The 72,089-nt window shown below is 35.3% G+C and overlaps 1 long non-coding RNA gene across 1 annotated transcript; it reads left to right on the forward strand.

Annotated features, from left to right (window-relative positions):
- Positions 1-25,866: 25,866 nt before the first annotated feature.
- Positions 25,867-60,382, forward strand: LOC131038593 (uncharacterized). Its single transcript, XR_009104512.1, has 2 exons — positions 25,867-26,398; positions 58,750-60,382. It is a non-coding gene; the product is annotated as an uncharacterized LOC131038593 (long non-coding RNA).
- Positions 60,383-72,089: the final 11,707 nt, after the last annotated feature.

Raw genomic sequence — 72,089 nt, forward strand, 5'->3', positions numbered from 1 at the left:
ACCTTGCACTAGCAAAAAGTACACTTGGATAACACACCAAAGAGTTTATACTCTCTTAGGTTTTTTAAGACAATCCTCAAATGTTTGTCGCACTCCTCTAATAGATTTGATTATACCAAGATGTCATAGATAAATATTAATACAAAATTATCTAGTCAATCTTGGAAAACATTGTTCATCAGGTTCATGAATGTGGCTAAAGCATTGGTCAACCCGAATGGTACCATAGTGAATTCATAATGACCATATCGAGTTTTGAAATTTGTCTCACAAATGTCTTCCTCCTAAATCCATAACTAGTGATAGCTAAATCAAATATCTATCTTCAAGAAAATTGTGGCTCCTCTCATCTAATCATAGAGTTCATCAATCTTTGGAAGAGGGTATCTATTTTTTATTGTTGCCTTGTTTAACATTATTTAGTCAATGCACAAGCATAGGGTTCCATCCTTCTTCTCGAAAAATATCACTAGTGCACCCCATGGTGACACACTAGGTCTAATGTGGGTCTGATAAACCCTCTCTTTAGAAACTCTTGCAGTTGTACCTTCAAATCATATAGCTCTATGGTGGTCATCTTGTAGGGAGGTTTTGATTGAGGTTCAATTCTTGGTAATAATATTATAGAGAAATATAACTCCCTCTTTGGTGGTAACTCAACCGATTCAAATGGAAACACATCCAAAAACTCCTTTAAGACATGGTAAACATTAAAATGGGGTTTCTCATTATCAAGATCATTAACTTGTATGACATAGATCAAACATCGCTTCCTTGCGGACTTCTTAAGTTGCATGGCTAAAATATTTCTAATGTCAAGGGGTTTTCAAGAGTCATGAATCTCTACATAATTCACAATGTCATTTAAACATTTAACAACCTTATCTTCACAATTATTAATGCATTTATGCTTAGTCAGCCAATTCATTGCAAGCAAGACAGGTTTCTACCATCATCTTTTCCTGATTTCCATATTATACCATCCACGAGTTCACCATATATCCTAGTCTAATTGGTAATTTGGAAACTACTTTTGGATCAAAAAGATATTGTGTAGCTCCAATATCAACTAAAATAGAAACATGATGGCCATAAAACTTATCATTGAACTATATCGGTGTTGCATGAATTTTAGTTTAGTGATTATCCACTGTTGTGCATGAATCTGATATTGTTGGGCTCCTTGCTTCTACCCTGTAGACTTCTAGGGACATACTTTCACATAATGATATCATCTGGACAAATGTAACATCCATTTTAAGGTGCCCTATGTCCATCATGTTGTAATTGGCCCTCTTATTACTCCCATATTGATTCCCTTCGACTCTCCCTTGAGTATTGTTTTCTTTCTTCATATTCCTATTTTTTTTTATTATTGTCATTGTTTCCCCATTGATTATAATCTCCCTTGAGTATTGTTTTCTTTCTTCATATTCCTATTTTTTTATTATTGTCATTATTTCCCCATTGATTATTACTATAGTATTTTTTATTGGCATCGCAATTCTTGTGGTAATTAGCCACTTGTTGTAGATTCTACTCTTTATTGATTGCCTTTTTGATACCTTGTCCATGGTTAGTGGATTGTGGATATCCAGTTTAGACACAATCTATGGCCTTGAGCCTAAAGTGAACTTAGGGATTTTGAAATGGTCAACAAACTAATATTGTGATGCATACTCGAGAAAATGAGGGAACATTTCCTAGCATTGAGTTATTGTAATTTTGCCTTGTGTTAGGTTCTGAAACTCTATCATCTTCTTGTCAAAGAAAAGATAGGGTAGCCATCTCCTCCTGAACAATTGAATGAATTGCTCCCATGTTGTTTCTCCCAGTAGTAGTTTCTTCTTGTCCTTCTCATTATCCCACCAAGTGGCTACTTCACTAGTGAGTTGAGAGGCTCCCCAAGTCACTTTACTCTCCTTAAATAGGTTGCACAACTCAAATTATTTTTCCATTTCAATTATCCACACCTCTGTCCCATCTCCTATAGCCTTTCCATCAATTTTTGTAGGAGTGGCCTTCTTAAGGTCCTTTCTTAACTCCTATGTAATTTTTCCTTTGTTGTTGTCAATGTCCTCCTAATATTGTTCCTCATTCTGTTAGGACCCAGAGGCAACTGAGAGGGAGGGGGGGGGGTGAATCAATTGTCAATTAATTTCAACCCAAATATAACTTAATCAAACTTGATACTTAATATCGGTAAACCAAACTTGATGTTGGTTGACAGATTAACAGTTAATATTAATACTGGTGAAACTCAATGCACAAAACAGAAAGAGAAACAACATCCACAACACATAGCACAAACAATAAGATGATACTATTGCAGATAGTATGTGAATACAAATGGGGTCTGCACATGCAGAAAGGCCAACCGCCTAGAGCTCACTGTTCAATCACAAGATAGGAGTCACACTGACTACAATTGGATGGTTAAATCCAATGATAATGTACTACTGAAAGTAACATCTCCAATGTTGGATTCAGTATCGGTTAAGCTATGATAATCACCTTCAAACCTTCCTTGAACCTTCTCTATGGTCTACTCATATGATCTTCAATATTCACACATACCATGTTACAAAACCATATATCATATACCGTTATCTTCCTTCTACCTATTGCATCATCTCACAAATGAGATCTTGCATATATACCAAAGCCTAAGACCAAATGTGTAGGTCAAATTACCAAGAATATTACATTTAAACCAATTACAAATAAGTCAAGATGTGATGCATCATTTTGGCTCGATACATTTACAACAATATCCAATCAATAAATCATCTCCATAATGTGTCAGCTCAACATAACCAAAGATCTCCAGAAGATAAATGTTGACATCAATGACAAAACCAATGCAACACATCCATAATACCAACATATATCAACAACAAACTCATCTTTAGGAGCCTTGTTGGCACAACATGATGATCAAGGAAATGAAAGAGAAATATACTACATAAGTAGAACACTAATTGGATATGAGCTTAATTACACTCCTATAGAACGAGCATGTCTAGCAGTGATCTTCGCATCTCAAAAACTTAGACATTATATGCTGAGTCACAAAGTCCAACTCATTGCATGTTTTGATCCACTCAAATATTTGTTAGGCAGAGCAACATTGAGTGGAATATTGGCTAAGTGGGTCATGATTTTAAATGAGTTTGATATAGAGTATGTGGACACAAAGGCAATTAAAGAGCATATTATAGTAGATCAGTTAGCAGAAGCTCCCTTGCAAGACAGTCACCCACTACTAATAGACTATCTTGATGAATTTGTGTTTACATTAATAGCATCTACCATGTGGAAATTATACTTTGACAGGTCCTATATAAATCATGGAGCTGGAGTTGGGATTCTTTTCATCACCCCTCGAGGCAATTCTATCCCTAAGTCACTCAGAATAAATTTTCCCTGTACGAACAATATTGTTGAATATGAAGCTCTCATCATAGGACTTTGTACCATTTTACAGTGGAGGATAAAAGAATTACAAGTCTACGGTGACTCATAACTGATTGTCAATCAAGTCAATGATGACTATAACACAAAAGATGATAAATTGTTGCCTTATAAACAAATGGTAGAAGATTACAAAGAACATTTAAGTAATATCAATTTTGAATAGATTCCAAGGATATAGAACAAGGCAATTGACGCCATGGCTACAATAGGATCTTTGCTAAATATGCCTAATAATGAAACTCAGTTTGAGTTTATTGTAGAACAATTGATGATATCGGCATATGAGATTCCCTCATCAGAATATGTATGTGCAATTGTGGGTCCTGAATCCCCATGGTATAATGAGATATACACATACTTACATACTCAGTGTATGTCTCCTGATTTGTCTAGAAATCAAAAGAAAACTCTTATTCATCAGGTGTCCAGACACACTATTATTGCTGACACATTGTATAGAAAGGGATTTGATGGAACCCTTCTCCGATGTCTTGATGAAAGAGAAGCACAACTTGCCCTATTGGAGGCAAATGGTGGAATTTGTGTGGTACATCAAAGTGGCCTGCCATTATCAAAGAAATTGTTAAGAACTGGATACTATTGGCTAACTATGGAAAAGGATGCCAATAAATATGTACATAAATGTAAACAATGTCAAATGCATATAGACCTTATTCATGCACCGACACAGGATCTTAAACCTATTACATCACCATGGCCATTTTCACAATGGGGGTTAGATCTAGTTGGTAAAGTCAAACTTACTTCTTCTAATGGGCACAAATTGATCTTAACAACTACTGGGTATTTTACTAAATGGGTCGAGGCAATTCCCCTTACATACACCACTGGTAAGGAAATAGAAAAATTCATTCTTAATTACATTATCTGTCGGTATGGGATTCTAATGTGCATAGTGACAAACAATGGATGTCCATTCAAAAATAAAGAGATGAGAGAATTGTGTGAAATTTTTCAAATACAACAGAGATTTGCAACACCATATTATCTGCAAAGCAATGGACAAGTAAAGGCAACAAACAAGACAATATTTAAGATCGTAAAGAAAGTTGTCACTGACGCAGGACAAGACTAGCATCTCCAGTTAAATCTCGCTCTTTGGGCTTATAGAATAGGAGTACGTACCCCTACAAGAGCAATACCATATTCATTGGTCTATGGTACAAAAGCAATACTACCTATTGAAATAGAATTACTGTCTTTAAGAGTCTCCTTAAAAAAAATCATATCAGAGGAAGACTATCGGGTTGCAAGATTACAAAAGCTTGAAACGCTCGATGAAAAGAGATAAACTGCTTTAAATCATTTGCAAGGTTACCATAATAGATTGAGAAGGAGTTACAATAAATGAGTACGCCTAAGGAATTTTGAAGTGGGAGATCTAGTTCTCAAGGAGAACCAAAGGAACCTAGCGGAACAAGAAAAGCCAAGGAAGTTTGAACCTAACTGGCTAGGTCCTTTTATCATAACAAGGGTTATAGGAAATGGAACATACATTTTGGCTACCATGGAGGGAGATCCACTCCCTGGCCCTATGAACAAAATGCACCTTAAACGATATTATATCTAAGGGCTGGGTTAGTTTAGATTTTACTTTCCGCATTGCATATCATTTTATTCAAGGCACTGCATCACATATAGTTTCATTTTCAAATGCATCGCATTCACAAAATTTATGCATTTGCATATAACAACATCAATAAAATAAGGCATCTGTCCAAGTTTATCATCTATTTGCATTCAAGAGAAACAAGGGTCATATCCTTTCTTGGATATTCGGACATGAAGTCTTTGAGGTCCTAAGGTCATCCATTTTCAACATTACCCTGTGACGACGCTTTACTTATGGTTGGGTAGTGATTTCACTATTTGAGACTTGTTAACCCAAAATCTATCAATTGATATATCTCAAACACATTAACAAAATCTCTAATTCACTCGAGACACCTAGTTGATCATATGACTAGTGAAAAATCTAAAATTCTACTTCAACGCCGCTGTAATTGTCACACCCAAGTAGGTTTCATTACTTACAAGTCAAGGCAATAAAATATAAAAGAAAAAGTGTTATGCCAAATATCCATCTCAAGACAAAAGAGCAATGATATATAACTGAAATATCATGCATACAAAGTGCGACAAAAAGCTTGACTATGGGAACATGTGAGTAACTCCATCAGGGCTATGGACGTCTGCTAGCAATGGAGCAATATTTGAGAAATTACAGTCTATAACCTTGCTGGAGCTCTAAAAGCTTGCTGGCAGTGAGGCTCTATTCAGGATGCTTTTGAAGTTAGAATAATCCATGTAGCTAGTCATATAGGATGCTAAGGATCTCTGGTGAATACAAAAGCATGAATTAACTCATTTGCACACACATGGGTAAAAGAAGATCAAAGTTTCAAGAACCAATGGGGAAGTTTTCCGCGTCTCCATTTGTAAATCCTAGTCACTAAGTGTATTAATTTGGATGTTCCAAGGGACCTTAGGATCGATTGACCGCTTATCTACTAAATTTTTTGTACCTCCAATTCAATTGGTGTATTATGAAATGCTAAACAAACACAGTCATCCTTGTTCAAATAAGAAGTGCATATTCATCATGCATATTGCATTAACATAGGTTATGTCAAAAATTCATTGTCTCCACATGCATTCTACAAATCATCATGTCATATAGGCCTGCACACTGGGGGCATAGCTGAAAAAAATCCTAAAAATCATATAAAGTCCTGAAAAATCCAAACAAAATCATAAAATGTCTTGAAAAAACCCTTAAAAATTGGATTTTTTTTTTGAAAATCAATGCAAGAAAACATAGACCATCCATCAAATCAAATCAACAATAGACAAACTCTCAAAGTCTACAATCGAACTAATCACATGTCTCGTTAATCAATTTATCTATCAAACATCAACATGTCTTATACAAAGAAGGGTACACTCGAAACCAGACAAATCGGTCTTATATGGGGTACTCACTCTTCAAAACCAGACATTGTTATCAATGATCACACAAATCAAAACAACGACATGGATCAGTATGACTGCTGGATTTTGTCCAAGTTGGTATTATCTTTATCAATTAATGGCAGGTCATGTTTCATCAATACCAAAAATAGTGAAAAACATAAAATCCAAAACCATGGAAAAGCGAAACATACCAAAAACATCCAGATAATGTCCTAAAAAAATCAACCAAAAACATTCACATATAATATCCTGAAAAAATCAATAAAAAACATTCAAATATCAATCAACAAAATCAACCCAAAAACAATAAAAAATCAATTAAAAGACTTGCAATAAAATGTATCGCAAGAATCAAATACCCTAGCAGATATCCAACAAACGCTTCACATGAAGTTAACAAAGGATACGACTATCCAGTCAAACTTCTGCAATCAAATGATCAAACTGTCTTATCAATTATATCATATTCATATCAAGTGTCTTGTCTTAAACAGAAGAGGATAAACTCGAAATCAGACAGGTCAATCTTAAACGAGGTCCACAACTTTCTGAGATCAGACATTATCAACTATCACATCAAGCAACTGAGAACGAAGGCACAAGGTCAGTATAGCTGCTTAATTTTTGGTCTGGGTCAGTCTTTATCTTTTATCATTTGGCGACAAATTATGTTCCTATGCTACTCAAGGATGTCCACAAGTGAATAGAGGAGACATCATGGGCATTATCTTTTTCTTTGTTTGATGTTTGTGGTGCATGAACTAATGAAGTTCTGGGGCAATAGTTCCAATGGGTGTCGGTGTTGGTACGCTCATTCAAAAAATATCTCATGCAAAATATCATGGATAGTTATGCTTGTTACTGTCACACATGTCTCAACCCTTGGCATTATTCCCAAAATGGAGGGTTCACTCCTTGTTTGTTACGTGTTTGTTTCTTCAATGAGATATATTTACATCTTGGTTCCTTATACCCTGATGTGCTAAGCTCCATTGTTCTATAATAAGGCTCAGTGATGAATATATATTGCACAGTAAATAATGACACAGGTTCGTGAATCAATCTTTCTTATTTCATCTCGTTCTCTTATTTCTAGTTTGATGATTCTTTTCTAACCATCTCTTTCTAAATCATTTTCTATCATCTAACATTATTCTTTCATCAATCTATTCTCTCATATTCTATCTCAATATCATCTTCACATCACCTATCTCTATCTCTAATCAACTAACTATTCTTCTATCTCACATTCTTCTTCTTCCGAGAGATCATTCATACCTTTAATGCATAAACAATCTCTCGAGGGGGCATTACACCCTAAGTATCACTGGGGCATATTGGGACAACAAAAAAATCGTTTTATTTGAAACAACATCATTCCGACATTGTCTCAAAGAGGGGCAAATGTAGACACCTAAAAATGTCTCATTGACCATGTACTAATTATTCCTCTAATTGATTAACTAATTCTTTAATTCTTTAATTAAATTAATTAATCTTATTTTTCAAATTTCATATTTCCTCATCATCTTACTAGTTATTTCATTTTCAATTTTGTCGTCATTTAATCATTTAAACTATTTTCTAATATTAATTAAATTAAATTAATTATGATTTTTAATCCTCAATTTAAATAATCTTTATTATTTGAATAAATTCCATTTTACATTTCTATCTCTATTCATCTAATCATTACCCCTTTTCAAAATATTAATTAAATATTAATTATTTAATTAATCGTGGTTTTAATCCTTTAATTTAAATAATCTTTATTATTTAATTAAATTCAATTTCTAAATAATTAAATAGTTTCTTTAAATTATTTAATTAACTAATTAATTCTTCTAATTTCATTTAATTTCATTAATTCTCCAAATTCAAATTCTAGTTTCATTCTAATTCATATTTCTTATAATTTCATTATTTCTTCTAATTTCATTCTAATTCTTCTAATTTCTTCTAATTTCAAATACATGTGCATGATTTGAAAAATCAAATTGAAAATCAAAGTCAAATTCTAAATATATTCAAATAATAAATTGAATTTAAAGTAAATTCAATATTTGAATTAAATTCTCATGCAAAGATTAAATTGAAAATCAAAGTCAAAGTTCAAGCACATGCTAAATTAATTAATTCAATTAATTAATTAATTAAATCAATTATCTTTCCAATTCCTAATTCTATCTTTTAGTTAGCTTTTTCTAAATAAAGCTCTCAATCAATCATCTCAGCTAATTATTCCAAATTGATCATTTCAATAACTGATTAATGCATCTTTTCTTTAATTCTCACCAATCATTCTTTTTTCTATCTTCTACTTAGCTTTTTCTAAATAAAGCTTTCTTTGTCATCAATCAATTATCCTCCAAACATTCTTTTTCTCCTTTCAATCAACTTTTTTCTCAATCAATTAATTCATTTATCTATTCAATCAATTGAGTTCCACCTCCAAATCAGCAGTTAGACTATCAATCAACATGTGAGCTCACCTAAGTTCCACCTCTTGATCAATTTGTTCCACCTTTCATTCAATCCTCTCAAATTATCTATAAACTGAGCATTCAATCTTCATTCTCAACAATCATGATCAATCATGATGAATCACGAACTTCGAATCTTTATGTCATTTGCAGGTTGCTAGTGCGATATTTGAGAGCCACTATACCACAAAGACGAGAAGAGCAATGTAAGCTATATGCAGTCTTGGAATAGGGGATTTTGATTGATAAACTTTATAGTCCTATTTCTTGCTTGTTTTACATTATTCCACTGTCAGTTTGATTTAATTCCAATTATGATAGGGATTCATGATTTCCCTTTCATTCCTAGTTGATTTGATTAATGAATTTTAGTATACGACACTTCTTCTATGATAGCATAGTTTCTAATTACATCTTCTTCATACAACATCATATGAGATAATCTAGTTTTCTTTATGTGTAACATGAACCCTTTCATATCAAAATCTCTTTCTCTTTCATACCTCATCATGTATGCTTGCAATATGGAATAAATTTTATCGAGACCATCCTTATTTGCAGTAGTGAAATCTACAATTTTGATTGAAGTTGGAAATAATGGCCCTTTCCTATGACTTTTAAATTTTATTTTTTCGCCCTCATTTAATTGTCATATTATCTCCAAACAAGCTATTATTCTTGGCACACACTTTGGAAGCACATGGGACTACAAAAATATGCCATAAACTCTGATAGTAGTAGTGTTTGTGTGGAGATACCAATCTCCCCAATTATTTAAAATCCCAAGATCCTTCCTCCTCTTAGTTTTGTTTTAGAAAATCCACCACTTTTGTTGGAATACTTACCTCGGGTTCACAAAAATAACTCAAAACCTTTTGTACAAAATATTGCTCAAAGATGACAAAATTAACATTCTCTGAATTCCAATCCCAAATGTATGTCTAACATTAGACTGAGATCATATTTCTATTGTCATCTTGTTTGCTTCACCAATAGGAATAATAACTATAGTTAAAGTCTCAACTCGAAGTTTGGACATTTACTCTGTGAAGTTACTGTCTCCATAACTGAAGTTAATTTGTTTATCAACCCAGGGATGTATTACTTGAAATGGGTCTGCATTATATATGCACTGAGTTCCTGCGATAGCTATCTTGCATTACTGCAACAACTAAAATCTATTTGGGATAAGAAAGCAATAAGCAAAACAACTGAATGACTACATGAAAACTCTGCATTAACATAAAACTCAATTAAAGAAATGCTAATTAAGCCCAAAGATGTCAAACATGAATTACTCTATTTGCTTCGGCTACATGAATAGTCAATGGATCTGTTTCCAGTGGCTGCAGGAACAGTCAATGCCAGGACGTCTACTGCGGCAGAAAAGGAAAACTAAATTTAACAAAGGCATAGGAACACTCACCAAGTGGGCCCCCTTGAGTGAGTGTATCTGGGCTTCCAAGATAACTCTAAGTGCTCAGAACAACATGACTTTATTCATTGCTTTTCAAAAGTTGATACATCATTCAGAATGAAAGAAAACTAAAACACTCTGCAACTCTATTTCTAAATCTTATGCTCTTTATTCCTCTCCTTCTAACCTTGAAGAAGAGGTGGAGACACTTATTTAAAACAAAATTACAACAAATTCCTACAATTAAGGTCACACCGATGAGAAGAGGCGGATAACATCCATGACAGAGAACAGTCGAAGTTAAGCCACTAAAAACGTGGATCTATACCAAACCACAACCAAGAATATAGCATGGCGGTATTACAAGATTGATGCTCACTAAAGTCGGACATAAATGAGTCCTGTGCGCCCTGCTACTTCTTTTTCTTTACTCACGCCCATCATCTCCTTTGTTGATTTGAACTTTTAGTCGCCCCTTGAATATCTCAAACTGCCTTCTCGACATGACAGTGTAACCTCCTCCGCAGCATCTCATTTATTCCCGCAATTGAAAAGAGAGAACATACAAGCATATACGTATCTATTTTAATTAATCATAACACTTATACATTTAACACATGATGTCTCCTATAACAATCCGCATGGCAACAAGAACAAATCACATGGCAACAGGAATAACTGGCAAAGACAAAACATGATTTAATGGGTTCAGTAAACATCTGAAATGCATATAGTCAAACTTTAATACATCATTACCATCCCATTATACAAATTAAAACATGACAAAAACTTATGAGTTCTAGGAATAAAAGGAGCTAATATCTCAGCTCATAACATCTTATGTTATTTAAAATTGTAAAGTGACTTTATAAAAAGGACCATGAGGTGTCATAAGTTGTTTTTAAAAGGGGGAAATGTGTGTCTCCAAGGGACGAGTGACCCTCTTGGGCAATTTACAAAGTTTTTAATCAAAATTAAAAGAAGAATTCCCTCCTTTTTTGGGGGGCGACGAGGTGAGGGAGTGTATTTAATGGACTTGAGAGCTCATTTTGGGGCATGCTAGATTTTGATACTTTATTTTTTTTATTTCTTGAGGAGGGCTTTGCTATCTGGGTTTGTAAGGATGAAAACCCTTATAGGTAACATTCCTTGCAGAGCTGAAAGATACTCCTCCAAGCGTTTTGAAGGGGAGATTTCCATAGAGCGTTCAAGCAATTTTTAGTTTTACAAATGTTCAATTTGGTTTGGTTAGGGAGCTTTTTGGATAAAGGGTATTTGTGAGTTTGAGTTCTTTGCATGCAAGTTGAAGGAGGTTCAAACTAGATTTCATTGCAACCATAGTACAAATTGTAATTATCCATATTCTTGCATATTGGATGCCATATTATGAGGTCGGGAGTTTTTGTTATGGTTTTTGTATATGCATTTTATAACAACAATTAGAAAACATGTTCTAAAGCATTGTAATGAGAAAATTTATATGGGTATTGCTTAGAATCATTGAAAATGTTTTTTAGAAGTTTTATATGCATATGGATATTTCCAGATTTTGGTATTTTGTAATGTTTCATATTTTAGAATTGTTGTTCAAAAAAACAAAACCCCCAAAAAAAACAGAAAAAAATTTAACAAAATTAGAAAAACAAAAAATCAGAACGGGGGTGTATAGTGCAAACCCTCGATCAAGGGGATTGCCTCACTATTCAACTGTTCTTGACCCATACATTATTGAAGCCTATCCAACTCATGGTCAAGATTTCCCAATTAGTTAGTAGTCAATGAAGTTAAATAGTCATCCTTGTCACGAGAATCAAGAGGGAAGATGATGCAGGAGCATCCCCAGTTGTTGGCAATCTTGCATCAAACAAAAACATTTTCTTTCAGTTTGTTTCATGTTTTGTAGTTTCAACATTTCATTTTGGGTTTATTTGCATTTGCTCACCAGATCTTGCAGAGATATAGTTTGTGTATGGACATGTTCATCTACCTTATCCTTATTCTATGGGATGTTTGGATCTTTTTCTTGCTAGTTATCGCTTTCGGAATCTAAGACAGTTTTTGGCTTGGAACACCGGAACTGCTTGGACCAATTTGCTATTGGTGAATCTTGCGGATCATTTTTGTAGCTTGTGGAGCTTCAATTCATTATTTCCAACATTCCTTGATTTGTGGCTGACCTTCCTTTAGGTCGGCATTTCCTTCTATGAATTTTCTGGAAGGATCTCTTTGGCAGAGGCCAACCTAGTTGTTTTACACGTTACATCTTGTTCATCGATATTTGTTCACCCTAGGCCGACGTGAATCATCCTAGATCATATAAATTAATGTAATCAAGGCTATAAAAGTAAGTCATGAGAACATAGAAGATAAATCTGAAGGTTAGGAGGTCTGAAGTTGGCTCACATTCTTTCTTGAGCCAAGATACTGTATTTGAGCATGTATGTGATCAGGCTTGTGAGCCGAATCTTGTAAGCCCGCATGTTGCCGATAATTTGTAATTGAATTTTATGATGCAATAGAATCTATTTTTGCATTGCCTCCATCAAACTGTCTTATTTTTGTTGTGTTAACTCTTGCTGCACGATCCAGATTGTTCTCTTTGAGGACCCTCCTACCATGACTGCACCAAGTGGTATCGGAGCGAGTTTTGTTTTGAAGATTGCATTGTCCTGTAAGAATCTGTTGTAGGGTGGTAGATTAAGGATCCATCTTGCAACTGTAGAGGACTGGTGTGAAGATGACGCGAAGAGGAAATGTTAGAGGTGGTGGAGTGTGTGGAAATCCAAACCCTGTTGTGATGGAAATGTTGAGAGGAATTGCAACCCGGATAGAAGCTATTGAAATGACCCATGGAAGAGGTCGACATGTTAAAGACGTGAGTGATGATGAGGAAGAATAAGTGGTTGGAGAACAAGGAGCAAACCCACCGATGGACGATCTAAATGAAGAAAGGTTTATAAGAGCATTGTCTAGAGCGAATACCAAACCACATTTTACCCCACTAGATTATGATGGCAAGTTGGATTCGAATGAATTGTTGGATTGGATCGTAGAGATGGCAAAGTATTTTGATTTTGAAGGCACTGCAGAGGATAGGAAGGTAAGGTATGCTTGCACTAAGTTAAAAGGTCATGCATCTCTTTGGTGGGAACATTTGTAGGTAGATAGACAAAGAAGAGGTAAAGAGAAGATCAAATCATGGGAGCAGATAGTTAACAAGTTGAAATCAAAGTTTATGTCTGTTGATTATCAAGTGAATTTGTTCTGGAAGTTGCAGAATCTGAAGCAGAAGGAATCTAGTATGGAGTATACCGAAGCATTCTACAAGTTGAATATCATATCCAGACATACTAATGATGAGATTGAACAAGTTGCTAGATATTTGAATGGGTTGCAGATGTCTATACAAGATGAAATCGGTCTAATCAAGTTGCAAAGTGTTGAGGAAGCCTATCAATATGCCCTAAAAGCAGAAGAAAAGTTGAACAAAGGGAATGAGTAGAAGAAAAGAGGTAGAGGTGGAAGATTTCAAGGAGGAAGAAGTTATTCCGAAGGGAGAGGACCCTATACAAATCAAAGCAAAGACAAGGAAGCTAGTAAAGATGGTAATTCATATCAGAACGATGACGTAATTTTTTACCAGAGAAGAGAACCTGATGGATATCAGAAAGAGGGTTATGGAAAAGAAGACAAAAGACAAGATAAGAGAGTGTTTAGTGAAACCTACTTTAAGTGTGGAGGCGAAGGACATCATGCTTTTGAATGTCTAAAGGTAGAGAGCAGTGGGACAACAACATTGGTAGAAGAAGACCATACTGGATCAACTAATAAACTAGAAAATGGAGAATTACTGGTGATGAGGAGAGCTTTGTGTCATACCGGAGATAATGAAGAGCCCTTGCACAAGAGGAATTTGTTCAAGACCAGATGTAAGGTATCTGGTAAGTGTTGTAAAGTTATAATTGATAGTGGTAGTTCAGATAATCTTGTTTCGGGGGAGATGGCAAATAAGTTGAATTTGAATAGATTGAATCACCCCGAGCCTTATCAAATAGCATGGATTTAGGATGATCATAAGATACTAGTAAGTGAACAATGTTTGGTGAAATTGAAAACTGGTTCTTATCACAATGAAGTTTTGTGTGACATTATGCCTATGGATGTTTATCATAGTTTGTTGGGAACACCTTGGCAGTTTAATGGGCATGCAATACATGATGGAAGGAATAACATATACACTGTTGGTGTAAGTGGGATGAAACAAACCTTATTGCCCTTGGAAGAGCTTTTGAAGAGTGAAGTTTGTACAAGTGCTAGAATTTGTTTGGTGGATGGAAGGAAATTTTTGGATGGGATGAGACGTGAGAATGTGTGTTTTTCCATAGTTCCTAAGAAGACTGAGAATCCAAAGCATGAAGGAGAACAACCAGAGGAGATAAAGGAGTTGTTGACAGAATATGGAGACATCATTTCAAATAATGTACCTGATGGATTACCACTTGTGAGGAGTATTAGTCATTGCATGGACCTGATTCCCGAAGCTAGTTTGCCTAATAAAGCAGTACATCGAATGACATCGATAGAGAATGAGGAGTTGAATAGACAAGTGCAGGATTTATCGAGAATAAGTTTGATTATAAAAAAATTGAGTCCTTGTGCAGTGCCAGCAGTGTTAGCACCTAAGAAGGACGAACAATAGAGGATGTGTATTGATTTCAGAGTAATAAATAAGATCACAATGAAGTACAAATTTCTCTTGCCTAGAATGGATGACATAATAGATTGTTTGAGTGGAGCCAGATACTACACAAAGATAGAATTGAAAAGTGGATACCATTAGAGAAGGAGATGAGTGGAAAACAACATTCAAGACAAATGAAGGGTTGTGTGAATGGATGGTGATTCCTTTTGGATTGACTAATGCATCAAGTACTTTCATAAGGTTGATGAATGAGGTGTTGAATAGATTCTTGGGTAAGTTTGTTATTGTATATTTGGATGACATTTTTATTTTTAGTAAGAGCAAGGAAGAACGTATGTTGTATTTGAGACAAGTTTTGCAGAGGTTGAGAGAAGAGAAGTTGTTGATAAACATTAAGAAGTGTAGTTGCATGAAGGAAGAGTTTGATTATATGGGATTTGTGATATCTGTAGATGGATTGAAGATAGATCCTGAGAAGGTAAGAGTAGTTGGTGAATGGCCTACATCGGAAAGCATTAGAGAGGTAAGATCATTTCATGGATTGGCTAGTTTCTACCAAAAGTTTATCATAAATTTCAGTTCAGTTTGTAGCCCTATGATAGAAGTAATGAGAGGAGATAAAAATGATTTAAAGTGGACAACTAGAGCAAATGGGAGCTTTGAATTGTTGAAGCAGAAGGTGACAGAGCAGCCTGTGTTGGCTTTACCAAATTTTAGCAAAGTATTTCAAGTGGACTATGATGCAAGTGGAAATGCAATTGGAGCAATGTTAAGTCAGGAAGGAATATAGGTAGCTTATTTTAGTGAGAAATTGAATGATGCAAGGAGGAGATATTTAGTGTGCGATCAAGAATTATATGCCATAGTTTAAGCATTGAAGAAATGAAGACATTATTTGTTGCCCAAGGAGTTTGTGTTGTATACCGATCATCAAGCTTTGCAATATTTGAACAGTCAAAGTAAGCTAAATCATAGACATATGAGATGGGTAGAGTTCTTGCATAGTTATACCTTTTTTTTTGAAGTATAAAAGTGGAAAGTCAAATAGAGTTGTTGATGCATTGAGAAGAAGGAGGAATTTGCTGACAGAGATGAGAGTGGAGGTATTAGGTTTTGAGGAATTAAAGAACCTGTATAAGGATGACCCAAATTTTGCAGAACCTTGGAAAGCTTGTAAGGAACTGGTTATGGTAGACACAAGTAAGTGGTTGGATTATTTCATTCAAGATTAAATGTTGTTCAGAGGAGTTCAGTTGTGTATACCTAGGAGTTCTATGAGAGAGAATCTAATAACAGAGAAGCATAATGGAGGATTACCCGGACAGTTTGGCGTTGACAAGATAGTTGCACTAATTAGTGAGAATTACTTTTGGCCTCAGACTCATAAGGATGTCAGGAAATTTGTGTAGAGTTATAAATTTTGTCAACTTGAAAAAGTTGGTAGTCAAAATGTTGGATTGTATAAGCCTTTGACAATTCTAGAGAGACATTGAGAGGGCATAAGCATGGATTTTATACTTGGATTTCCTAAGACACAAAGAGGAAATGATTCTATATTTGTGGTGGTGGATATATTCTCAAAGATGGCATATTTCATACCTTGTAAAAAGACAACAGATGCAGTGCATATAGCTGACCTATTTTTCAAGGAGGTGGTGAGATTACATGGATTACCTAAGAGCATAATTTTAGATAGAGACACTAAGTTTGTTGGGTATTTTTGAAGAACATTTTGGAAGAAAATTAAGACATTTTTGAAGTTCATTTCTACTTTTCACCCACAGACCGATGGACAGACTGAGGTAGTGAATAGGAGTTTGGGAAATTTGTTGAGATGCTTAGTTGGAGAGAAAACTGGATGTTGGGACTTGATTCCTGCTCAAGTAGAATTTGCCTACAATAATTCAGTAAAAATGAGTACCGTAAGAACACCCTTTGAGATTGTTACTAAAGCACACCCTAGAGGTATATCAGAGTTGAGGGGCATCAATAATGAAGAAAAAAGAAGTGCAAAAGTACAAGAATTTGCAAAGCATATGAAGACAGTACATACTTAAGACGAACAATATTTAGAGGACATGAACAATAAGTATAAGGAGAAAGAAGATGGAAAGAGGAGACATAAGTGATTTGAAGTTGGAGATGAAGTAATGGTGTATTTGAGAAAAGAGATATTTCTAGTTGGAACCTATAACAAGTTGAAGATGAGGAAGTTTGGACCTTGTAAGATCTTGAAGAAATTCAATTTCGGAAATGCATATGAAGTGGAGTTACTCGATACTTTGGAAATTTCACCTATATTCAACATTGCAGACCTACATCAGTATCATGAGATAGAATTCGATGAGGATAGTGGAGAAGACTTGGAGGAGTAGATACCCCGAAGGGGACCAGATCAGATTAAAGACATTTTGGACAGCAGGATTAGATGTAGCACCTAAAGCAATCAGTATAGAGAGTATCTTGTAAAGTGGAAAGGCAAACCAGTTGAAGATTCATCATGGATTTCTCAGGTAGAGGTAGACTATCTTGGTTTTCCTCTGACCCCAGCAAAGTGAGGGACTCACTTTTTTGTTCAACAACCCCAAATGTCTGATGCAAGAGCATCTCTGGTTCTTGGCAATCTTGCATCAACCAAAAACATTTTCTTTTAGTTTGTTTCTTGTTTTGCAATTTTAGCATTTCATTCCGTGTTTCTTTGCATTTGCTCATCGGATGTTGCGAAGCTGGAATTTGTGTGGATATGTTCATATACCTTATCCTAAGTCTGTGGGATGTTTGTATCTTTTTCCGGAAGGTTGTCGCTTCTAGAATCTACGACAATTTCTGGCTTGGAACATCGAAACCGCTTGGACCAATTTGCTATTAGCGAATCTTGCATATCATTTCTATAGCTTGTAGAGCTTCAATTCGTTATTTTCAACGTTCCTTGGTTTATGGCCGACCTTCCTTTAGGTCTGCACTTCCTTCTATGAATTTTTTGGAAGGATCCCTCTGGCAGAGGTTGACCTGGTTGTTTTACATGTTACATCTTGTTCATCGGTATTTGTTCATCTTGGGTTGATGCAGATCATCCTTGATCATATAAATCAATGTAACCAGGTATGTAGAAGTAAGTCGTGAGAACATAGAAGATAAATATGAAGGTTAGGAGGTCTGGAGTTGGCTCACATTCTTGCTTGAGCCTGGATACTATATTTGAGCATGTATGTAATCAAGCTCGTGAGTCTAATCTTGTAAGCTCATATGTTGCTGGCATTTTGTAATTGAATTTCATGATGCAATAAAATTAGTTTTGCATTGCCTCCATCAAATTGTCTTGTTTCTATTGTGTTAACTCTTGCTACATGGTCCAGACTATTCTCTTTGAGGACCCTCCTGCCATGACTGCACCAAAAGTGGTTCTTCATAATGTTAGGTGTGTCTTGTGTAGGAATAGAGGATTCACCCAAGTTCCAATAGAATAGGTTAGTCAACCCAAGCTCAATACCCATTTGGGAAGCCATAAGTCTATAACTTCTTCTCATTAGGATGTTGGATGTGGGACAAAGGGTAATGAAACTCATACACAAAGAGAAAAGCTATTGAAGCATATTTGTACATATAATGCCTCTCATTCAAGAAAAATAAGTGATTAAACAACACAATTTCCTAATAGAATGATTGCTTAACCAATTAATTAAGCAAAATGCACTATAGAAATGATAGATAAATGCTTCTAAATTTAAAAATTATATACAATAACAATAAGATTTGAGCATATAAGTCATAAATTATGCAACCCACAAGTCAAATTCATCAAAATATTTAGGGTTTTTATGAATTAGACCTCTATATTTATGTAATTACAAGTGCATGTGAATGTATTTTAGAAATGATTGCAAATATGTGTTAATGAAATGCATACAAATCATATTTCAAATTTAAAAATCATGTGCTATGCCAGGTTCACAAAAAAAGTAATAGGTGGAAATATGATTCGCAAGTTTATACATGCAAACTAGGAATCAAATAATATTTCCAGTAATTGCATTTAGAATTATAATGGGTCCAATTGGATCAACCTCCAATTTGATGGATAAGAGTTGAGCACAAGATGAATTGAATACTCCTAGGATTGAGTTGAAAATGAGTTATGGAAACGATGTGAATTGCATGCAAGAACTAGGGTTGATGATGTACAATTGATAGTGATCAGTATATACAGGTAGTTTTAGAACATATATGTAGACACAAAGCATAGATTTGGAAATAGGAAGTAGAGAGGAACTTGTGGTTGAAATTTGGACTTGAAAATCCCAGACAATGATGTTGGGCATCTTTGTCCAAAACTATCAAATTCAGATAAATGAAATACATTCAGAATTAGGACGTCGCTCTGAGTATCTCCTTGAAAATCATCGGAAAAGCGTCAGACATTGATGCTAGGCGACCTTGATCCAATTCTTTATCTTCTACAAAATTTGGTTCTATGTGGTTTTGTCTCCTCTTTTTAGATTCATAATTGTTGTCTTTAGATCTTGTCAGATGCAAACACAAGAGGAAAACATATTGTTGGGTTGATAGGGGTTTGCCTTAGAGATCAAACCTCGAGTTTGGAATTTAACCTTATGATGAATTGAAAATGAAATTGAAAGAATGCCTTGAAAGGGTAGATGTTAGATTTGAAATTTAAATGTTGAATTGGAAATTTATACTTTTATGAATCTTGCTTTGAAGTCTTTATGAAAATGTTGATGTTGTCATGTAGGAATTCATGGTGGTCTTCATAAAAACTTGATCATAGATGCTATCTCGAATGCTTGATGTCTCCTTTATCGCTCTAATGCTGCTTGATTACTTACTCACTTGAATTTGCTTGGTAGAAATTGAATTCGAAATTGAGATATATTTGAGAGGTGTTTCAAATGAGGGGGTAATAATTGCTTTATACCTCACCCTACAAAATGTGTTTGAAAGCATGAAGAAAACTTTGATGTGAGAAACATATTCCCAGTTAACTTTTTTTGACCATTCGAGGGTACAAATTTGGGACCTTTTGGTCTAGATAAGGGTGCTAAGTGCCCCTGTCTATAGAAGTTGATGATCAATAGGACATGAGACAAGAATAAACCTAGGTGAAAACCCTAATGTTGAAATTAGGAGAACTCAAACAGTGCAAATTAGGAGCTAAATTAAGCTCAGCTACATCTAGAACTAAAACTAGAAAAATGAACTCTAGATAATAAAAAGTACCTAAGTTTAGCTTAAGTGAAAAGGAAATTAAAGGACCTAATTAATAAATAATTAGATATTTATCCAAAAGTTACTCCAACACCCATCCTTAAGATTAACTCAGGGATAAGCTAAAGAGATAATGATGAATGCAAAATGCATACATGAATGAGTCCCGACAACTAAGCTTGATTAGGTACTCATGTACAAACCAATGCAACTCACACCAATGAGGTCTCTCTAAACTGAGAAAAGCACATGGGAAAAAACCCTTCTCCAAAGTGAGAGATGTAATGAAATAAAAAGGTACTACATGTGACTAAGACAAAGGACTCCAAGTGGCCCCCCAAGTATAAAATCAGTCACATAAGTATAATGAATATTCCTCCATAAGAGAGAGAAGAAGAGATGATGTATCCCCCCCATAAGAGAGAAGCTCCAATGCCAAAGACGAAGTCTTGAGGATGAATGCTAAAGATGATCCAAGAGTGACAAGCAACGTGTCTCCCTTAATGGAGAAACAAATCCACTAGCCAAGGCTGAAGCAACCCCATGAAAGGAGATGGAAGGAATAGTCTCATGATGTGTGTCATGGAATGCTGCTCAATTGTCCAATTATTTGAATCATGATATGCCAAATTAATTGAGGCAAATCTAAACTGTTGTGAAAATACCTATTGAACAACCTCTGAATGCATTGAAGATAGGATGACAAGAATGCTCAAACTTCCATCAAGGAGGAATCAAATATCCTCAATCATGTCACTAGTGTTTGGAGTGTGTGATGTATGAAATAACCTTGCAAATATGGCAATAAGTCATCCCACAAAGTTGAAACTAGAAGGGAACAATGAACCCACTGAACTGAATCAATGGGGGTTGTGCATGAGCTAATGTTAGTTTGATTAGGAACAACAAAAAATGATGAAGATTGAGGTGGTGTATGAATACGAGGAGTGAGAACCAAGAGATAAGCCTTGGATCCACCTACACATGAAAGACTTGTGATATACTCTAGCATCTCAAAAGTACCACTATCATATGGTATATGATTTGTACATGCAAGGGAAATTACATAATCTACTACAAGATCCTTTGGAAATGGAGAGATACGAGGGTTTCCAAAGATCTCCCAAAGGTGAGTCCAAAGTGTGTGGGGACATTCAATATCCATCAAAGCACACATAGTGTCAAGATCAACACTAGAACCAATCATTCCTACAACATGGTCATTAATGAACCTCAAATCATGCTTACCCCTCTATGAATCTGGTTGAGGGACGAGTCCATAAAGATAGGGAAAAAAATCAAGCCACCTAAGATGTGTCAAGATGCCCTTTTGCTAAAACTTATAATTGCCCTTTGTTAGACTGATAATAGATTGATGAACATAAAAACCCATGATACCTCCTCAAATAAAAATATTAAAGCCCAAGAATCTTAGAACATGTACATAACATCATATACAACTCTCTCCAACAAACAAATCCATCCCAAGTGAAAAAACATCCAAGTAATTGTTTAGATAGCAAAAACACAAAAAAAATGATTAAATGTACCTAGAGTACAATCTAGAAAAATAGACCTAATATATAGATAGCGGACTCCGAGAGCTTTCAATGATATTTGGTTTTCGAAAAATGGAGTCCAAATGTGCAAGATATGGCCTTGAAAGTGAAAAATTGAAGGCTGACTTTATAGGCTTGGTTCAAAAAATTGGTGTAGAATCCAATCAAACCACTTATAGAATTAGATTGGTGCCAAAATTAGCTTTTTGACAATATCTCGTTTGCCCAATTTTGACTCTGTATAATGAAGTTACGAGCAAAAACTAACTGCTTCTTTTTATGGTTTGGAAGGCTTGAAGGGTTCCCAAAAATGGAAAATTTCTAAAAATAACAACTTTTTGAGAAAGAAATTTTCCAAAAATAACAAGTTTCAAAACTTAGAAACTTTCCAAAAATAGAAAATTTTCAAATACAGGGAGTTTTTGAAAATAGAAACTTTCCAAAAATTGAAAATTATTGAATATAGAGACTTGCCAAAAATGGTAACTTTCTAAAAATGAAAACCTTCTAATTTTTTTTTCAAAGAATTCCCCGATCTTCAATTTCGGTGATTTGATAGGTGACCTTAGGATTTTTGGGCCTTCTGAACACAATGATGACCTTTGTTTCACTCTAGGGTGCCTCGATTTTTCAGTTACCCCTTGGTTTTGCCTCGATTTTTATGCCCTTAGCCAATTTGTCTAAATTTTTTAACTAGTCTAATTTTGATGAAACAACAATCAATTTTAGGGTTTTTTGACACTATGGATGTAATGGAAACCTTCGTTTGAGCCCAAAGTACATAGAAAATTCACCTCAAGTTGGATTCCTCAAACATGCAGACATGAACTCAACATAAAAGCTCTAATACCATGTGGAAGTTGATGATAAACCACATGGGCCAAGATTTATTTGCAAGCAAAACACCTATCACACCAAAGAGATCAAGAAACGATTGCATACTCTATAACAACCAAAGAATTCTACATAAATACACAATTGAATATTGGAGACGCACAATTTCAGAGGTACATTACAATTAATGAATGAATCCTTATAAAGGATGAATGAAACCCCAATGCTAAAATTAGGAGAACTAAAGCAATGCAAAGTAGAAGCTAAATTAAGTTCATCTAGAACTAAAACTAGAAAAACAAACTCTAGATAATAAAAATCACCTAAGTTTAGCTTGAGTGAAAAAGCAATTAAAAGACCTAATTAATAAATAATTAGATAATTGTTCTAAAATCACTCCAACATTGTCTAGTCCATCTGGGTTGAATAGAGGACCAAAAAGTAGAGCAAGAAATTGAGATTGTAGATATGATGTTGGTGTGAGCAAAATTAAGCAAGATCAAGGCAGAAAGGCATAAATGCCAAAGTGAGGCCCTAGTGAGTATGAAATCATATGGGGATACAATTTACGATGTTGCAACCTTTCATGAAGAGCTGATCCATTAGAATTCTGAATTGAATTGAGGTTGTAGAATACATGTTTATTCTGGGCCTTCAATCTATTTTTTTGTCGTTATGTTTAGTTGTGAACTTTAAAGCCTCATGGCATTGGATATGGTTACCTTATTCCACCATTTTGTTGCACTAGTAAAGAATTTTGGATAAATAAACAACAAACTTAAAAAATGAAACTAGTTTTGTTTGATTTTATGGAAGCTTTGAGAGGATTTCTAGTTGGGTGTCATTACTTGTAACCTTATTACATTTTTCTTAGCTATTTTATCTTCTCAAGATGTAGTATTCAAATAATGCATCAAAATAAACATTGTGCTCTTGATTGTTCACAAACTATGTCAAGAACTTGTAATGTCCTCTTTTAACTTGCAACATTGAGTGAATGCTCTATCTATAGTTAAAATACAAAATACTTGATTCTTTAGTCAAAATAAAATAACTAAGTCTATCTACATTGATGAAGTTGAGTTTTAGTTAGTTGTCACCATTTGCAGAATGCTTGCCGTGATTGGGGATCATTAGGAGTCGGGTTTATTAAACAACATCTAAGGCAATAAAGAGAACACATTTCAAAAATTATAAACCAAAACTCAACTTCAACTTCAACTTGAAGAAAGTGACACTTCTACAACAATTCGCCTAGTTCATAAGATCCATTGGGTTCTAACTATATACACCTAAAATTGGTCTGGAGATAGTTAATTAAATACGAAGTGATTTAATTAATAAGCCTTGTTAATTAATTAAATACAAAGTGATTTAATTAATTAGCCTTTTTATTCTTATACTTGTAAATACATCTTTAGATTTATTTATATAGTTCATTTCAATAATCCCTTGAATTAATTAATCTCAATTAATTAATTCTCCCCATCATAATTCATTTCTTCTATTTTCATAATTAAATAAACAAATTTAATTATTTGTTGAATTTAATCATCCCTTATCATTTAATTTTAATTTTTAATTCAAATGAGCACATGACTCCTAATCTTAACCACCTAGCCTAACCACTCTCTAATCTAACCCATTCACTCTAACTAACCCTATCCCTTCTACCTTCCTCATCCTAACCTCTTTCTAACCTCTTTGGAGTGTCCACCCTCTCTTGATGACACATGACATCTTGGCCACATGTCTTTTATCCCTTGACACTTACCTTCTTGTGGGCAATTTGTTGGAGATTCCTTGACACTTGTCACTCTAGGGATGACAGGTATCTCTTCTCTCAACCTCTTTTCCAATTTCTTCATTTTCAGCCTTTGATGTCTCCAGATCAGATCTCAATTGTTGATTCTTACCACCTCACCCTTGGTCTTGGAAAATCTATAAAAGCATCTCATTTTCATTCAAGGGGTTCTCCCTCACACTTTTGGCTTCTTCATGCTAGTTTAATTCTTGCATTTTATCATTTGAGCAATTAGCAATTATCATAACAAATTAGCATAACATTTTAGCATCATACCACATCAATCATGCATTTAGCATAATATCATGTGGCTACTCATATTGTAGGTTTTCATTTTGTTGATCTTGCTGTTGTTGAGAGCCACCTCAAAAGATCTACAAGATCCTTGGAATTAGAGGAAAATGGGACATCACAAGGAGGGTTGAATTTTGTAACAGACAAATTGCCCTTTGCAGAAACTGCCCTTTTTTCTGCCAAACTTCTACGCTACTCCACACCACCAAAGCCAACCCTTCTTTAAACTTAAAAAAAACTAAAGGCATACATCAATTAAAAGAAGTAACAAATCTGATAAATTCAACTACAAACTCCTTTCGTCCAGCTCAAGCCCACCTCAACTCACGTGCCACCTTCCATACTACTAACAAATGAGAGCTTGCAATAATGGCAAGCAAGGTGCTGACGTACTTAAAAATGGTGGGGAAAATTAAACTTTGACTGAAGCAATTAAAATTGCCAATCACCACTTGGCAACAAGGCTTCCTATCAAGTACCAATGAACATATATTAATCTGTCCAAACCACATCAACCCTTTGTCATCCCACCATCTAATAAGTTGTTGGTCCAACTCACATCCCAGGTTGGACAAAGTGTCTGCCTCCATATTTCCCTCTCTTCAAATGTGGGAAACTTTAAGATCTTGAAAAAGATTTAATTGTTTGTAGATAATATTAATAACTTTATTAATATGCCAACACTGTGAGGACCCCTTGCAATTGCATCAATCACGATATTTGAATCCCCTTTTAAATGTAATTTTGAAACTTTGAGATTTCCTGCCAAATCACTGCCAACATTGCAGCCCTTACCTCGACTTCATTATTTGTGCCATTTGGTAACCTTTGAGCTCCTTTTGTGATAATCATATCTTCATCATTTTTTTACAATACAACCCACTCCCAAAATAACTGGATTAACCCACAATGCTCCATCAAAATTGATCTTTATCTATCCTTTCTTCGACTTCTCCCACTAACACATGTTCTGAGTCACATTGGATTTACTCTACAAGCCCATTATCAGACTGGTTTATATATATATACACTTATTTATACCTATTTATATACATCTTATTATTACTTCAAAAATAAATCACCCAAAGAAAGTTTAGTTTTAAAACAAATTCCATATTAAGGAAGCCCAAGGGATAGTGCAGAGAATACCCGAAGAAGGTTTTCAAAGACCATTGATTTAAGCATTCAACTCGTTAAGGGAAGATACTGTAAAATTCAGTTATTTTTTATCTTGATTATTGAGGGTTTTCATGGACACCGATTCTTCTTGTTCTATGAAATACATTGAATGCTGAACATGCAAGAACTGGAATGATGTACACGATGCTTTTGTATTTTCTTTCGAGCATATATAAAGGGAATGGAGACATTTGGGGTTAGGCTAAATTGGCCATTCTCGGAGACATTTGGGGTTAGGCTAAATTGGCCATTCTCGGATTACTTGTTCATAAACCTGGGCCGTCGATTTCATCTTGTACTTTGAATGGTCTTGGATAGTTTGTTTGGGAATTTTTACTTGGCAGGTTTGCGACAGAATGAAATCTCAACTTTAGTATCACAGTCGTCTCAGATTCAAGCAAGCAAGGGTTTCTTTTGGAAGCTTCTTGTGTGGTAAGGGGATTCTTACTTTTTTGTCTTTACGATTTATGATTTTGTGAATGAATGGAATGAAGCTTTCGTGTTGTGACTGTAAATGCCAGTTATTAGGGATGAATGTTGCCTTATGCTTAGACATGATTCTTCAAGATAACTTATCTTGACTTTAGATATTGATTTCTTGCGATTTCTTGCTGTCGGGTGTAACAAAATTCCATTAATTGTTCTGAATAGCTGAATGGCCAGGTTCTTTTGTGTTTGGAGCTATGTTTCACGGAGTTTTCTGACAGGGGATGGGTTTCGGAATGGAGGATCAAAGGTCTAAGATTGGGGCATAGAATATTTGAAAAATTAATTATAAAAAAATATATCAGAGATACGTATAAGAATTGGAAATGAAATTATAGCATCCCAAGTAAAGTTTATCAATATTAAAAATATGACAATGATTACATTGAGCATTAACAATGAGGGTGGAGGTTTGAGGTTAAATCTCCCAGCAAAATTAAAGGGCAGCACCTCTCATGGGGGTTTTGGGGCAGAGCTTCCAATGAAGTCGAGGGGCGGCACACCTTGTGGGGGTTTCGGGACAAAGACCCTAGTAGGGTTGAGCGGCAGTGCCCTTTGTTTGTTTTCTGTCACAATGCAAGGCAGGGTCAAGGGTTGGAGCCCTTGTGACCAAGCGAGTATTAAGGCCTTCAAAACCACATAAACCTTCATGGTGAATGCTATTTTCACAATTTTTACAATAGTTTTATGGTAACACCAAGTCTTTATTAATTTTGAAATTTAGGAGTGATTTAAACTGGAGTTTAGAAGTTAGATGCCTATCTAAATTTTTTTTGAAGTGCTTAAAGTTTGAGTGGAGCACATAGAACTTTAGGGTTAGGATTTGCGGCACAACTTCGTCAGTTAAAAAAAAAAATTAATTTGTTCATTTTACTCTTATGAGGGATATGCTTGGAAGTCATGGAGATGATTGGAAAACTCCTTGGAGTCCCCTAGACATGTTAGTATTGTCTCATACTGTGAGGATATCTAGGAAACATCTCTTTCTTGAAGGGGATGCCTCATCTTGGAAACGTGAAGATTTTTGTTTTGGAGGGATGCATCCTTGGGGAACACTGGTTTGGAGTGGAAACCATAGATGCCATTTTCAGTCTCATACCATGAGGATATCTAGAAAACATCTCTTTCTTGAGGGAAATGCCTCGTCTGGGAAATGTGAAGTTTTTTGTGTTGGAGGGATGCATGCGTGTGGAACACTGGTTTGGAGTAGAAATCATAGATGCCATTTTCAGTTGTTTTATATAATTGTTTTTTATACAACTTCGTTCATTTTGAATACCCAGTTGATTATAGGCATTATAAAATCAATAATGATTGGGATCAGGTTTAGGAATAGATATTTATGATAATATTCTTGCCTCTCTAGCTGAAGTCAAATAAGGATACCTGGCTTGCAATATTTTGCATACTTTCTCAAAATGTTGTAGCGAGGGCAATGGATTGTTGTTTTTCTTTGGCCTATATGGTACAGTGACTAAATTATAACTATGAGATAGTCCTAAACAGTCCAACAACGATTGATTTTGTTAGATAACAAACACTTGACTAAGTTTTGATTTTCATGAAATGAACAAAGATATAGTACGAAACAGGGAGAATAAGGCACCAAAACACAAGTGACACCAAAAGCAACACCGAAATACTCTAGAGAAACCCACTTTCGGTGTATACTCCAGCAAAATGTGAGTATATTTCACTTAAAAAAATACTCTATAATGACATACAACCGCTTTAGGCCTATGACATACAACTGCTTTAGGCCTCCTAGGCCTGCAATAACATAACCAAATTACTCTGCTATATCCTCTAAGAGTCAGACCACTCAGATTTCTCTAAAACCCTACAACTCATGTATGGAACTTGCAACAGTTGCTAGGAACTCAAAAAACTTGCATAAAATGGTACTCTAAATCTTGGAGTTGCTCTCCTTTTATGCTCAATTTGAGCATACATTGCACATTTATAGATTTACAAAGCCGTAGGAAGCAGAAGAGATAATGAAATTGCCAAAACCAAAGAGTTTCCAATAATTGCAATGTCCTGGGATGCCAAAAAGTGTTTGCAGTGAATTTGTTGCTTTCAGCAGAGGCAATTTCTTCTTCACATAGATGATTTTGAATTCGCTGTGGTGACTTTGCTCTTGCCACCTCTTACAACTGATGATTTTGCTACTATGAGCAAAATGCTAAGTTTATATTGATTCCTCATACAATGAACCTGTACATGAATCTCCTATACCACTCTGCATAGTCTAAATTTTGCTTGATGATTTTGCTACTATGAGCAAAATACTAAGTTTACATTGATTCCTCATACAATGAACCTGCACATGAATCTCCCATACCACCTTGCATAGTTCAAACCTTGCTTAATAATTAACTAGTAAGATTAACAGTGTTGCCTGCAGTTTATCAACTGGCAAGATTGTTTTTTAATTGGTAGGGTTGTAAATATTGTTTTTTAGTAAACTATCTGGTTAGATATACACATTTTGCTATATTCAGATTTAATTATAGATGTATGCATTTTGCTACATTCAGATTTAATTATGAACATACACATTTCGCTATTTTCAGATTTAATTATGAACCAAAATAGATTCATAACATTTAATCCTATTTTAATGGTGTAATATGCTATATCAAACATGGACAATTACCAATTCCAAAAGCCTGGCTCAACCAACTGATTGGAGTATGGACTGTGATGAAGGAGCCAGAGTCTGAAATTGAAGCCTGAAGGAGCAGTCATTGAAACTTGAAGTCATCACCGTAGCTTCCTGATGCAGCTCAAATCAAGATGAGATAGAGTAAAACTGGAGCAATCATAAGAATTAACCAGGAACAGAAAAATATGAGGACAAACTCAGAATTTGGAATCTCTAAATAGAATAGAAAAACTTCCACTAAAAATAGTTAGCCAGCCAGTGCAGCACCTACCCACCAAGCCACTACACAAAACCAAACAAAAGACAGCCAAAACTGCCGGTTACAAAATGGAAACAGCAGGAAATAAAAGACAGTCAAAAATAGCAACTCTGGTCAGAACACGGGCAGAGCAATTAAGCGAGATGCTCCTCATCTGAGAAAATCTGAACCTCTTGGTTCAGAAGAGTCCGAATTGTTCCCTTCTATCAAGTTAGATATTTTTGCAAAAATCATCATAGTTTTTCTTCTTTTGTTTCCAACCTCTTGTTGGAACAAAGATCATCTGCCTCTGTTGTTTTGTTCCTTTTCTCTTTTTCCAGCCCCTTAATGGTTTAGTAGTCCTCAACTGAAAATCATCTTTGCTCTTTACATCACTCCTAGTAGCTCTTATTACACCTGCTCATAAATCATTAGAAACAGAAATAAAGTTAAGGGAATAAAAAATTCCCATAAATACTTTCTCCTTATTTTTATTATGCCATTTAGGCATGCTTTCTATTTCATATTTTCTGAGGTAGTCTTCATTTCTTAGCTCAGTGTGATGTGGTTCACAAGTAAAATCCTTTTGGATGTCATTTTTTATATCAAAATTGAACATATCTCTACTCTCTGTTAATTTTAGTACTTTCAGATTAGATAACACTCAGAAAATCAGAATTTGTTTCTAACTAGGTTTAATTAGACTTATTGATTTTCAGATTTAAGCATAGTAAAAATGAATGCAAAAAGACAAGACAAAGATACCCTGGGAAAACCTCCTAAGAGGAAAAACCCAGCCAGAAAAGATCCTCAGATCTGATTATGGTTTTGATTCAATTGATAGTTACACACTTATCTGAAGTATATAAGTTGTAGTCATAGAGAAGATGCTACATAGGACTAGGGCTGCAAATCATGATCACTGGTTCAATGATAGCTTTGTTGTCTGCTGTGATCTAATTGGTGATCTGCTGCACATAAGTGGAGTTCGCTGCCACCTAACTGTTAATAAAAGGAGTTCGCTGTGATCTGCTGTGCATGAATGAAGTTCGCTGTGTTCACAAAGAAGTTCGCTATATTCTGAATGAAGTTCACTTATCTTGCATTTGTATTTCGCCTTTTACTTGAGCTGCTTGATGATGTTGTGAAGAATGTATGCTTTATTTATAGGAGATCAAACACCCCTAACCAAGTCGGCTTTACCCTTTTAATTTGCAAATTGATTTATTTAATTTCCTTTGTTTGTAGAGGATAGGTCAGCCCTATCAAGGAGTAGCATGGGGACCTTTAAGTGTAGCGTGGGGACCTTTTGGAGTGGCCGAAGGGTATAGGACCTGGCCCCATATATTGGAGAAGGGGCTGGTCCCCTTAGGCGGATTCCAATGTTGCCCAAGGCAATTGGAATCCGCTAGGCCCTAATTATAAACGACACTCCCTCTTAATTAGGGTAGAGAATCATAACCATAATCTTCCGTCTTGCACACAAGCATAGACTGGATCCACCTTGCATTGCCCGCAGAGGGTGGAGAGGATCTTTTCTACCATCTTACATTGCTCGCAGAGGATGGTTGACAATTACACTAATACCATCTTACATTGCCTGCAGAGGATGGTTTAACAATTACACTTCTCCCTGAGAAGTTTTACAATACCATCTTACATTGCCTGTAGAGGATGGTTTAACATTTACAATACCATCTTACATTGCCCGCAGAGGATGGTTACTAATTACACTTCTCCCTGAGAAGTTTACAATACCACCTTACATTGCCCGCAGAAGGTGGTTTGATACAACACAAAGTATCACTGAAATTGAGACTCCCTTTCAATTAGGGTTTCATTTTCCACAATACCAAGTCCGTCCCTGAAGTTCACAAACTTCACTTTGGATAGAGGCTTGGTAAGAATATCTGCAACCTGCTCATCAGTGCTGACATACTTCAACTGAATAGCACCTCTTTGCACCATATCCCGAATGAAATGATAATGGGTTTCCACATGTTTTGACTTGTCATGAAACACTGGATTGATAGACATTTTAATACAACTCTGGTTATCACAGTGAATAACTGTAGGATCCCATGGCTGACCAAACAGCCCAGCAAGAAGCTTACGAAGCCACACTGCTTCTCTGGAAGCTACACTTGCTGCAATATACTCAGCTTCAGTAGTACTCAATGCCACTGAGGATTGTTTTCTGCAAGCCCAAGAGATCACTGCAGAACCCAAGCTAAAACAAATACCGGAGGTGCTTTTCTTGTCTTTGAGGCTTCCAGCCCAGTCTGCATCAGAATAACCTTCCAAGGTTATTGGAGTGTTAAGTGGATACTTCAGCCCAAAACCAACTGTGCCTCGCAAGTATCGTAGGATATGCTTGGCTGCAACAAGATGAACATGTTTGGGCAAGCTCATGAATTGGCTGAGAGCATTCACAACAAAACATACGTCTGGTCTAGTGTTAACTAGATACATCAGTGATCCAATCAACTGCTGGTACTCGGATGGATCTGCAAATTCAGAGTTAGCTGCAGAAACACTTAACTTCTTTAAGTTAGATTCCATAGGAGTAGACATGGGTTTACAATCCATCATTCTAAATCTTTTCAAAATGTCAATAGTGTAGCGTCGTAAATTGTACGCACTTGCTAGGGCGGTACAATTTCACACCTAGTTTAGCACCCGCCTTGGCGCATTTTTCATTTTGCATTGCATTTCCCCTTTAGCACTTAATTAATCAAATTAATTAAGTCTAAGGTCCTATTTCATCATCTTCCACATCATAAAGTTGAGCCCTTTCATTAAAGTGTGCCCCTTTCATTTTATTCCTCCAATACATCATTTAATCAAAAACCCTAATTAGGTCCTATTTTGAACTTGGGGGCTTGATTTCGGGGGTCAAAACATCTCAAAATTGCCTGTAACTTCGGGATTCTCTCTAAAATCATCATATCCGACGGCCTTGAAAATTTGGTGAAAAGCTGTCTGGACCATGGCGCTCGGAGTGCACACGGTCCCGGACATTTTTCCCGAAATTTTAGGAGCGCAATCCAATCATAAAATAAAGCTTAACCCCAAGAAATTGGCGGGAGATTCAATCTCTAGGTCGGCCAAAAGTTGAAATTAGGACCTAGGGTTTCATATATAAGAGCTCTCTTTCTTCATTTGAAAGGATCGGAATTTTGGTTTCAAGGACCTTCTATGCAGCGAAAGAGCAGATCTTTGAAGACTTCAACAACATTCAACATCCATCCATCAAGCATTCATCAATTTCATTCATCCATTTAGAGCTTTGAAGACATTGAAGAGCAATAAGGGATCACCGACTGAAGATTGGCTTGTACCTCTCCCTTGGGGTTGGGTATGATTTCATGTTGTTTTCATGTCTTTGCATAAGCCTCATTATATCATTGGTATTCATGCTTTAGATCACTTTGCATCTTGATTTGGAGCATTTACATTATCATTCACTAGCAATTAGGGTTTACTTTCTAGGTTGCTCTAGTTTGCTTACTTGCATTTTAGGATCTTGCACACACACAAGGTCTGCACACACACTACTTTTACAATACAACTTGGCTATTCGTGGAGGTGGAAATCACCAAAGCGGGGGTTTGGCTAAGGCAAAACCCTATATAGCCGCCCACCATACCCTTTCAGATATAAGTGCAAATTTCGGGATTCGGACGACGCCGCAAATTGCAGATCCGGCGGAAGCAGACAGAAACTGAGCTACACATCAAATTTCAGGGCAAAAGACCAGGACAGGGGCGTGGGGTGCCCTGGTCCTTTTGTCAGACAGCAAGTTTCAGCATTTTCCGATAGCTTTTCAGGTTGCAAAACAACAGTTTCAGGAGCAGAATCAGGACAGTGGCGCCTGCGCCCCCATCCCGAACATTTTCACTCAAATTTTAACTCCAGGTACGCATCTGCATTCTTGTCTTGTCCTTGTGTTTACAGCTTTCCATTATTTAATCTTAATTCTGCAATCTTGTTACTAGTTCATACTTACACTTTAGGGTTAATAGTTGAACTTGCATCATTCTATCTATCATTTGCAACAAAGGAATAGAAATCCTAATAGGTAGCCCATGGCTCTCTCTTCCACAAAAAGAAGTAGCCAATTGTGTGATACCTCTAGGCTCTTTCGTATTCCACAATGTGTGTCAAAAGGTAGGATTAGGGCATGTTGGCCTAGTCTCGCTTTTTCCCCTACACAAATAGTATACTTTCCTTGACTTAGAAAAATTTCGTTAGATCTTTGCCATACTTCTAGACCTAGGAAATAATGCATTAGACCTAAATCTTTCATTTCAAATTCTGAAGCTAGTTCTTTCTTGCATCTAATAATAAGTTCATCTTTACCAGTAAGGAATAAGTCATCCACATAAAGAACTAGAATTAGCATTTCATCATTGGCTACCTTAAAGTATATGTTAGAGTCAGCATCATTTTTACAAAAGCCTAGACTTAGCAAGTATTTATCAATTCTTTCATACCAAGCACGAGGAGCTTGTTTAAGACCATACAGAACTTTCTTTAACCTGCACACATGGGTTAATCTATCTCGAATCTCATACCCCTCAGGTTGCTCAATATAGACTTCTTCCTCAATGACACCATTGAGGAAGGCAGTCTTAACATCCATCTGATGTAGTTTCCAACCCCTAGCAGCAGCAATGGCTATTATCGTTCTAATGGAAGTATATCTAGCAACAGGAGCAAATGTTTCTTCATAGTCTATGCCTTCCTTTTGAGAAAAACCACGAGCTACAAATCTAGCCTTATATTTTTCAATACTACCATCAGCATTATGTTTAATTTTAAATAACCATTTAGAGGAAACAACAGATTTACCTTTGGGTCTGGGCACAATGTCCCACACATCATTCTTGATGATTGATTGATATTCTTCATCCATAGCAAGCTTCTAGGCATGATGAATTAAGGCTTCTTCAACATTGCAAGGTTCAGTTTCAATGAGATTGCACATCAAAGAAATGTAGTTGGAGAATACCCGAGGTCTCTTAGTTTCACAGAAGGTGCCTCTGGGAGCAGCAAATCTTTCAGCTTCTTGAATGGTGTTCCTTACCCAAAGAGGCCTCTTTCTGGTAATGACAATGTCACTAGGAATATCAGTGGGATTCATGGGCTTTGGAGGATCATCATGATCATCTTGAGGAGGAGGTTCAACTTGCTCCCTCTGAATCTCAGGGTTAGAGTCAACATTTATATTTTGATTGTCATTAGCTTCATCAATAACGCAAGAACCTTTCGATTTCTTAAAAGCAATGTCTTCTTCAAATGTAACATCCCTACTTACCTCAACGTACCTTTGACCTAGGATGAGAATCTTGAATGCCTTGAAGGATTCACTGTACTCGACTAGCATGCCTTTCTTTCCGGAGGGTTCCAACTTTGATCGCTTTTATTTGGGCACATGAACATACACGGGGCTTCCAAAGATTCTGAGGTGACTAATGTCTGGTTTGGATCCTGTGAAGGCTTCTTCCGGGGTCATGTTCTTTAGAACACGATGAGGACATCTATTCTGGATATACACTGTTGTTCTAGAAGCCTCAGCCCATAGAAAGGTCTGCAAGTCTTGATTGTGGATCATAGCCTTTGCAGCTTCCATAATAGTCCTATTCTTTCTTTCAGCAACACCATTTTGTTGAGGGTTGTATGGAACACAAAACTCCCTCTTAATTCCTAACTCAACACAAAAATCATAAAAGCTACTGGAGGTGTACTCACCTTCATTGTCAGATCTTAGACATTTAATTCTTTTACTAGAGGAGTTTTCAGTTAATGCTTTAAACTCTTTAAATTTACTTAAGAGTTCATCAGATTCTTTAGATTTCAAGAAGTAGATCCAAGTTTTCCTAGAAAAATCATCTATGAAGATTACGTAATAAAGAAATCCACTAGGAGATGCTATAGACATAGGATCACATAAAGCAGAGTGAACAAGTTCTAGTTTGTCTTTAGCTCTATTTTCACTTTTATGAAATGGACTTTTAACATTTTTGCCTATAGCACAACCTTTACAAGAGTTATCATGAATTTGACCAAGTTTAGGCATACCTTTCACTAATCTTTCAAGGGATGGAAGAGCTTGATAATGCAAATGTCCAAGTCTTCTATGCCATAACTCACAGGATTCCAAAGCCTCGTTAATGAGGGCTTGAATAGGGTTAGTAGAGAGCTTATAAAGACTATCATATCGATGACCAATTATACGAGCAGAAATAAAACTAGCTTTCTTAGGCCAAGCGAGAACTTTTCCCTCAGAAAATGCAATTTGATAACCTTTATCTTCTAGAGCAGAAATGGAAATTAGATTTCTTTTAATTCCAGGAACAAACAAGATATCACTGAGATGCAAGGAAATACTAGAATCTAAATTTAGGGAAGTAGAGCCAGAACCTCTTACCGAATAACGAGCGTCATCACCAATTACCACGTGAAGGCTGGTATCTTTTTCAACTAAGCTTGAAAGGTGATCACAGTAACCCGTGATGTGTCTGGAGGCACCACTGTCAATCAACCATGTATTGCTATCTGAAGGAACACTGCTAGATAGAGTGGAGATGAATAAGAAGTCATCATTTTGTTCTGAGACTTCATTTAGGTTGGCTTCACTTTGGTTAGGGTTATTTTGACATTCTTTAGCATAGTGACCAAATTTGTCACATCTAAAGCATCGGACACGTGAGGTATCTCTTGGTTTCTTCCAAGGGTGTTGGGAACTAAATGGTCTGAAATCCCTATTTCTTTTTGAAATGTCCCCCTTTCTTGCATTGAGTTGCAAGCATGTGATGATCATCTACATGGGGACTTTTGGTTTGCCCCCTTGTGATGAGGCGAGACTCTTCTTGGATGCAATCATTCTTAAGACGATCAAGGGTAGGTAGCTCAGTCCTGCCACTTATGGTTTGGATAAATGACTCCCATGAGTGAGGTAGACCATTTAGGGCAATCATGACAAGGTCTTTGTCTTCCATGTTATGGCCAATTAAACCTAGCTGATTCTTTAGTTCTGAAATTCTCATAAAGTAGGAAATAATAGAATCTTCTTTAGCCATTTTGATATTAAGTAGTTGCTGTCTTAAAGTAATTGCCCTACTGAGATTGTTAACTTCATATGTACCTTGTAGATGGCTGAACATTTCCCTTGCAGTGGTAAATGAGGCAATAGAGGTGACTAGGTGGTCTTTGACTGAATCAATGAGAATCTTCTTGGCCTTGACAGCATCCTTTTTGAATTGTTTTAGTTCGGCAGCATCCGTAGGCTGAGTTAGCTCTTTCGCTTCTATGAATTGGAGAAGATCTTCTTCCTCTAGAGCCAACTTGATTCGAACTTTCCATGCAGTGAAATTGAGATTCCCATCAAGCCTATCTTCAACTTTCAGCCCCATTGACCTGACCTGCAAATGCGACAACAATCTGGAAATAAAGGCGTACCGAATTTTGAAGATTGATCTAACCTATAGCTCTGATACCATGTTAATTTTAGTACTTTCAGATTAGATAACACTCAGAAAATCAGAATTTGTTTCTAACTAGGTTTAATTAGACTTATTGATTTTCAGATTTAAGCATAGTAAAAATGAATGCAAAAAGACAAGGCAAAGATACCCTGGGAAAACCTCCTAAGAGGAAAAACCCAGCCAGAAAAGATCCTCAGATCTGATTATGTTTTTGATTCAATTGATAGTTACACACTTATCTGAAGTATAGAAGTTGTAGTCATAGAGAAGATGCTACAGAGGACTAGGGCTGCAAATCATGATCACTGGTTCAATGATAGCTTTGTTGTCTGCTGTGATCTAATTGGTGATCTGCTGCACATAAGTGGAGTTCGCTGCCACCTAACTGGTAATAAAAGGAGTTTGCTGTGATCTGCTGTGCATGAATGAAGTTCACTGTGTTCACAAAGAAGTTAGCTATATTCTGAATGAAGTTCGCTTATCTTGCATTTGTATTTCGCCTTTTACTTGAGCTGCTTGATGATGTTGTGAAGAATGTATGCTTTATTTATGGGAGATCAAACACCCCTAACCAAGTGGGCTTTACCCTTTTAATTTGCAAATTAATTTATTTAATTTCCTTTGTTTGTAGAGGATAGGTCGGCCCTATCAAGGAGTAGCGTGGGGACCTTTTGGAGTGGCCGAAGGGTATAGGACCTGGCCCCATATATTGGAGAAGGGGCTGGTCCCCTTAGGCGGATTCCAATGTTGCCCAAGGCAATTGGAATCCGCCAGGCCCTAATTATAAACAACACTCTCTCCCTCAATCATTCTTGTTCCCTCCTTATAGAAGTGTTGATCTCCTATTCTTTTTTCACTAATGGGATTCTCTAAACGTTCCTCTAGTTGTTTCTGACAACTTGTGTTCTCTAAAAACATTAAATCTTCATTACATATGGAGCTCGGAAAGACCTTTGTCTTTGTTGCAGCTTTCTCTCAAACGCGGACTACTTCCACTACTACAACATTGGGCCTCTTCTTGTGATTGGCCACATTCCTTCTCGTTGCAATCTTCCACCTCTTCAATGCCTTACCCTTTTCTTGGGTAACACAACTCAACAACTCCATCAAACTCATCTATTTCTTCATCTATATCCCATTCATCTAAGTTGCCGAATCGTGCCATTATCTTGTCGATTCCGGTTACGAAACGTCCCAGAATCATAACCGGGCATAATACGTCTATGGAGTTGATTGAGAATAGTTGCTCTCGAAACGAACTTGTGAATTTCTCAATGTTACCAATTGTTTCCTATGCCAATGTGGAGATTCTAGGCCGTTTCTAGGCCGACTCGAGTGAAAAAATAGCAAAAAACTTAAATTATTTCGTTTTAAACTCTCGCACAACCTTGCATTCACACACCACACAGAAATGATGCAAGCCTTAAATTCTCGCCCGGTCCTTCATTCACACGCCATGCAAAAATAACAGGAGTGCAATATTGATTTGTGCTGTCATTACTCTCACTAGACAGACAAATGATGCACGGGTTCAGCCTAGGTATTTTGCCCGATAAATAGAGTTTATCTAAATATTATTTGTTATAGGCATGGCCTAATACCTAATCGAATTTAGTTTATTTTAGAAACTAAATCCAAAAATTTATTTATTTTGTTGTTTTATCATATATTATCGTCTATACATATCATATAATGTATATTTAATATTAATAATTTACTACATATAATTATATAGATAATTGTTTGATATAATTGTTAAATATTATTAAATTTAAATATTAAATATTTATAGTTTATAAATTAACAATTATAAAATTATATTTATAACCTATAAATATTTTTAAATAATAAATTATGTTATTGAAATATTTATATAATATTAATAAATTTATATGTTGATTATTTAAATTTAATTAATTAATTTATTTTTTTGATTTTCAAGCTTCTTTGTACAAATTGCAGGGTGTTATAAGATTTTTCCACGGCAACTAGTTGTAATCTTGTCAGCAATACTCCCTTCACTGCTTACCCGACTTCACCGTTATGGAGGCATGTATAAACACTAGAGCACGTTTTAGGTGGGGGGTGTTAATGTTTGCGTACGCTTCAGGAGATTTTATTTATTTCTCTGATGGTTGTCTTTCCGTTTTGCTGTTCCTTATTTCTTCTTCGGCGATAAGCTGGAAGTATTCCGTCTCCGATCTGTATGTGAGCTGGCAGCAGTTACTTCTTCGTGGATTTCTTCCGTTGAAGTTCTTTGGCTCTTTGTGTATGTTGGTTGTGTAACTGACATCTTCTTTTGGTGTTTGGCCTTCCATCTTTCTTCTTCGTGAGCTATATTGGGTCGTGTTATGTGTTATATATATGCCGAGGGATGTGAAGTTTAGTGTGATGGATATTCTGATGTATTTGATGATTATCGATGAAAAGCTCATGACTTTGCTGCTGTGACCTTGCATCATCTTCAGTCTTCTGATATAATTATTATGTTCAGCTGAGATCATCTGTGTGTGAGGATTTGATCTCTTAAGTTCTTTACACAATTTGTGCATTCAATAAAATAATTTTTTTTTGTGTGGCTGGGTTTTTCACCCTTTGGTGGAGGGTTTTCCCAGGATAAATTCTGTGCATCTTGTTCTTGTAAGATTTTTAAGTTTCAGATTTGTGTCATATGTTTCTGGTTCTAACATTAACAGGGGGGACATGTAATTGGATATGTCTAGGGTGTGGTAAGAAGTATACAAGTTCTTGTAGTTGGGTGAAGGGACATTTTTGTGGAATTCCTGGAAAGGGAATTAAAGCATGTCCAAGCAATAGAGGTGCACCTATACCGGCTTCTGAAGTAGCAGTATATATTAAGAAGCAAGAGGAACTAGATGCAAGGGTTGAAACTAGATTGGGGCATCCGTTGAACACAAGAAAGGGCTCACGAAGGCCACATACTTCATATACAAGGAAAATGGTTTCACAAAACATAAACAAACAGTTGCTACATATGCTAATGTAATTTAATTGAAATCAATCTCATTAAGGCTGATATAAAGTTTACTAACCCAGTGTTCATAGTTACAGCTCACTAATGCAACTGAAGTGATGTTTAATTGCTTGCTTGCTGGCATATTCTGATATAAAATGCTGTTACAAAGTTATGAACAGTTGGGAGTAGATGGAAAATGGCATACCCAAAATGATGAGAGTGAAACTAAGGTTATAATGTATTAAAGTACGCTTGGGTACGACATTGGGTATTGCCTGGACACTTTGGTTTGTTGTGGGTTCTTGAAAGAATTCAAAGAAGGATCCAAAACGAACCCAAGTGCCTAAGAAGTCCCTTGGGTGTACCTAGAGCTGTACTCGAACCATAGTCGTACTCATGTTGTACCTGTACTAGGACTCAGGCTTTACTGGCAGTACCAAGTAATAGAGAAAAGAGGATAATGAACTCTTTCGAATGATGGATATGGAGTGTGGTTTGAAGTGATGATGAGAAAAAAAAACATTACAAAATTATATCAGAAGCACACTCTTAATTACTATGGATTATGGAAATTATTATGTCTTTAAATTTTTCTTTTACCAACAAACCAATTTTCCTTCTAATACAAATTTTTTAAAATCCACCTTTGAAGTATTCTTATTGATCACAACATTATTATTGTGGATGTTGTGAATAGAGTTTTTCTTACTCTTCTTGCATTGTTTATGAGGATTCTTTTCAGGATGCAACTTCCAACATGAGGATTATTCATGATTATCTTTGCCACAATGGAACTGACAATATACATATTCTTTTTAGTACTTGTGGAATTAACCTTCATTGCCTTGGTTTTTGCTCCATTTATTCTAGGAGAGGATGAACGGTTCCTTACTTCAAGATAATGAAACATATGAACACGCGTTATCAATGCTCATTAGTTCGGAAATGAAAATTAGGCTTTCAAAAATGGTTACAAAGGCCTCTTGTATATTTCACTAATACGCCATCAAGCTTGCACACCTTCACCAATTTGAGCAATCATTTTACAAAATCCTCTAGTGTTCTTCTACACTTTGTTTTGCTTTCCTTAACATTTTTTTTTCTTTATGACAAATAGGATAAAATTGTGTCAATCAATTCTTTAAATTTTAAGAACTTTTTGAGAATTGTTTACTTAGTGCCATAGAATACAAGATACCCTTAAACTAAGTTAGAGCATACTTTGCTAACCTTAACCTAGCGAAGGATTTTTTTCTTCTAAAGTAAGAAATTGAGTGCTAAAACATAACTTCAATTTTCACGATTGATTGCCAATATTAGTTGGCATCCACATTCTAAATAGGATAATTTCAATCTTAGCTTCCACTTTAAATAGAGCTTTGCTTGGTAGACTCTTCTCACTCTTTGAGGACTCTCCTTTGATGGATCTTACCTTGCCTTTAGCCAAACTCTCCATGAGTGCCTCCATCAAGCTTTTCCTATTTTCCTTGGATTGAGAAAGGCTTGCTAAAACTGCATCTTGAGAAATCTTGCTACAACATCAAATTCCTCATTTGTTGCCATGCTCTTCTCAACTCACTTCTATTTACAGGATCCAATGATTGCAAATGTAATGTTCCATTTTGGACAAGCATGAGAAAATTAAATATTTAATTAAATATTTTATCATATTGTCTAAAGTTAAATCTGGCAACTAATGTTTGATTTAAATTGATATTTGAATTAAACTAAAATATTAAATAAATTCATTTTATGGACTCAAATATTTGATGTATTTTCTATAATATTCCAAAATTGATTACAAATAACAAGCTCTAGAAGATTCATTAAATTTCCATAAAAAGGGATTCTTGGAGAGAAATGGGGGCATATTGAATGTTGGATTTTGAGAGGAAGTTTGTCTGCAGTCGGGTTGTAAACCCTTGGTGATTTGGTCAATTGGACGGAAACTCAACTTGACTCTTGAGGTGGATTCATGACGGAATTCACATTTAGGCAAATTTTGTGTTTTCTTTGGAGACAAATTTGCAGAGGATTGGATTGTTGATACAGATGGATATCTTACCTGGAGATGTCATTATGGAAATTGGATGGCTATATTTCTGAAATATAATATTGGTAGTGAGTTTCTTATATTGGACAAATCATTATTTATGTATTGCATCCACTTTTGGGGAGATCACTTTTTTGTAGTTTGCGTGGTTATATTGGTGTGGAGATTTATATTATATTTACCACTTGTCTAAAGTTTGGCACAAGGGATTTAATTCACAAATGGTGTTATCGATGCTGTTTGTTATGCATAATTTCCATTCCATATCGTGAGTTTTTGGTGTGGCACCCTGAGTAGAATTGACACCTTGGGAGGAGTGGCCTTTTTGCCATATCATGGGTTCCTTGACCTTCTGAATGCTAATTATAGTGGCGGTTATTTGCAGTCAGGTCTCCCTCAGAGCATAGACTACATTCTTCGGCATGGAAGACAGTCCTTAAACATGAGCAATTATGGAAGTGGGATTCACATTGCTGGTGAATTGAATTAAAATTATGTATGCTGAATTTTGAACCTATTTGTAAACCCTAATTAGCCCAACCACAAGCATAGAATCTACAAAATCATTCAACAACACCACTAGAACTCTAAATCATATGCATGTAAACAAAATAAACAATATTATACCTGATACAAATGACAAGGTTGGCTCCATTGTCAATCTATCCTTCAAGATCTTTTGAATTTGATGTATTTTCTATCAGCATTAAGCACTAGCACAAGATGGCTTTCTAGCTTCCAAGAATCTGTTCTCTATTGTAAAAGACTTCAAACATTCTATAAAGTACATGAATTGGACCTTAATGGATCAACCGCTTTCACAACTGTTAAAAAGCATTGTTAATATTTTGGCGTTGTTCACATGATCATCACCTGCAATGTTCCCTCATCTTGTTTCATTGAAAAGCATTATCATAAAGCATTTGTATTGTAGCATCAACATTCTATCGGGGCATACATCAAACACTTGACATCATAGACATCACATGTCTTGCTTAATGTCTCTTTGATTATGTATCATCAACAAAGTGGTTTAACTCGTTAAGGAAGTTGTAAATGACCATCTGCACACAGCAGGTCCCACTATTCTTTTCAGCAAAACCCCTGTTTTAGACATGGGTATTGAAGGCACATGCATGGGTTTCATCAATAGAAGGTGAATCTGCAACTTTGGATCAGCCTACCTGAAAGAGGTGTCCTTGGACTAGATTGTGGGCACAATCTTATCCCAAAACAGCCTAGATTCACAGTACATATTTATCATAGGTCCAGTATCATAGATCCAATCCCAAATTTTTGCTATCATTTATTGGAGCATCTAATAGAACCTTTACATATCGACAATGCGAAATTGACAAAGAGCTAAATTTCTAATTCCTTTTATATTATTGGTATAATTTATTATTTATCATTAAACCAGCACTTGCTCCATTTGGAGGTGCAATGGGTGAGCCTGTAAGGGAAATTATGCAGAAATGTATCTTTTACATTGTATTTATTAAAGGTTTTTTTAGAGGTTTAATTTTGTATCTGTAATTTCAAATTTGTATGCTGATTTTTCAGCGTATTTAAAGTCACTGCTGCCAGGTAATTATTTATGCATCTGGTGGATGTAAATTCTGAAAGCTATAAACCAATCTGTAATGTCCCTTAGGGGAGAATGACTGAAAATGCCCTAGATATAGGTCTTAGAAGGGCTTAAAGTAAGTAGCTTAGTCTCTGCTGACCCAAAACCTGCAAAACAGAGTTAGAAGATGGGATTCTAATTACATCATATGAAAGATTACTAGGTAAGAAAGAGAAAAGAAAGTAACTAATTGACAAATCAGAGAATTGCAACTAAAGAATAATTATAATTAGAATTTAGTCAATTATGGAAATAAGAGAGTTCTGATCTATAACTGAAAGAAACCCAATTGCCTTATCAGGGTGTCTTAGCATACGGTTTTCCCTGATCCAAGCATGCAGTGAGGGTGTCTTAGAGATGGTTCTCCCTCAAGGCATACAGTGAGGGTGTCTTAGAGATGGTTCTCCCTCAAGTCATACGGTGAGGGTGTCTTAGAGACGGTTCTCCCTCAAGACTGCAGTGAGGGTGTCTTAGAGACGGTTCTCCCTCAAGACTGCAGGTGAAAATTTGGATTATTATGTATTTCTCAATCTCATTTACAGTACTTAAGTTTTATGAGTTTCAGATTATTTATCAATGCTCAATTATTATTAATTTCAGTCATGTTTGTTAAATTGTTAATATAGAATATATTAGTAATTTGCAGAATACTGTTGATCACTCCTACATTAGGAATTGCAGAATACTATTGATTATCTATTAATGTTTTTACTACAAAATATCATATCTTACTGTAGGAGGTGTTTTACCAGTCATATACAGAGTTCACAATATCATTGCATAATGATTCGATATAAATTAATACTTCTATTTCTAAATATGTCAACATACAGGGATTGATATTAATGTTGCAAAGTATGTTAATATCCAGAAAGTGTTATAGTGTTTGCAGCATATAAATTCTCAGATTATTATACAGAATATTATTTCAGATTAAGAAAATGATTCAGAATACTATAGTGTTTGCACAGAGTATCTTTTCAGGTTTAGAAGTGACATGTATATGTATCGAAGGGAGAACATGCTTATATATAGACATTATTAAAACCACATTATTCTGTCATACGTATTTATACCTGTAAGGATCGTGTGCCAGTGCATGGATGTGGCGCAGTCTTTTCTTCTATCCGATCAATCTGTGTGTGATTCATCCCTGAGGCTCCTTCTTATTCTACCTCCACATCTGCAATGGAAGGTTGTGCCTGTTGGGAGGGGTTTGGAAGGCGGTGACTCCTTGGAAAGTCACCGCTTTCCACCATTCGATGTCAATGTCTGAAGCGCTATTATTTTGGTGCCGACTTAATAATCGGGTGATATTAATATTAGTCTTAATATTAATTCACTAATATTCTTTTACAAATATTAATGGTTAATGCTATGAATAATATTTCATTATTATTTGAAATTAATAATAATATGCTAGATACTAATTTACTAATATTCTCATTTTAAAGACATTTAATGATCAATGTATTTTAGGGAATAATAATTTATTATTATTGGTAAATTAATAATCAGTGAATAAGCAGTAAATATTATTATTAATTCCTTTGCTGTTACATTGTTACACAGAAAATTGAGGGAACATGACACAACCCGCCATAAGAACTGCTTTTTTTGAGCGGGCTACACTTTCTATTTTCAAATATTTTATAAATAATTTAAAGCTGTGTTGATTGGTTGCTGCACTTTGAACACTATTATTGTCCTGGTTGTACAACTATTTTACATTCAATTTCAATTTAGGACTAATTAGTTTTTCCCTTACAATAAAATTTAAGTATCTTGCATAGTTCCATGGAGTTTCTTGACGAGGAAGTTAGGGGACATGGAACCAAGGGCCTAAGTTTGGGGATGGTGGGGGGATAGTAGCCCAAGGGCGGAAGCCGTCGGGAAGATGTGTAAGGAATAGGTATAAGAATTGGAAATGAAAATTTGGCATACTAAGTAAAGTTTAAACTAATAAACATTAAACATTGAAGTTGGAACAGTTATAATGATGGGCAGAGGTTTGTGGGCAAATCGGAAATAAGTGTAAGAATTGCAAATGAAACTTTGGCATACAAATGAAAACTTAAACTAAGAAATGTTAAAAACATGGCAATGATTGAATTGAACATTAACAATGGTGAGTGGAGGTTTGAGGTCAAGGGGCAGTGCCCTTTGTGGGGGTTTGTGGGCAGAGCCTGTAACAGGGTCAAGGGGGGTTTTGTAGGTTTAGTCCTTAGTGGGGGTTTGGGGAAAGCACCCTTTACGAGGTTTGTGGGTAGCACCCTTGGTGCACTCCTTGTTGCGCTTTAGGGTGCAGTCGATGAGCCTTCAGAGCCTCAGAAACCTTCCTGGTGAATGTCATTTTCACAATCCCAAACTAGGTGGCATCTTGGAAATGGTGGGACGGTGGGGGAATGTTTCCCCCAATTCCTCGTGTCCTAGAGACAGCCTCGTCCCAAAAATGCAAGGTTTTTGGGGTCAGACGTGTCCATGTGGAACACTGGTATCTTCTTGCATAGATATTGTTTAGTATAATGGTCAAATCTATAATGTAGTATTCATTTTTACTTTTCATAAAATATAATACAGCCGTCAAAATAGGCCTCTTGTTTTGGTGAGGTGGCCACTTCAAACTAATTTAACCCGCAAAATATTCCAACATATTAATGTGCTATATATTTCAAGGATTTAATGGTTTTACTTTCACTTTCCACTGTAATTTTCTTTTCTCCCTTAGGTTCTAGATTTGTAAAGACCATAGAAATATTTTGCCCAGCTTTTTGCTGATTTTGATTAATCAGATGGTGTCATGCCTCCACCTAAAAATCGCAGCACTTAGCAACCTTTACACATCAAATCGTAGCAATAGACTTGGGCGATGAGATTAAAAGAGGTAAAAACAGATAACAAAGGGACGATCCTTTTTAAGCAAACGAATAACAATTAAAGCAAGATTCAAGGCAGCAATCCATTTATGAAGGGATGTATCCCTTGTAAAAGAAAAGATGTCACCCCCCACATTAGAAGGTATAAAGGGGGAGTAAAACTCTTTTGTAGAAGGATCATCCAAGACATCAATTTAGAATATAATTGAGAGCAACAATAGATAATATTCAGAAAATAATTTTTTGCAGCCATTTGAGGATAAATTTTTTTAATTCATCAAGAGGTACTTAGTTGGCAATCATCTAGAAAATTCCTTGAGAAATCAGCTTTGAATTTGTGAAAGTGTCTTGCAAATAGGAAGGATGGCCAACATTCCAATTTCTCGAGAGATGAAGGATGATCCACCTTCATGCTCATATCATGTTGAATAGGAGATGGAATGGACCTCCAGCTTTCCATGCTCTGGGGCTCGATCAAGGATGACAAGCCTCAAAGGTGGATAGAGAGGTTGGAGAGAGGCTGACCGTCCCATGCTTTGAGCAATTCAAGGATAACAAACCTTGATATTGCCATTGGCAAGCATTTCCAAGGAATTCGCTATGTAATTTGCTTTGAGGAATATGCCATGATACGAATATAATGATGTTTTGATTTATTGATTTGAATATTAGCATAATTTCTTGGTACATATTGTTACTAATATCAGTTTTTAGTGATTAATATTGTTTGCAGGTGTAAAACTAGCAATATCCCAATAAGGGAGATTACAATTGGTATAAGACCCTTGATCCTCCCAGCCTAAGGATCAAAAAGTGAAGTATATGCAATTGAGGCAAAGATCATAAAGAGTGTTGGAAAGAAAAGGGAGAACTAGAGGCAAGCAGCAAACTGATTAAAGGTAATAAAATGGGTGATCACAAAGTTAATCTAGGAAATTAATTTAGGGCTTTTATGGAGCAACAAGTGAAGACAACACAATTGGTTCTCGAAACACTTCAAAACATGAACAATACAATCGATACTCTTAGGCCTAAGCAAACCAATGGAAGAGATGTTAATTCCAACTATTCCGAGAATAAGAATTGAACTTCATTAAGGTACCACTAAGATTAACAAAGCCTACATTGTTACCTAGAGAAGAACAACCAAGAGAAGAAGAAGAACACAATATGGCAGCAAATGACCTTGCCCATTGTGTTGAAGCATATTCAAGAATTGACCTTGACCGTGGAAGACATTTAGAGAATATTGTGATGCAAGAATAAAAAATGACTCAAAAAGAGAAAGAAGGCAACAAAGATATTCGACAAAGAGTGAGTAAAATGACTCTTCCCAATTTTCATGGATTGGGAAGGTCACTGTGCGAGCTTTGAGCAAAAAACTAGACACATTTTTTTCTTAGCCATATGACAGAAGAAGATGCTATTAAATTTTGCAATTCTATGCTTAGAGGGGATTGCACACGATTGGTGGCAACATGGAATTGCCACACAAGAGCATCAAAATGTGGCAACATATGAGGAATTTACTAAAAACTTATAGATTGATTGATTAGAAGCATCTTGAAAGATATTTCAAAGAGTTGACACAGTTAAAGCAACAAGGTTTAGTGGAGGATTATGTTGCAGTATTTTAGTGAAATTCCACCAGGGTGCTGAGCCTTACAAGGGAAGGCTCAAATTTCTAGTTGCTAAAAGATTAACGAAGTCACTATGTGGCTTGTGGGCACACTTGACCCTACATCCCTACAAGATGCAATCCAAAAGGCATTAAGTTTAGAAGTTACAACAACTAAGGACAAGACTTATTCAAAAAATATACCATTAGGGTCACACAAGCAACCCTTTGACAAGAGAAATTGGCTACCAAAGGCATTGCCTCCTCAATCCAACACAATGGAGGAATGCAAGAAAGAGTTTTGAAAGAAAGTGTTGTCTTTCTTATAAGGAAAGATGGGATTCTGGTAATCGATGTTCAAAAAGTGGACAAGCACACAACATAGAAGCAATAACAGATGAGGAAATGGATGAAGAAGAATATGAAACTGAAAGGAAGAAGAGGAATCAAGATAATGAAGAGATCACAAGTGGTACATTGGCCTCACTTCTAGGGGCACCCGAGTATCACTCCTTTAGAATTCATAGTGTTTTACAAGGACAAAAAGTGATTGTTAAGTGGATGGTGGTGCTACACATAATTTCACTAATGAAGGTTTAATAGTGAGGATGAAGTTAAAAGCTGAAAATTTTGAAGGTTTCAAGGTGGTCATGGTGGATGGATTCACTGCCCCTCGCACACAAAGAATTCAATAACTAAGCATCACCTTAGGGAATAAGTGAGGATTTCTATGTAGTGGATTTGGGAGATACGGATGTGGTTTTGGAAATTCAATGGTTACATTCCTTAGGAAGATATTATCAAGACTTTCAAAAGAAGGAACTATGTTTCCAACACAATGGCCAAGAAGTAATTCTAGAAGGCCTATTGGATGGGTCTCTAAGGGTGGTGTCATAAAAAGGATGAAAAGAGCTTTTAAGCATGTGCAAGCAAAATAGGCAACATAATGTATGATCCTTGATAGATCTTCATCTAAAGGAGGGAAGGCTACACATGTTGATATTCAATCTATTCTAGACAAGCATGGGAGAGCTTTTAGCAATATTGCTCTAGGACTACCTCCAAAAAAAGGTTTTGCGCACACCGTTGAACTAGGAGAAGTAAAACCAATAATTACTCCACCTTACTACCACCCGAAAAGATATAAGGAAGAAATTGAAAGAAAAATCAAGGAGTTACTTGAAATGGGGCGTATACAACTTAGCTCTAGCCTTTTTGCTTCTTTCGTAGTATTGGTGAAAAAGAAAGATGGCACTATGAGGATGTGTGTGGATTACATGGCTTTTAATAAAATAATTATCAATAATTGCTACCCCATCCCTAGGGTTGATGAACTTCATGGTGCAAAATACTTTTCTACGATAGACTTATGTTCTGGATATCATCAAATAAGAATGGGGGAAACAAATGTTCCTAAAACAACCTTTAGGTGTCATTTTGGGCATTTTGAATTTTTAGTCTTACCATTTGGACTAAGTAATGCCCTAGCTAGATTTCAATCATGCATGGACCACATATCTAGCAAACAATTGAGGAAATTTCTTTTGGTGTTCTTTGAAGACATTGATTTATAGTAAAACTTGGGAGGATCACTTAGGCAAATTGGTGAAGCATTAGGGATACTTGAGCAACAATCGCTATTAGCTAAAGCATTCAAACGTGAATTTGGGATGGAAGAAAGTTTGTATTTAGAGCACAAGATAAACGCCCAAGGGGTTAGTGTGGTGAAGAAAAAGTCAAGGCAATAGTAGATTAGCCAAGCCCAAAGACTCTATAACTCATTTAAGGGGATTTTTGGGACTCTGCAGCTGTTATAAATATTTGTCAAAGGATTTTCAAAGTTAACTGTCCCATTGACAAATTTTTAGCAAGAAAGGTGCTTTTACATGGAATGAAGAAGCCCAAAAGGCTTTTGACAAACTCAAAGAAATAATGGGTTCTTGTCTGGTTTTAGCCATTCCAAACTTTTTCGTGCACTTGAGTTAGAATGTGATGCTTCTAAGGAAAGGTATTGGAGTTGTACTAATTTAAAATAATGACCCAATAGCTTTTGAAAGTCACAAGCTTAAGGAGACGGAGAAGAATAACTCTATCTATGACAAATAAATTCTAGGTATTATGTATGCCCTTGCCAAGTTTAGACAATACTTAGTTTGTGGAAGATTTATTGTCAAACTAACCATAACAGCTTAAGATTCTTTTTGAACCAAAAGGATCTAAATGATGGACAATAGAAGTGGGTTAGCAAGAATAATGTTGTCTGATGCTTTATTGTGAAGACCTGATCCATGCTCTATGATGAACATCTTTGTAGATTGGAAGAAATCGATACTTGTAGAATATGCCAAGGATGCATTGGCAAATGTCTAATTGGAAGGAAAACTACAAAATGACAAGTACAAGGTGGTGGAGGAGCTCATTCTCCACAAAGATAGAATATATCTTATCCTAGGATAAAAAATAAAAGAAAAGATTATGAGGGCTTACCATGATTCTTCATTAGCAAGTCATCGAGTTTAATACAAAACATACAAGCAAATAAGGGAAATATTTTCTTGGAAAGGCCTCAAAGGGGATATTTTAAAAGATATCAAGGACTGTATTGTTTGCTAAAGAAACAAGGTAGATGTAATGTCCCTTTTTGGGGATATTCTTTAAAATAGAATTCACTCAAGATATAACAAAAGTTTTATCAAGAATTGCAATCTATATAAATACATTAAAGTCAATACATCATAGCACAATACCCAAGTTGATCAAATTGTGAATTCCCTATAAATACCTTTCAAATCTGTTAATTTAAAAGATCTTGTCCCTAATTCAATAGTGAGGAAACCAAGGACCCTGTCCATAGTTTGTCAAAGGTAGGAAAAGGCCTTGTCCTTCCAAACTCTAGGTCACCCTATGAGACCGAACCTTGTTTGATGACAATACCCAAGATCCTGCCCCTATTTTGCCAGTAGGAAAAAAACCTTGTCCTTCCAAACCTTAGCCCACCTAGTCTGCTCAAACTCTGTTCGGTTGACAAGTACTAACTAGATTTTAAAATTGATGACTTGGTATATTTGCTAGACTATTGCCGGATAATACTTCTTGATGGATTGACAATCAATTCCTTGAATAATATTTGAATGTTCTTAGGAATACTTCTTGAATGAATTTTTGAAATTATATGAATTGCTGAGTGTATTTCTAGAATTTTGCCTTGAATTGTTTTAATTGCTTATAGAATGATGCTTGATTGATTGTTAATTGATCATGTTTGCTGTTCTGAATTTATCTTTTGAGTTGATGTTTCTCCCAATGGTTTGTGGTTTGATCCTCTCCCAATGGTTTGTGGCTTGATCCTCTCCCAATGGTTTGATCTCCTTTTTATAACTTATAATGACGAGGTGGCACACCTCTTCACTTTGCAAGGGATGCATCCTTTAAAACTTAATTGCTGCCTTTTAGATAATTATATTTACTTTAACCTTGGTCGGCCCTTATTTTGGAACACTATTATATTCCCTTTAGCCTTGATTGGCCCTTACATTGAATTGTTATTTTGCTCTTGGTCAGCTCCCTGTTATTGCCTAGGTTTATTGTTAATAAAGATTCTGATTTATATTTATTAAGGGCTGCTAAACCTTGATTGGCAAGGGCATGAAAGTCCGCCCTTCCCAAGATTTTTTGTCCTCAAGCAATGTTGGTTTTTATCTCGTCAATTGTATTCTTTGCCAATATGAAGGTCCCAAACCAACCCTTGGAGATTTATAATCCTTAGATCCTCCTTGTATTTGCAAGGGACCGATTTGGTTGACCCAATGTTTGCACTATATCATGGAGATGTCTTTGAATCAAGGTAAGGGTGAGCTTTTTACATATTAAGATGAGGATTAGAAGCACGACACAAATCTATAGCCTTAAATGCAATGTTCTTTTCTGAAAAGCTCTATATCCTTTTGGTCCACTTTTAAAATTGTTTTTTCCTCTCATTAGGTAATTTAGGATCAAGGGGTGGCTATCATAAAGGTCTTTTCTTGTTCTACTAATCTTGTTTGTTATATTCTCCTCCCTTTAGGACGATGCTATCTTTGGAGATCCATTTGTTAGACCTTGTAGAATTACATCTGTACCATTATGTTGGAAACATACTTCCATTGAATGCCTAAAACCACATCTTCTATCACCCATGTTTACCACATAGAAATATTCACTTATTTGATGTTTCTCCAAGTTAATACAAATTTGCTGAATTCGTTGTGTGCAAGGGTTAGTGAATTCATCTACCATGACTTTTTTGAAACCTTAAAAATATTCAGCTTTTAACTTCATCCTCATTACCAAACCTTCATCAATGAAATTGTGCGTAGCACCACTATCCACCAAGACAATCACTTTTTGTTCTTGTAAAACACTATGAATTCTAATGGGGTGATACTTGGGCGCCCTTGAAAGTGTGGCCAATGTACCACTTGCAAACTCTTCATCATCTTGTTGCCTCCTTTTCCTTTGGGATTCAGTATCTCTCTTTAGATTCATCATCTATTATTGCTTCTGGGGGGCGGATTTGCCTCTTATTGGAACATTGATGACTCAGCTTCCATGGTTCTCTACAATGGAAACATACATTCTTCTTTGGAAGTTCTCTTAACGATTCTTCCTCGTTGGATTGAGGAGGTGATGCTTTTGGTTGCAAATTATCCTTGTCAAAGGGTTGTTTATGTGACCTAGCTGGTATACTCTGAGAATAGGTCTTGTTCTTAGTTGTTGTAACTTCTAGCCTCAATGCCTTTTTGATTGCATCTTGTAAGGATTTAGGATCAATAGTGCCCACCAAGCCATGGATTGACTCCGTCAATCCTTCAATAAATAGGTATGTGAGCCTTCCCTTAGTAACACTAGGCCCCATGATTGAAATTCTTTGAAATTCTGCCACCTTCCTCTATTGAACCTCATTGGTTTAGTTGTGTCAACTCTTTCAAATGTCTTTCAGGATGCTTTTGATTAAATCAATCTGTAAGTTTTTGTGTAAATTTGTCATATGTTGCCACGCTTTGACGCCCTTGTGTGGCAATTCTATGGTGCCACCAATTGTGTGCAATCCCCTCTAAGTGTAGAATGGCAAATGTAATAGCATTTTCTGTCATGGGGCTATTATATGTGCTAATTTTTGGATCCATACTCACGTGGTGACCTACCTCTGACCCATCAAATTTGGGGTTGTAAATCTTTGTTGGGCTGCATTCTTTCTCTTCTTGAGGTGTTTCTTGTTCTTGCATCACAATATTCCTTAGATGGAATGTCTTCTAAGGTCAGGGTCAATTCTTGAAAAAGTTTTTACACATTTGTCAAGGTAATTTGTTGCCATGTTGCGTTCTTCTCTTGGCTGCAATTCTCTAGGTAAGAATGTAGGCCTTGTTAATCTAGGTGATGATCTTAATGGAGTTCTATTATTATTTTCAGAATGGTTGGAATTAACAATCTCTTCCATTGGTTTGGTTAGGCTTAAGAGTATTGATTGTATTGTTAATGTTTTGAAGTGTTTGGAGAAGCAATTGTGTTTTATTCTCTTGTTGTTCCATAAAAGCCCTCAATTCATTTCCTTGATTAATCTCATGATCACTCATTTTATTACTATTACTTGGGTTGCTACTTGCCTCTAGTTTTCTCTTTTCTTTCCAAAGCTGTTTGAGCTCTTTGGCTCAATTGCATACACTTTCCTTTGATCCATAGGCTGGCAGGATTAATGCTCTAATACCAATTGTCATGCGCCTTTTTTGGGATATTCTTTGAAATAATAGAATTCACTAAAGATATAACAATAGTTTTATCAAGGATTGCAATCTATATAAATATATTCAAGTCAATACATCAAAGCATGATATCCAAGTTGATCAAATTATGAATTCTTTGTAAATACCTTGCAAATTTGTTTCATTAACTCAACAATGACAAAATCAAGTACCTTGTCCCTAGTTTGCCAAAGGTAGGAAAAGACCTCGTCCTTTCAAACCCTAGCTTACCTGTGAGCTTGGACCCTATTCAGTGACAATACCTAGGACCCCATCCCTAGCTTTCCAAAGGGTAGGAATATACCCTGTCCTTCCAAACCTTGGCCCATCCCGTGGGGTCCAAACCCCATCTGGTTCACAAGTACTAATTAGAGCTCAAAACTGATGACTTTGTATATTTGCGAGAGTGTTGAATAATACTTCTTGATGGATTGACAATCAATCCCTTGAATAATATTCAATTGCTCTTAGGAATAATTCTTGAATGAATTTCTGAAGCTGTATGTATTGTTGAGTGTATATCTGGAATTCTACTCTAAATTTATGAATTGAATTGTTCTAATTGCTTATAGATTGATGCTTTATTGATTGTTAATTGATTTTTTCCCTGCTGTTCTGAATTTATCTTCTGAGTTGATGCCTCTCCCAATGATTTGATCTCCTTTTTATATCTTGTAATGAGGAGACACACCCCTTCACTTTGCAAGAGACGCATCCTTAAAAATCGGTTGCTACCTTGCAAATAATTATATTTTCTTTATCACTGGTTAGCCCTTATTTTGAGTTGCTATTATATTCCCTTTAGCCTTGGTCAGCCCTTACATTGAATTGCTATTTACCCTTGGTCGGTTCGTTGTTATTGCCTAGGTTTATTGTTAATACAGAGTGCGATCTGTATTTATTAAAGGTTGCTAACCCTAGTCTGGTAGGGGCATGATAGTCGAGAAGACATTTCCAGCCGGTTTGTTACAACCTTTGCCAATACCAAATAAAAATGGGGGAGTATTTTAATGGATTTCATTACAGGGCTTCCAAAAGTAAGGGAAGGATTGTATATAGGGCTCACAACTTTGAACTTGAAGTGAACATTAACTATCTAACATTGAATAATGAAAATATTGAATTCAAAATTTATATTATATTCAAGATCTCGTAATGATGATCACAATGAGTATAATGATGTTAAAATAACAAAAGTGAGTGAACTAAGGTCTCTAAGCATCCCAAAACTCCTCATCACTAGAATTGTTGGAAGTGGACTCCACATGGTCAAGCTCCTCCAAACTAATACGAGCCAACCCTCCCTATGTAACTGTAGCATCCTCATCAATATGTGTTGGCTTCTTTGGTTCTACATTGCATCGTGTTGCTGTACTCTCTTTGTACACAAGTGTCTTGCGGTCAATGAAATTCAACACACTGTACAACCACAAGCTTTTTTGCTTTCCTAGAGGTAAGCTTGCTCCTCTTAAGAGAGTGGATGAAGCTACAAGTAGACCAATTCCTCTCAGCAGTAGAGGAACTAGAAAATTGAGATAGCAATTGAATGGCTAGTGTGGTAATCAAAGATTTCGGTCCATGGTAATTCCACCACAAAATTGCGTTCTCCTATGCCACAATTGCCTTATCCATCTTGGCCTCCTCGAAATAAGTGTAATGCCCCCTACTAGGTTCTAGACATGTTTTAACCATAATCAATCTATTTCAATATACTTATGACTCAAACTAAATATATTAGGAGACATTTCCCCTTATCTTGAATCCAATCAGTAATATTCCATTGCTCAATCAACTATTAATAAATAAATTGTTCATCTATCATACATCCTTAATTCTTATGAGCTCTTTCTGATTTACAATCTAATATCGTTATTTGTCTAATTAAGACATTATGTATATATATATATATATAATCCTTATTCTGATTTGAATATATACACATAAATAAATTAATTAAATAATATAACCAATTATGAATGTATTTGTTAATTACCTGTTAGATACTTTGTTGATACTACCACTGGTTTAAACATTGGTTATTACTATATTTAGGTGCTGGTAAAAGGGCAGACAGATCTGACGCATAGCAGATCTGGTCTGCCACTGTTATGGAATAAGTATTACTGTTATAGAATATTGCAGTCTTGGTTAATATTGTTATTAAATTCTATATACAAACATTATCGGGCTACATATATGAAGCTTACCTATTAAACACATCCCCTATGCATACCACCCGAAACAAGGATGTTACTGCCTGTAACTTAATAACAGTTCTGACCTGATCTGATTTGATAGATGTTGTCAGATAATGTCCCTCTCTTCTCCTTAAATATTTATATATTTTATACTTATAGTTGTATGTAATTGCTGGTAATAAGAAGTAAAGAGGGCAGATGATACTAATCCTCAATTGAGTAATGAGATAAAAAAAATAAGTTCCGTAAATCTCCCTTCTGAACTCACACTCCTTATTCTCCCTTTATATCGTTTCATCCCTTTTTGGAGAGAGGCGACTTTATGGTGGGAGGCGTTTATTCAAGGAAAGGCGCTCTTTTATTCTAATCCCATTAACATTTGTTAATAAACAAATATTTAATAGAGATCGCATCCATTGTTAATACTGTATGTATGTTATAAACAAATTACTTTTGTCTTCATTATATACCCCGATCACTAATTATAATCATAGCCTCTTATTAATATATTTTCCTTGCATTCACTTTAACACAATCGATGTTCTTTTATATGCTATAGTCGGTTGTTCAAGATAATCGACAAAAGCTTTTTATGAAGTCTTCTCTTCAACTCATTGTTCATACTGTGTATTCATCGATCTTATTCATATAGTCATCTAACTTGCTTATCCTTGTCAATTGTTAACCACCAGTGATGATGTTGACCCTATACCTCAGTCATGTGTCATTCTGTTAATTGGCCTTATTTACGTATTGTAGGCTATCCTCCTTTTTACAAATAATACAAGAGTTGTATTATTTCATTGTTCATTGATGAGGAGATATAGATATGAAGAGTTGTATTGCACCTTGTGGCATAATAATTAAAAACAAATCACACTTATTTACAATTAAGAATATGTAAATAATATATATATTATATAAATTGTGTTTATAATATAATATTAATTTATTATTATTTTTATTTGAATATTTCAAGAATATTATCGGTAATAAATATTAATCAAATAATATAAATAAATAAATTTTAAATAATCGTACGTTGTTAATTATTATATTAATAATAATAATTGCTTTATTTAGTATATATATAATGATCAAGGAGGGTACATGACAATAACCCCTAAAAGTGGCAAGTTTTGTTCACTTGGTAGGAATGATGCCGGCCTTTGCAAGATCATTTATGTTTTGGATGGTCCTCATGAACCTTGCCTTCACTTCACCATCATGTATGCGGGTAACTCTACAAGGCCATTGCTTACACCACTTAGGGTTCAATGCATACGCAGCCACATGCAAGGGAGTGTTGAGCATCTCCCATCTGATGAATGTTTGGCTGAATGTGCTCATTGTAGAATGCTAATGTGTGGTCCTCCTCTCGGACAGCATCATTTGGTCTAGCATAAAATTAATGCACCCATGCATCTTTCCTAGGCTAGGTGCATTGGCATCCCCATATCTAATGACCTGGAAAATTGGAGTAATGATCAAGACAATATATTTTGCATCATCCCAAAAAACATTTACTTGTCACTATTGTAATGTCCTTTTCTAGAACATTTCTAATTTTTGCCTTAAAATAATAATTCTAACTTAGAATTAATTAGAATTAATTGCATTATATTTATAAATATGAATTAATTGCATTATATTTATAAATATGAATTAATTGCATTATATTTATAAATATAACTTTATCTAAACTGATATATTTAATTTTATAATTCTATGAATAATTGTGAAAATAGAATTTATCTTGGTTTTCTGCTATAATTTTTTCCTCTAAACTGTGACGATTTCCTCTTGTTTGTGTACTTTGGAAGTGTTTTTAGATCAGCTTCAGCTTGAATCAGGGGTTTTCGTCCCTAACTCAGCAATGGCAAGATTAAGGGTTATCGTTGTTAACTTGCTAGAAGAATTTAAGAGGTTTCATTTTAAAAATTCTTTATATCTCCTTGGAGGGTTTCCAGGGTCCTCTATTTGCTGAACCATGTTTTACATTCCACAAGCAATGAAAGTCGGATATAAAATATATTTTTGCATGATGATCTTCCCCTTATTTGATCTCTTATATATAGGATCTTCCACCAACAGTCACAACTCTCTCAAAGCCCTTGGAAATAAACTTTTAATTACAGTTTTCATAATATTAATTAATTCTTCCTTTAGCGCCCACAATCAATTCTTTTATTTCTTTTGCAGCCTTCTTATTTGCAGACTTCCTATGCAATTTACTGCATCTTTGATGATCTTCCAACGTTTTCTTGGGCAGTGGATAATTATACTTTTGGCAAGGAATTGTTTTTAATATTACATTGAGTATTGCGACCATGAACCTCATTAATAGCTGCTTTTCAATATACCCCCTTAAGATTGATAGTCTGTCTTCTTCCTTCTCATGCAATTAAATCTTTTTCTGATTATTATCAGTTTGGATCAAAGCTGTAATTGCTTATTTGTAAGTCGCTTGATTTACTCACAATTGATTGCTTGAGCGATTGATTGATTGCCCTTTCCCTTTTGATTTTTCTTCTTAATATAGCCTTTATATCTCCAATAGACAACCTTTCTTTCGCTCCCCTTTGTCCTTTTAATGAAATATCATTTAATCTTTTATTATTTCTTAAAGAGGAATCGTAGGTGTAAGAACATAACCTACGATTTAGTTGATATGCATGATCATTAAGGTATCAATATGCTTTTTAACTAGGGATCTACCATGGTTTATTGACACGTGGCTCACATTTTGAATGCTGCGATTTGTATTTGTGGCAGGGTCATGACAAATACATCCTTCACTCTCACTCTCACCTGTTCTGTCTTGGATTTAGGCCAGTGATTTGATTTTGCTGTCAGAACTGTTATGTGCAATGCCTCTTGCAACTCAAGTATTCTCTCTAAGAGAATTAAATAGGATACATCTAGTCTTGACATGTTTCAGAATTCCTTCTTAGATAATGTCCTGAAAAGTGCATGTGAAGTGTGGTGGTTGCAGATTAAGCTGTCTCAATTAATATACCTGTAGCTTTGCATACATGACCCGCACGTGTAACTACTTGGACCACATTTTGTGGTCCAACCTCCTTAATAGCATCCTTGAGGATTGGAAACTGAAATCAACATATTTGGAATGCCTTGAACAATCAACTGCCTTACAAAATATGGGCACTCTGAACATGTAAAGATGATATTGATGAGTGGACGGTGCCTAATGTCTGTCCACCCATCCATGACTCTACTGCATCCACTTTCCACCCAACATTCCTTCATTATCTCTATTAACACATTGCCTTGGAATGGTTCTTATCCAAGATTGTGGTCCTCAATTTGTCTCCCCTAGTGGTACATATGATGGTTCTACCCTTGCTACCATTGACATCACTTGCTTATATTCAGGAGATCGAGCCACATGGAATGGAATGCTATTGGCAAAGAAGAATTTTCCTGTGACCTCATTTGCATCATCCCTCATTTGCACATTTAATAATTTAGCTATTGGGCAAGGAGCATCAGTTGTTAACTTGTGTTCCTCTTAGTCTCTGCTGCATGGGCCCCTGAAGAAGAAGTTGGCATATGTGCAACTTGCCTTTGCAAAGTAGAAGTAGAACTGCATGGCTGGCTTTGATGACCCATCGGCCTATGCGACAAAAAAACAGATATAGGTGCAACTGCATTGTCTTCACCATCGACACTCCATAGGCTACATATCTTAGCCTTGAATTTCAGGTTGGCCGGTCTCCCCAAAAGCTTACATATTTCTACATCTTTTCCTCAGATATGAAGGAGGTGGACAATAACTCTGGTAATGCTACCTTGAAATTCAAGGCCACAAAAGTGGCACTTCCACAAAATTGTGACCTCAGTTGTCCCAGGCCTGCGTTGTATTTTTGTTGCAAATCATCTTGAAGGAAATTTAGGATGAACAGGATGCTTAGCAAAATCTGCAAGTATTGTGGAGGGGCAATTCATACTTGCAGTGACACTCGTCATGGAATTGGTGGTTTGGGTTTCACTTTCATGGTCACCCCTCTCAACCTCAGCCTCAAGTGCATAATCAGATTCAATACTTCCACTTTGAATGTCAACCTCATCCTAACTCATGCCATGAAAATTTATTGTGACACTGCAATAAACATTATAAAATGTATGAGTTTATAACTCTATGAATGCAGCATAATGCAAAGGATTAAGACAAAAAGGTTTTATTTTCTGTTTTTCTTACTTCGATCACGTTAAGCGCAGAAGCAGAGGATACACAAATAAAAATCTTTGTTCTTAATCTTTGTCAATCAAAGATTCTACTTTTGTTTTATCTTTGTTTTTCTTGCAAGGCAATCTCTGGGGTTGTAAGGCATTATAGAAACATTTGAAAATGCCATAATGCACACTAACTCATCTTCTTTGAATAGATGCATGACTTTTATGATTGCAATATAATAAAAACATTGTTATAGATGCAGCAACAACAATTACATCAGAAAAAATTCCGATGTTTTGTATTTAAAGGGTTTTTGCTATCTTATTTTTTAATCATTGTCCTCATTTTCTCCCCAACAACTATAGATGTGAATGATACTCATATTTGATGTAAGCAACCAACAGGAAAGGTCTTTTTTGATGGCACATATATGTTTTAGCAAACAAGAAATTGTGCTGTTCATTTTATAGTGCGTTGCTTAAAACGTGGTATTTATGATGTTGCTGTCAAGTTTTAAAACCCGTTGGGCCATTGAGTTCGAGGGTTTAAATTGTTCACATCAAAATAGTTGTCTCTATTTGAATTGTGTTAAATTAGTTGTCTCTATGATCTAGATCCTCACCAGACTATTGAGCTCGCAACTTTGAACTGTTCACATTAATGCAGTGTCTTCATGTCCTGTTTATGACCTCCCCTGATATGGGCCAGGCAAAAAATTTGAAGTGATTAATTAATTTTTTGTTATTTTTAAATGAGCGTTAATGGGCCTTTCACGTGAAAGATAAAGAAAATCACATAAGATAGCATAAGATAGACCGAAGAATTCAAAGTACTATCCAAACTTAAGACACTGACATCTGGAAGGCTCACTAGAAGGTGAAAGGAAACACTTAATACAAATCAATCATAGGCCTATTCACAGGAAAAATTTATGCTCTGTATTGACTTCCACTACTCGCCTGCAGGTCACCATTAACGCATTTTATAATTTGTACTTAACAGTAAATAATCAATACTTAATTGGTAAGGAGCAATAAGATACAAGCCAAACTGTTATTTTTTAGAGTGTAATTTAAAATAAATTCAAGTAATGATTTTTCTCTGTGTCAATTAGTAAATAAAGCCATTCTCAGACCTTTTACTAAAGCATAAATTTCAGCCTCATTGTTAGTTTCCAAAGGTAAATAGGCGGGAGAAGCCCCTGAAAGTCTGCCTAACCAATCATGGATGGTGCATCGAGCTCCTGCCTTGCCAGTTTCTGTCTTGTGGCCCATCAAAATTCAAATCCACCTTTTGAATCCCTGCAGGTATCCAACATATCTGCAATACATTTTTTCCAGCTTTAGTATATTCCTTTCTGTTAGCAATCTTGATTTTTCACCAGCGATTCAAAAGGTAAATTTCTATGGAAGATAACATTTCTTGCGAACTTTTGAATTTATGAAGACAGACAGCAGCCTTTGTTTTCAAAGTGAGTTAACTCTAGAAGGTTGTCACTTCCCTTTCCCTAAAAATATGAGCATTTTGTTCTGTTCAGATGTTTCAGCAAGTTATAGTTGGAGCAGCAATCTATAGCCCTACGAAAGAATTAAGACTGCTAATAGCAGGCTTTCCTATTCATAGCCCTACGAAAGAATTAAAACTGCTAATAGCAGGCTTTCCTATTCATAAGGATCTGATATCCTTGGAATAACCACTTCTAGATTAGTTTTTCTGACAACTATCCCCATATATAGTAAAACTAGTGTAACAGAAGGTGGTCTGCATTTCCCTCTTCAGCTAAATGTAGAACACAAATTGAAGGCTCTCGACAGCCACTTTTTCTTAATTGATGACGAGTGAGAAATCTGTTATGAGAAGCAAGCCAATTGAAAGCTTTAGCTTCAGGGAAGTCTTTCTTCGGTGAAAACAAGTTCTTGGGATCCATTCTTATAGAATAACGAGCCAGTTTTTGAAATCGTGCATTCACAATCTATGATCAAACTAGATATGGATTAAGACAGCCTTCATGTCAATGTCCTGAAAGGTCTATCTTGCACAATATTTTTATTTCATTCCATTCTTTTCCCCTCTTCATCATACCGAGGCTTTGCTTTAGTCTTAACAATTTGAAGCCTAAAAGGGGATGCTTTCAGGAGATTATCAGAAGACATTTAATTACTTTTTTATTATTAAAATATGGGGTATATGCCTAATTTGTTAAATCACGAGAGTGTTGTCAGAAGATACTTAATTACCTTCAAGTTACAAATATATGGATCAGATGCCCAAAATTTGTTGTACAAAATTACTTTTATAATACATCTATGGATCAGATGCCCAAAATTTTTGTACAAAATTACTTTTATAAACAAGAGATGTATTGTGGCCGATTCATGCTGATAAGTCTATAGTGTGTTTTGATTTCTGATATCTTGAAATCAAATTACCAATGGTAATATAGTTAGTGATGATAGAAATGTAAATATTTTGTCATTGTAAAATGTAATGTTTATAACAATTGAAAGAGTAATAAAATATATCTATAGATATTTTTTTTAATATAGATATAGGTAATTCATATTTTAATAAAATGTTTTGGAAGAGTAATGTTTTATGTTATATGTTTGGAAGAGTAATGTTATATGAAAAAGTCAAACAAAATAATCGAATACTATATTTTTTCTAGTGGATCAAGGAAATTTGGAATAACCAAAAGCATAATTTATTGTAGAGTGAAAACAAAAGCAAAAGATTGAAATGATACAAAGTTTAGAAAAGGTCTCATAAATTGCTTGTCCTCTATAAACTTGCATGATTCATATATGGTAATGCAATTGTGCTATAGTGTAAGTGTACCATGGTCCTCGTACAATGAATCATATAGTATTACAATAGACACAAATCTTGTTTCAATGATAGTGAGAAACACAACAAAACACAACAATATTCGATGATGATTAACACAATCACATAACAAGAAGTGACTTATGTTGTAACAAATGAAGGAAATTATCCATGAACTAAATACTAGAAATAAGAAAAGATAGGAGTACAAAACCTTTGTACAATTGAGTCACCAATAATATTATAGTTGGGACAAAGAATTGGGGTGCCTAATAGGGAGCTTGCAAAATAATTAAGCCTCTATTTGGTCTTTCAACCTCCATGGGAATTCCAATATAAATAGAACTCAAATATAGATAAATTGTGTGAATTATTAATCCTAAGTGTGTCTAGATTTAAAGAACAACAATACTTTAAAACATGAATACTTAACAACTAAGGTCTACAAAGATAGTTAAATATCTTATGTATGAAGGAGAAAAAATATGGAATAGGGAATCCGAAAATGCCTACAAGAATTAAGGTAGAAATCATAATGACGTCCGTATGATAAGTAAAATGAATTAGAAATGATCAAGTAGAAGAGTTAGAAATGGAAGTAGCTCAAAGGTGGCAAATAACAACAATGCCTAATTTAGAAAGTTTTGCATAGAGATATCTTACATGAATGATGAGGACATTTTTATTGGTTTAAGTCTCAAAAAGAAATATACAACAAATAAAATAACAGAATTTTTGTAGAAACCTCCAAGCTTAGAATAAAGAGTACAAATAACCATGAACAATAATAATATAATTTAAAATAAGTAAAGTTCATAATGAAAACTATGTTGTAGTAGTCTTGTAGATTGAGAATTTATAAAAAAAGAAAAGGATATAGCAAGATCTATGTAATTTGGAAAGTTTAGAGAAATCTACATCTACAAGGATATAAAAACATAACCAATTCAATGCATGCAAAGAATGAAGGAGAATCTCAAACAAAGGATTTCAGCCCAATTGTGAAGATGCCCACACATTTGCATTGCCCTTTGAGCGTAAGTCATTATCACATTGTAATATATAAAATACATAGATGTGTAAATACATACATCAAACTTAGATACACAAATAACTAGAAAATGTTGGCCCTTGGATTGGGGAAAAAGACAAAAGATGAGCTAAATGAGTAAGAGGAACATGCTATGCGGATTGACACTAAAATGAATGCAATTTGTGATGGAAAAAATGTAGGTTATACAATTTTAGTTATTACACAATACTATGCTTTAGAATGTTAAATATCCACTTTGAATAATATAGATATTTAGATGGGCATGGACTAATTTTCTGAACTAAAGTGCAATATATCTCTATAAAAATAAATCGAAAACCTATAAGATTTTGTTTTAGAAGATAGACCTTTTCCTTGACATAACACCCCACTAGATGCCTTCACTTTGTTACATGAAATGTGATTTTTGAAACTTGAAAGCTCTTACTAGTTCTCTTTGTTGATTGTGAAAAAGATCCTGTACAATGGTAAAGGACTTGTATCTATGCACCTTGGGTAGTTATAGGTAGTTATAGCCATTTGATCTCTAATCGACTTCCATGTCTACTTAGGAAAACTTAAAATGAAGTTATCACTTTTGTCATTTTGAACTAACAAAGTGGGGCAAGTGATGAATTACAGTTACTTTAAACATATAAGCCCATGGTGAGGTCCATCATGTTAGCGTGAAATATAATGTGATTTGCAATATATTCCTCATAAAGCTTGATGATGGCTTTAATTCTTTCAAAATGGGATTTGATTGCTTGCAAAAGAATTGTATTTATTGATGATTTTTGCCATGGGTAGTTATAACGAGCTAATCTCTAACTAACTTCCATGTCTACTTAGGAAAACCTTAAAAATAGGCAAGACAATATGATTATCTCCAATGGGAATGCGACCTAGAAATTGATCCTTTATCTACCAACTCAACCCCATGTTGACATTGAACAATCCATATGGCCTACCTCGGAGGATGAAGGTCAGTATTCCCATCAAACACTCTTGACAATAGAGAGGAATCCTATGATGAAAATCCAAGATGAAGATGCAGTTCTTTTTCATATCATGTTGAATTCTTATGGTTTGGACTCGCATTAAGAGTTCTTCTTATCTTGTCTACCTTGTCCACTACTTAGCCACTTGTGTAGTGCAACATCACTTTTGTCACTTTGAACTTACAAAGTAGGGCAAGTGATGAATTACATTCACTTCAAACATATAAGGCCATGGTGAGGTCCATCACATTAGTGTGAAACATAATGTGATTTGCATAATATTCCTCATTAACCTTGATGATGGTTTTAATCCTTTCAAAATGGGATTCATTACTTGTAAAAGAATTCTATTTATTCAGTAATCCAAACTCTCTCAAACGAAGACTCTATTGAAAGATGAGATAGTTAGCTTCCACCCTCTTCACTCCTAGTTCTTCTATGTGAGTGTGCTAGTTAATGGTTTTCAGATAGAAATCATGTCTCCTTTATGGATACTTTGTCAATATTTACATTAGTTAAAGGAGAGGTGAATCTTTTTATTGGTGTTGATATGAATATAAAATCTCTACTTTCATTTGAAAGAAAACCCATCTTTAGGAAAGGTTAGTAAATTTCCCCACTAAGAGTGACAATGAGTTAACATATATTTCAAGAACATTGTAGTAATGCTTAAAAGTGGAGAACCATTTTAGGATTGCTTGAACATCGGTCCCCATTATAAAAATGTAGTTAGGGGAATACACTATTTCCTTTAGAGAATCTCTTTGTCTAAAGCCTTATTCCCAACTTTCAAAGGAATAACGAATACACAATTATTGCTGTTTATGAGCTTTCTTATAAAGTTTGTGTTTCATCTCACAAAGACAAAAGTAATCCCGCAATAAAGTTAAAGATATACTCTTTAAATAATGCTTCATATGACATCCATTCAGTGATATGAGTGAATATTGCATGTTTGTTGGATGTGAGAAATTTATAATACAATAGGAGCTTGAATATTCATCCTTGATGTACAAACTTTGTGGATGCATTAAAATAGGCCCTATCTTTAACTTTGGGATAAACTACTTCATGCAACTTTTTGAAGTGTGCATTACCAAATGCTATTGCCTACTTGACCATGCTAGGATACACTTAAAACTATTCAACCCATGCCTAATCCAAGTTTAACCCATGGAAATAATTGCATCAATCACTATTTGAGCTACATGAGCATTGAATTGTTTGGGATTCACTCTAGGTGATTCATGGTTTGAATGTATTGCATTAAAGAAGTTTAGATTGAACAAAGAGATTATCTTCTTCTTTGCACTATAGTTTGGGAAAAAATATTGATCAATTGAAGGGCTAATTGGCCCTTAAGGCATTGGTGGCAAAGTATCAATTATCTTTGGAATTGATACAACAAGTTGACTAGTTAGATCTCCTTTAGGAGCAACCTCATATTTATCTTCTTGGCTGAATTTTTTGGGTCTCAAGGTGGATTAGTAGAGGGAGTTATTTTGTTCTTTATTTGATTTGGATCTTCACCAATGCCATCATGTCTTACTCCATTATTGCCCCTAGTAGGTAGTGTTCTAAAATCTATATGATTTGACTAAGAGGAGGCTTCTTGATGACCTTGGTGTATGACCCTTGTTGTGTATCGTCTCTCTTATAATGCGATTCCTTGTTTACATGGGGAACACATTAGGTGTCACAAAGGAAAGATATATATTAGAAATATTCTTGGTGTACTCATGAATTGCCAAGACCTCGTGATTTGACAGGATCATCAAAATATGGGATTCTCACATTAATTCTATATCCTTTTAATTGATAGAGCCAGTTGTAGTACTGCCACTGTGATGGCTTGGGTGTTGACACTGATGGCTGGGTGTTGACGCAATCAAGTGATTGAGCCTCTTCAATTCAATCATTGATTTTGTAGGTTCTCACCATCCTTCTAATTCTTTGAAAGTCTTCATCATCATATGTGGGTTTGAAATTCCCTCCTTGGAGTTGAGATGTTAACCCATTCATTTTCCCCTTGAATTGAAATAAATCCTTGTGTTCTCCACAAGAAAGATGAAGAATGAGAGATTGATGGTTAGATAGACTACCATTACCTTGTTTGTGCAATGAAAACGACCAATTTTAATGGGTTACCCAAGTAAACTCAAGAATTTGAGGGTTGATTGAGCGAAAAAACATGGGGCGGAAAAATTCACGTAAGTTTGGATAATTAATCTAAAATAATACCCCATGTGTTAAGATATGAGATCTATTCTATATAGTCATTTTGGAAATATTTCTTACAAACACATATCCTTTGTGTTTGAATTCATTAATCACCGATTGCTTTATTAGAATATGTTACTACATTTATAACTAGGATCTAGTACTTAGAAAATAGGTTAAATTAACTTATATGGAATTATATTATTACAAATAGTTAAGTTTCTAGGATTTCAAAGATATTACAATGCTTGTTTCATTATCATTCAAAAAGGAAAGAGAGCTACAAATACGAGGAATTCAAATATATTACAATGCTTGTTTCAAATCCAATAATGATAAGGATAAGATATAAAACTAGAAAAAGTGAGGAATTTCTTATCTAAGTTTCTATAATAAAATAGAATCTTGGCATGAAGGCAAAACTCATTATCCTATCCTAACTTGAGTAATTAAAGAGGAATTACTTAAGTAAACTTAAAGAACATGTGTAATATTATACTTAGGATTAAGACATATCTTTAAACAATAAATATTATTCTAACAATCCCCTTAAGTGCAAATTGGAGAGATGATAAAATAAAATTGAATATTTAAGGATGAGATTTGAAAAGAAGGCCATGTTGAATATAAATATATTAAAAAACTCTTGTAAAAAAGGAAATGAATATAACTTGAAAGACAAAAAGATCCCCCTAGAAAAGAGAGAAAAGAAAGGGGGACTTAGAAGACCCTTAGAAGAGTGTCCTAAAATCCTTGTAAGAGAAGGCCTATGTGTACCTTGACAAAGAAGACAAAGAAGAACAATGCAAAATGTCACATGGTGTATGGTATAGTAGGTCTCTTTGCAAGAGATGACCCATCTTCCTTTTGAAAGAATGTAACCCCAAGTTGTCAAATTGTTGAATTCTCACTTAGTTTCAATTTATGTGTCTAAATCTTATACTTTATTGTGATTGTATTATATAGTATTTGAGAACAATGATCATTGAAGTGTGAGACCTAGACACACACACACACACACACACAGATATATATATATATATATATATATATATATATATATATATATATATATATATATATATATATATATATATATATATATATATATATATATATATATATATATATATATATATATATCCAAAATGGGAGATGATGCAATTCAATTCGAGTTGTCATAAAAAGAAGAATTTTTTTTCAAGAGCGTCATCCAAGATCTAAAACGTGAGACTCTAAAAATAAGCAATATATGTCTAGTAGAAATATATCCCAATAAGGTGATCTAGAAGATAAGAATCCTTCTATAGAGGATCAATGGAATATCTCAAAGAAATGTCTAAATTTTGAAAAAGCAATAGGAATTGGATCTCGAACATCTTTCAAATACTAGGCAACTATATATATCAATAAAATATTGATCATACCATGAGGATGTCTCCATAAGATGGGGCATCAAATTTCCTAGTCTATGCTTGGGCATCCATGGAAAAATACCATATGTAGGTTTCTTAACAAAACATAGAAACACTAGCAAAAAAACTTAAAGAGCAAAGCCTAAACATTATTCTAGGTTTTCCGAACTCGACATTGAAAGACATGCAAACATTATGGATAGTATGCTTGACATTATGTCATTTTTTGAAAATTGTCAAAAACATGTCTTTTGTCATTGACATGTAAGTCCAACCCTTCGGATTAGTTGCCCAAGGCAAATCCAACCTTAAGGGTTGGAAATTCCCAATGTAGGCAATAATGTGAGTGCATTATAATGCACTAATGTTCTTGTGAAGGAAAATGACCAAGTCCATGTAATTCATCTCTTTTATTTCACAAAAAATGCAAGCATGTTATAACGTGCTTGTGTTTCTATGAATAAAAACTCTTCCCTTATCTCACTCTCTCTCTCCTCCCTCCTCTCTTCTTTTTATCTTGCTGTAGACACCTAAAACTTGCACAACTAATTAAATGAATTTTATTCATTTAATCATCATTTATTCGCCTATTAATTAGACTAAGGTTTAATTAATATCCCTATTCTTCCAATCAACCTGTTAATCAAATTAAAGATTTGATTAAAATCATTTTCTTCTAGCCTAACCTACTAATTAACCTAAGGTTATTTAAGTACCCTTTATCCATTTAATTGAATAAATCTTATTTATTTAATTAAAACCCTCCTTTTCCCTTTTAATTGAATTTACATTTGATTAAAATCCCTTTGCATTTAAATAAATCATTATTTATTTGTGAATAGTCCCCTCACTTGCAAAATCCTACAAATGCAAGTTGCACCCCTTGTGGCTAAAATAAATCGTTTATTTTTATCTAAAAATGCCTATTTCCCTCTACTTGCATTTAGTTACATTTTCCATTAGCATGCTAATATTCTTCTAGAACCCCTCTAATCCCTCTTTAACTATCCTAATTCCTCTAATCATATCACATCCCTAAATTTGGGGGAGTCACTTCTCCAAATTTGGGGAAAGTCTTCAAAATGTGTTGAAGACTCTGCCTTCTTCAACAAGTTAACTTGTTGAGTCTTCCAAATTTGTAAGGCTCTTACAAAAGCCTTGACGGTTATCTACCTTCCAACAAGCTAACCTCGAAAGTCTTCAAAGGCATTAATGCCCCTTACAAAGACATCACCCTAGCCCATGATGGTTGTCCCTTTTGTCATCCTTCAACTTTGCACAAGAGTTTACCTCTTGGACAATAACATGCTCCCTTGGATAATAGCATTATCCAATGATGTCATCCCTAATTCTTACTTAGCATCTAATGCTTGCTTAGCATCCTCTCAATCCATCTCAAGGTGACATTTGTCAACTTGGGATTGGATTGAATCCCCCCCATGGATTGATAACTTTCAATCCTAGCCCTTGTTAAGATTGCTCAATCTCAACCATCCATTTCTCTATTTTCTCTATAAATAGAGCCCATTTATTCAATCTATAAAATGAATCCACTTTATGCATCCTTAGTATAGTTGTTTTTGCAGGTTATCAAGGAGCTTTCATTGTGCCTCTCTCAAGCATTTAGGCCATCCTAATTTCATCATGTGTTAGATTAATCATTTAGCTTAATTGCATGTCATTTCCATAAGCATTTTCATCTTCATTATAGTTTAATTAGATCATTTAATCCTTCAATTTGGAAACACACCTCCATTTTGTATATCATCTTCATATCAATAGTTTTGATCATCTAATCAACTAGGATCTTAGTTGCATCCATTTAGATTCTAGTTCATCATTCAAATCTCGTTCTTTAGGTTGTCATCTTAAAGATCAAGTGCTCTTCCAAGTGAGGGCCACCTTGAATTTTGAAGATCCTTGGAGATAGAGGACAATGAGACGATTTTGGGAGGTTTAGATTGACTAACATGCTTTGTTGATTTTGATCGCAATATCTGATTGGTGTGCTTGTGTTGTTTGTGTCTTTGTCTCTCCCCCCTTCTACTTCTGTCTCCCCCCCTCTCTCTCTAAATTATTCATGGTTCATGGTTCATGGTTTAGGGTTTAAGGCTTAGGGGTTAGGGCTTAAGGTTTAGGGTTTATGGTTTATGGAGGGTTCAACATTGAGGGTTTAAGGATTAAATTTATTTTTTAATGTTTTTAGTGTTAAATTATTAATGTCAGATTTTTTGTTTTATCATATATTGTTTAGGGTTTAGGTTTTACTATTGACAATGAAGGGTTGATGGCTCTCTCTCTCTCTCTCTCTCTCTATATATATATATATATATATATATCATCCCTCTCCCTCTTTCCTTCCTTCACTTGCTCGGTTGCTCCCCCCGTCTCTCTCTCTTCATCTACTTTTCTATATCTCACCTCTCTCTCTCTTCCTCCTCTCTATATCTCCCTCTCGCCCCCCCTCCCTTGTTACCTATCTCTCCCTCCCTCCTCCATCTCTTTCTATTTACTCTCTCTCTCTCTCTAAATTATTCATGATTTAGAGTTTAAGGCCCATGATTTAGGGCCTAGGGTTTTTGGTTTAGGGCTTATGGTTGATGGATGGTTGCGGGTCTACTTACATATCTCTCTTTCACTTCTCTATCTTCCCTCTTTACCTCTACCTCCCTCCCTTCCTAATCCTCCCTCTCTGTCTCTCTCCCTCTCTTCTCTATCTCACCTCTCTATCTCTTCTCTTTACCTCTCCCTGCCACCCTCTTCTCTCTTTGCCTCCCTCCTTCTCTCCCCTCTCTCAAAAATATTCATGGTTTAGGGTTTATGATAGAGGGTTCGACTTTGAGGGCTTTAAGGATTGAATTTAATTGTGTAGGTTTTAGTGTTAAATTATTAATGTTAGATTTTAGGGTTTATATTTGATGATGTAGATTTGAGCGTGAACCTACCTCTCTCAACTTTCACTCTTCTTTCTATCTCTTCCTCCCTTCCTCCCAAAATACCTCTCTCCCTCCTCTTTATCTCTCTCCCTTCTCTACTTGTTCCTCCGACCGTCCTTTCTCTAAATTATTCATGGTTTAGAGTTTTTATTTTATGTTTTAGAGTACATTGTTGATGATGGAGGATTGAGGTTCTCTCTCTACCTCTCCCTTCCTTTCTACCCCTCTTGTCTTTGTCTCTCTTTCTCTCTCCCTATCTCATTCTCTTTATCTCACCTCACTATCTTTCTTCCATCTCTGCTTCTCCGTCCCGCTCTCCTCTCTCTCTCTAAATTATTCATGGTTTAGGGTTTAGGGTCTAGGGTTTAAGGTTTAGGGCTTAGGGTTTGTAGTGTTGTAAATTGTATACCTTAACAATTCACACTCTATTTGACACCTAATTTAGTGTGGTTTCACCTAGATCATTTTGAGCTCATTTGTGCTTAA

Source organism: Cryptomeria japonica, chromosome 3 (genome assembly GCF_030272615.1).
Source record: "Cryptomeria japonica chromosome 3, Sugi_1.0, whole genome shotgun sequence".
Classification (NCBI taxonomy): Eukaryota; Viridiplantae; Streptophyta; class Pinopsida; order Cupressales; family Cupressaceae; genus Cryptomeria; species Cryptomeria japonica.